Raw genomic sequence first — 71,003 nt, forward strand, 5'->3', positions numbered from 1 at the left:
AAATGCATGTTAGGAAATTGCATTTATTTTTAGTTTGCGTAGTTTAATTGGAACTTTACTTTACAAAATTCACATCACAAGAACTTTTCTAACCACCAATAAATCTTCAATAACCGAATAAACATTGCCTAACCTTTTTTTGAGAAAGAACAAGTTCAAGTAAATTATTACCATGTTTGGCCAAGCTTCTAAAATCACTTATTTTGAGAAGTGTTATTTCTCAAAAGTACTTTTTAAAAAGTGCTTTTGGTGATAAGCAATTTGTGTTTGGCTAATTAATTTGAAAAACACTTTTGAGCAGTAATTAGTGTTTGACCAAACTTTTAAAAACTGCTTCTAAGAGCCTGTTTGGCCAAGCTTCTAGGAGGTCAAAAGTACTTTTCTTGGTCAAAAAGCACTTTTTGAGAAATTTAAGGTGTTTGTCCAAAATGAAAAAGTACTTTTGAGCACCAGCAGAAGCAGTTTTTCTGCTTATGGGGGGAAGCTAAAAATTCTAGCTTCTTCCAAAAAGCAGAAGCAGAAGCAGAAAGTTAATTTATTCAAGACAAAAATAACCTTACAATAAATTTATATTTTTCAAATTATCCCTCATTAATTTAATTTTTCTTTTTCTTTTCCTTTTCCTTTTCCTTTTTTTTTTTTAACTTCTGCTATACATTTATTCTCTTTTTTATTTGAATTACATTTTTATTCTCTTTCTCCTATTCCTAAGAGTAGATTTTAAATTTATATTGAATAATGTATTTTGACATATTTAAATTATCATGTAAATAATAAGTAATATTAAACACTCAATATTATTATTTTGGAATAACTATATTATATTAATGAGAATTTTTAATTTATATTTTTACTTTATATTTTATATTTTAATGGAATTCTTTTCTAAATAATGTTTAAATTTATTTTCTTTTCTAAATAATACTAATCGCAAATTGAACTTTTACTGTCCTTTTTCGTAATTTGATACTTAAAAGTGTTTTTTTAAAAGTTTGGCCAAACACAATGAGCTTGCAAAAAGCAGTACTCAAACGAATCGGCCAAACACAAATTACTTATTTTGCAAAAGTACTTTTTCATAAAGCACTTTTGAATAAAAGCTCTTTTCAAAATAAGTGATTTTTGTCAGCTTGGCCAAACAGGCTCTAAGTATATTTTTCTTAACAGTGCTTTTCATAAAAGTGTTTTTGGAGAGAATATACTTTTTTTTTGCTTTTGATTCTCCTCAAAAGCACTTTTTTCCTTCTAAAAGCATGGCCAAACATCTCAATTTTTGAGAAAAAATACTTTTGGTAAAAATAAAAAAAAAAAATTAGACCCAAAAAGTAAACTTGGCCAAACAAACTATATATCTGTTCAAAAAGAAATCTTTTACAGAATAATTAAAGAATAATTTTTTAATATTTAATCAGCCCCAAATTCAAATTTTGGGTTGCCCAATCAATATTAAGCAAGTAAAGAGTAACCAAAAAGAGTCAAACAAAACAATGATGGACCTGTGAAGCTTGGAAGGCGGCAACATGGAGAGTCGGCTTTCATCAAATGGGGCCCACCATTGCAGAGAATAACACGTATGTCCAGGGGTAAGAAAGATGGGCCGGAAGTTCCCAAGATACCCCTGACGACCCCAAACTCCTCACTTAGTGGCTTCTATGATAGTTAGTATATATACTAGTGGTTGTAGGCTGAGCCCGGACCCAACACAATAAGGTTAAACTTTTCTTAAACATATGAGTAGTACTGTCTTAATCTATATAGTGAGACGCTTATATCGTTTATATCAATAATATGATAGTAATGTAAATTATATGTATTTTCTTTAACTTTACTTTTTAGCTTTTTTCTCCATATTCTCATAATTGTTCAACTCCTCTTCAGTTTTCTTTATCCCTTCCAGTCTTCTCTCTTCCTACTCAATTTATGTGCTTGGTTGTGTAGTTATAATGTGAGTTTTGCTTTCTTATTTTTCTAATTTTCGGAATCGTTGCTGCGTAAAAGTTATCTAAATTGGGTAATTGTTGGTCCACTATTTTATGTGTTTGTCTGTAAAAAATTACAATTGATTATGGACTCTCCTAAACGGGGCATGCTTGTTCCTCCAGATTCTCATAATTGTTCAACTCCTCTTCCAATTTTCTTTTTGTCGCTTCATATCTTCTCTGTTGCTGCTCAATTTATGTGCTTGGTTGTATTGTTATAAGGTGAGTTTTATTTTCTTTTTCTTTTTTTTTTGAATCCCTGCTAGGTAGAAAATATTTAAATTTGATAAATTGCTGGTCCACTATTTTCTATGTTTGTCCGCAAAACATTGTGATTGATTCTAGACTCAGGAAAACAGAGCACGTGTGCAAAGGGATAGATCTTTCACCAAGATATTTCTGTTCTTTATTAAATTTACAAAATAGGTTCTTTGTCAAGATTTATCTGTTCTCTATTTAGTTTTAAACGATGGCCATAAGGTGTTTTCTCATTTGCCTGAATAAGTTATTCCACTATGTGCTTGTTCCTATACTGTGATACTGAATCTGTATGAATTGAAAGTTGCACAGTTACACTACTAAATGACGAACAATGGTGAAATTCGAGTGCAAATTAAAATTACTGATTGTGGAAGGCATTAGCTCTAGTCGAACTGGACAGAAGTATAAAATGACAAATTTGATTGTTGCAATCTTTCTTGAAGAGTTAGATGATGTTTAAGAAAAAGTTGGGGATTAAGCGGTGAATTTTGCATATTGTTATTCTGAAAATGGGAGTTTTGATGCATATTGAAATCGCATCACAAGAGGAGTCATAATTTTAATGATTCAAATCATCACCAGAGTATATAATAAAAAAATTATGTGATTGTAGTTAGGATATTTAACCAAAACGAAGCAATCAAAAAGTCTTTAATTCTTTATTTCTCAACACGGTAGCCATCTAAAACATAATATTTGACCAAAGAAATAGTGAGTGAAGGACATAAATGAGCTTTGGCAGATTCAGAACTTTACTACAAATAAAAAGTCAATTTTTGTTTTTTCTTGTTTCTGTTTTTAGTCATTATCAAAAGCTATCCAAATTTGAGCAGAAACACTACAAGCTAAAAGAAACATGAAGGCGAAACTAATGAGCTAAAACCAACACCCAACATTTAATTTAGAATATTTAACCAAAAAGAAGCAGTCAAAAAGTCTTTAATTCTTTCTTTCTCAAGAGTAGCCATCCAAAACATACTATTTGGCCGAAGGAATAGTGAGCGAAGGAGAGAAATGAACTTTGACATATTCATACTACAAACAAAACTCTTTTTTTATTTTACTTTGTTTTTGTTTTTACTCATTATCAAAACCTATCAAGAGCAAAAATACTACAAGCTAAAAGAAACATGAAGGCTAAACTAATGAGCTAAAACCAACACCCAATATTTAATTTAAGACCAATACGAAACAATCAAAAAGTCTTTACTTCTTTCTTTCTCAACACAGTAACCATCCAAAATGTAATATTTGATCAAAGAAATTGTGAGCGAATGAGAGAAATGAACTTTTGCAAGTTAAGAACTTTACTACACAAACAATGACTCATTTTTTTTTTTTTTTTGTTAAACAGAGAGAAAGCAGGAAAAAAGAAGGTGTTACCTCTTTCTTTGGATCAAGCTTCCTCTCTCCAAAGTGGAAAAACCCAGAAATTTCTAGGCATGAAAACTCCATAAACCAAGCTCCATTGTTAAAACCAGTCATGAAAATAGCCATTGCCGAAATCGTTTGGGTTGGTATTTTCTGGTAGAGCCAAGGCCGTTTGTTCGAGGTATCCGTTTGAGGTTCAATTCGAGTTCTCTGTTTGCTTTCCGGCCGTCGATCTTCGATCACTTTAAGCCTGGAAAGTTTGGTGTAAAGTTTCAAAGTTTATTTCGTCATCTTTCTCTCAAACAGTGAAGAAAAGCTATCAAGTTCCTTCTCCCCTTTTCTTTTATGTTAAACTGTTTTGGATGTATTCTCGAATGTGTTTATTTGCATTGTTTGAAAGCTATATATTCCACCGTTTCATTGTTGTCGACTTCTTTAATTTAGGTAGTTTAATGTTATTGCCTACTTGTATGTTTAATCTGTAGCTCATTAGTTTCGCCTTCATGTTTCTTTTAGCTTGTAGTATTTCTCCTCTTTGGATAGGTTTTGACAATAAATAAAAACAAACAAGAAAAAATAAAAAATGAATTTTTGTTTGTAATAAAGTTATGCATCTGCCAAAGTTCATTTCTCTCCTTCACTCGCTATTCCTTTGGTCAAACAATGTTTTGGATGGCTACTCTTGATAAAGAAAGAATTAAAGACTTTTTGATTGCTTCACTTTGGTTAAATATTCTAAATTAAATGTTGGGTGTTGGTGTTATTTGATAAGTCTTTAAAATATATATACATGTACTTTACCAGTTACCTCATTAAATCGTTAATGTATAAGTTTGGTTCTGTTTGTGCTTAAAGTTTTTGTTAAATTTTCTAAATTTAATGTTGGGTGTTGGTTTTATTTGCTAAGTCTTTAATATATATATATATATATATATATATATACCTAATTAACAGTTACCTCATTAACCGTTAATGTATAAGTTTGGTTCTGATTGTGCTTATATATATATATATAGCATGGATAATTAGTAATTCCTTTTCGTTTATTGTTTATTTTTCTTCTTCTTACATTTAATAAACGTTAAAATACTTTGACTAAATAGAATGAGGATGCTTGCTGAGAAGTTAAGTTCGAATTTGGTGGGATGGTTGATGCCTGGATAAAGAAACAAGGGGCGTAAGCACCATCCTTTACAAGATGTTTGTATACCACAGTGCTTATGGCTAAGGTGGCATAAATGGTGGTACTTGCTATAATTATTTCTCATGGATAGCAATAGCAAGCAACATAGTAGGATAAACACTAACTTGACTACTGTGTAAGATCAGATTGGCATGTAAGTTTATGAAATTTCTATTTTTGACTTCACATTTATTTGATTTCTACCTGTACTTTAGTGACATTGAACAATATTAATTACAGGCACCGAAAATTTATGAGTAAAAAAATTATTTTGAAATTTGCATTTGTCTCCTATCTAGTCTCTCTCAATAAAAATATGGGTCAAGAATTTTCAAACACCTACAAGGTATGGTATTCCATAAGAATTTTTAACTCTTTCTTATTTGTCAACTTGATTAGATTATACATTTATCATATAATACTCTTCTGTTTTTCGGGGGTTACTTCTTCTCTTACCAAAGGAGAAAGAAAAAGAAGACAAAGAAGTAGAAGGCAAAGGAGAAGGAGAAGAAGTCCAAAAGACCAATGGATTTTGTTGATACTCTGAAAAGATGGTTCCTCTTACCTTGGGAATACCACTAAAATAAATTAGATAGATGAGATTAGAGCAGAAAGTCGTAAAAATAGCATGGTCTAGCCAGTTTTCGGACTGGTCATTCAAAAATAGCCAGCGTTTACCAAGTCAATAAAAAATAGCCGCTATTTTGCTGCAACAGAGATCGGTCCAGCATAATATATTGGAGATTCGAGCACTTGTGTATGAACTTCCAGCATATTATACTGGACCGGTATACTTTGCTGGAACTCCAATATATTATGCTGGAGTTCTAGTGTACTTATGCTGGAACTCCATCATATTATGCTGGAGTTCCAACATACTTATCCTGGAACTCCAATATAATATGCTGGAGTTCAAGCATATTTATGCTGGAACTCCAGCATAATATACTAGCGTATTTTCCGGGTTTCGAACAGTATTTTCGCTCAGATTTATGTTTACATGAAAAGTGGCTAAATTTCGATTACTTTTGAAACTGGGCTATTTTTGAACGACCGCTTGTAAATCTGGCTATTTTTGAATTTCTCCCAGATAGTCATTCGGCAAAGGGAAAATTTTACTTCCTACTATTAAAGGTGTCTTTCGGATGGAGTTTAATTCAAAGTGCTAACCTTTTGTGAATGAATACTCTCTCCAAATTTTCTCGTTTATAAGTTATGTTATTAATTTGACTGTGAGTATATGAACGCAAATGCGTATTAACAAGTTACTCCCTTTGTTCCAATTTATGTGAATCTGTTTGACTGAGCATGGAGTTTAAGAAAAAATAAAGACTTTTGGAATCTGTGGTCCTAAACAAGTCAAAATGGGGCCCAGATTATTTGTGAGTGTAATAAAAGCTTCTAATTAAGGGTAGAATTGTAAGTTCAAGCTAAATTGTTACCAAATTTAGAAAGGGGTCATTCTTTTTTGAACGGACCAAAGAGGAAATAGGTTCACATAAACTGGAACAGAGGGAGTATTATTTTTCTATTTTGTTCATTGTTTGTTCTTTTTTTCTTTGCAAATTAAAGAGCATACTCAAAAAAATTTCTTTTGTAAATAGTTGATATGTTCTTCAAATTCATATTTTTAGTGGGGTCAGCCTCACTAAATAAAGAAAAGGAAAAATAATAAAAAAATGTGATGGGAGGAAGTAAAAGCAATTGTGGGCGCCCGACTTCCTTGAAACAAGTTGTGAGAAACTTGCATTTGCAAATTGCAAAGGCCAAATTTCATTGGCTGTTTGGGGAGGCAACTTTCCCTATAAAAGGAAGTCTCTCGTTTCATTTCAAGCATACAAAATCGAGAGAAGCAACAGAGAGTTAGAGAGAGTAACCCACAGAGTGTAGTTTGCGAGATAAATAGTGAGTGGAAGTAATATTATAGTGGGGTGTTTAAAATAAAGAGTGTTATTTCTTTTGAAGTTTTAGTAGTCCTTTGACACTACCAAGTTGTAATATTATTGTGGTATTATATTGCTTCGCTCGGGTATTGTATTTACCCCGTTAAAGATTTGGTGTCGTTGTTAATCTCTTGTGGTATTATTATTTACCGTGAATATTAGTCTTGGACAGGATATTACTTTTATATCAGAGCTATGGCGGATAATGGTCCGCTGTCTTTTCAGTACCCTCGTCTCATAAAAGATAATTATGAGAAATAGTATCTACGCATGAAAGTCATTCTAGTACTCTTGGAAATTTAGAAAGTTTTCTTAACATTTTAAAAATTAAAAGATTGTTCGACATGTATTTTTTTTTTTATAAAGTTTGTTATGCTTCGAAATTGTTACTATATATTAGGCAATTTAATTTAAGAAGCAGTTTAGAAAGTTTTCTTAAAGAAATTTAAAACAGAGCCGACATGTTTTTTCACCCGGTACTTTTATTAGTAAAAAATTATTTGTAAGTCAGCAAATTTTAATTTACTTTGAACGCTTTCTCAATTGAAAAATCATGAGTAAATAAGAATTTAACCTATTTTTAACACATACAATAGATATAATACTATATCCAAGTATTTTATTTAAGTTACTCCTAACCGTTATGTATTATTTAAAGTACCATGTATAGCTTTAATATAGTATAGTATATTCAATCAGGGAATTTGAAATAATTTACTAGTAATTGGAATATGGACCTATTGGGGCAATAAATATGATGGCCCACTCAATATATATATATATATATATATATATATATATATATATATATATATATATATATATATATATATATATATATATATATATATATANAGTCTTTCTCTCTCTCTATATATATATAGGGTTTTGCTAACATACTACATAGTTGTAGTAGGTTAGCATTGTATACATATTTGATTTCCTTAAAACAAAAAATAACACAATACCACCAATGAATAAATGAGATGGATTTTTTTGTCTTTCCACCAAAACCTAAACCTAGTTCCCATTTTTCCCTTTCTTCCTTACACGTTATTCTCCTCCTCTATGAAGAAAAGCTTGAAGCATCCGAATATCTTATAATTTTTTTTTTTTGCTTTCTATCATTCTCTCCTTAATTTTTAGATAGTCTCTATAGAAATTAAGATTTGTATTCTTTAGATTTGGTGTGAATATTTTGGATTCATTACAATTCTGCCAAGATTTTTGGAGTAAAAAAGACAAAAAACAAACCCAGCAAAAAGCATTGGCATCTGCTCGTCAATGGTGACACCAGTCGCAGCCCGCAAGCATAAAATGGGGCATTTGCATTTATACCCGCTTTTTGTGTTACATTTTAACTTATGCCCGCTTTGCAAAAAAAATTGCAAGCGTACCCGCTTTTTCGCATAACTTCAGCACACGGGGCTGAAGTAGCAAAGGCAATCACGCAAAAACTTCAGCATTCTAGTAATCGGGCCTGAAGCTCAGCTCTAGAGCTGAAGTTTTTGTTTTGTAACTGGAAAACTTCAGCTCTAGAGCCGAAGTTTTTGTGTTGTCACTGGGAAACTTCAGCTCTAGAGCTGAAGTTTTTGTGTTGTAATTTTTGTGTTGTAACTGAGAAACTTCAGCTTCAGAGCTGAAGTTTTTGTGTTATAACTGGGAAACTTCAGCTCTAGAGCTGAAGTTTTTGTAGTGTAACTGGAAGCTGAAGTTTTTGTATTGTAACTAGGAAACTTCAGCTCTAGAGCTTAAGTTTTTGTAGTGTAAATGGGAAACTTCAGCTCTAGAGCTGAAGTTGTTGTATTGTAACTGGAAAACTTAAGCTCTAGAGCTGAAGTTTTTGTGTTGTAACTGGGAAACTGCAGCTCTAGAACTGAAGTTTTGGGAACTCAATTCCATCTTGTCTGTTACTGTGAAGCTAACAATTCCGATAATTTGGTTGTGAAATACATTACTCTTGCTTGATAATGCAGAAGCAAATTTTATTAATGTTAACCAAGCACAATAGGATGATGATACATCAGAAGAAGCAGATAAATACTTCAGTCCCAAAGAAGAAGCAGAGTTTTGGAACCTGGAGAAATTAGGAGACAATTCCTTAGAACAGTGGTGTGTTGGCTTAGGTTGCAGCTTCAACCAATCATGTAATAATTCCAAGTTGTGGGACTTTTAAGCCTCACAATTATACAGAAATTTCCTTAAAGAGCTCCCTTTTCACCATTAATAGAGTCAGTGTAGTAGGAGAATAGAAGGAGGAATCTATTATCCCAGCTTTCCGTTTTATTCTTTTCCATTTTGCCCAAGAATCAGAATTTAGCTTGATAAAAATTATTCTAGTCTTTGAGAATTGAGAGGAGTAGTAGCACAAACAGCATATACTATTTCAGAAGAAGAAGAAAACGAAGGAGGAGAAGGAGGAGAAAGGGAGCTGAAGTTATTTAAGAAGTGGGTACAAGTTAAAAGTTTAAAAAAAATGGGTATAGGTTAAATGGGGGCGACCAAATAGGGCGCCCCGTGCAATTTTCACGCATAAAACTGGTCAATCGATTAAAAGACAAAACACAATTTCTTTTCTAAAAAGTATTTATATATTTAAGCTAAATAATTTCCTCTCCTCCATTTTCCAGCACCTCTTTTCCTTGAAAATTATCTTTGAGAAAGAAAAAAACGAAGAGAGAACAGAGAGGGACACCATTGACGAGGGAGAGGAAAAAGAAGAGGAGAATTGGGATTAGTCTTTTTGTAAAAAGACAATAATGCCCTCCTATTAATGTATGATTTTTTTGCTGGTGAGGGCATTTAAGTCAAAGTAAATATGTATACAATGCTAACCTACTATAACCATGTAGCAGGTTAGCAAAATCCATATATATATATATATATATATATCTATATATATATATATTATATATATATATATATATATATATATATATATATTTATATTTTTTTTTTTTTTTTTAAATATGTCCTTACATATTTTTTCTTAAGAAATTATTTGCACGTTGCCTGACATCATACATGAGCATGTAAAAGTCCTTAAACTTCATTTTCTTTACAAAAAGTTGTAAAATAAGTAATAGAATAATCAGAAGAACAGGGGCAAAAGTTGCAGGATATGCCCTACACTTATACGAAGAACGGCTTCAAGTGGCAGTGGTCTTGGGTATTTATGTCAATTCATTATAAGAGTCCAACTCTTGCATAACACCAACTTAAGCATGAACTAAGAATAAATTAAATAGAATATCAAAGATGTCCCTTTGGTCAGCAACCAGGACGACCCTAAGCTCATCAAACTCCCTCTTATTAATAGTAGGAACTAGGTAAGTAAAGCCCAGCTTGCGCACGTGCCCAACATAATGTCTGTTAGTTTCCCGAAGTCATTCATATAGAAGTATTCAAATTTTTCTTATTGAGATTCAAGTATAATTTAGTTTGATTCAGTTTGTCTGATTTTATTTTTGAAATTGGTTTGAACATTCCTAGTCATAAACTCCTCTACTTCCCACATCGAATTCTAAATTTTTTAGATACTCTTTGAAAAAGGTTTTATCATGTAAACAAAGAAGTTTATTTTTTATAATAAATATTAGTGTTAAGAATTTCTTTTTCATTTCCTTTAGTGACTCATGCAGGAGCAGAGCTAGGGCAGTGAAAGGGAGTTCATTCATACCTCTTCGTTTATTTTTTATCCCCAAAATAGTAGATGTAGAATCCCCTTGACTTGTTCTTATGTTTATTTTTTAATATTTCGAATCCCCTAGATTAAAATGTTGAGTCCGCCACTGGACTCATGTAGCTCATGATTCTTCCATATGAGATAATTTGTTCAGTTTAACCAACTTTATCGTAAGATATAAGTGAAGTATATGTGGCATCGCTTACGTACAAGCAGCTAGAATAAATCTTATGTGGGGGTTAATGAGAATGCACAGTCTAGAGCAAGATGACCCAAGGGTAGTAAAACTATCAAGTATTTATCATAGAATGTCAATTTGTAATAATCAGGAGGAGTATTTAGGAATCACAATGGTGACTGGATAATGGGGTACATTGACAATATCCCTCACACAACAAACACCAGGGCAGAATTACAGGCGCTCCTAAGGGGTCTACAACTTGCGGAGCAGAATAACTTGGCTCCTCTGAAGATAAATACTGACTCCTCTGAAATTATCAATATGCTAACGAATGGAAGCCTTATTTATGATCCCTTAATTTGTGAATGCAGGTCACTAATTCACAGGATGGACAAGGTGGTAGTGAGCATACCTATCGGGAGCAGAACAGAGTAGCTGATGCATTGGCCAAGGAGGCAGCAAAAGAAGTCTTTTTGAACAAGTCTAGGATATTATCAGTTCCTCCGATGTCTGTCAATGATATATTTTGGGAAGACATCTTAGGAACTGAATTGGTTAGAACTTTTGTGGGCTGTAATATAGACACAATCGTGCATAACATTACTGCTATGGGGGTACTACAATACCCTAGCAATGACTCTGCTGTATTATCTTTTCTTATCTAGTATAATATAATATCCCTTTAACTAAAAAAATAATAATTAAATGTAGTAATGTATCTCATATCTTCAACATGACATTTTCTACTATATTATGCACAAATAATTGAAAAGTCATTAATAACAAAAATTATTTGAGTAATACTAATAATGTATCTCTCTTAACATTACCTAATCACTGGTGATATAATTTTTTCACAAGCACGATCTAACGTCACTTTTGTATTCAATATGTTATTCAAGTGAAATAATAATTTTCACCTGCAAACATTGAACTTTTGTTTCTAGTAGCAATATTCAAGCATAACTTCAATTTTAAAATATTATTTTCTAGCTTTAACTTCAAGTATATTATTTTCAAGTTCAATTAAATATTATGCAAATGCCTGCTAAGACTATATAAATTCAAAGTAATAAAAAGATTAGTTAGAAAGAAAATATTATTGAGATTAATTTAGTACTACAAAGTCAAATAAGTTTCTCAATTAATTCCCAAAAAGTTAAAGAGGTAAATCCTAATTTACCTTCTAAAATATTTATTGATGGGTAATTTTTTTTTTTTTTTAAAAAAAAGATTGTCGGGAAATGTCAAAATTACATTACATGAGAATAATTGTGACTTTGAGAGTGTTTGGAGTTCAGTATTAATGTTCCGACTTGAAAGTTGAAACGCAGTCATGATTTTATAGTAGTAAAAATAAAAAAAAATATAAAGTAAAAGAGCTTGTACGGTTGTACGTTGATTAGTCCGGGCTCCGAATCCAAATTGGTAAGGCAACCCGTATTCTCTGCTTCAGTCTCTAAAATATCTACAGTATACAGAATTCCCCTTTTCACCTCACGACACCATAACTCCGGCAGATCCCTACCCAAACCCTACCACTTTCGGGTATCACTTTGTAGCCAAATTTCTCCCAATTTCAACGGCTACTGGTAAGTTTTTCTTATAGCTAAATCCCCATCTTTAAATGCGAAAATTATCTAATTGTACTATCCAATTGCTTTTTCAACATCTTATTGTTCTTTTCCAATTTGCTTAATTCCTTATGTAACCTTCTTGTGTGAGTTTTTAAAATTGCTGGTTGCTCCATGCTCGTGCTTCTTTTTTCCTTTTCTTTTGTTCGTTGAAAACTATCTTGAGCATTCTGTGCGCTAATCTATATTTGCCCTTTTTCTTTTGTGGAAATTTGGACCTTTTCCATTAGTATTATCTTGCAGAACTAAAATTAACGGCTTAGTGTTGCCTTACAACCTATGATATAGGCAATTTTTGATATTGAGGCTAATTTTGCATCAATCTTCCTGTTCAAGATTTCACCTGTAAAAAGATATTTTATAGTACTAATATAGATAAAAAAAGCTTGTTGAAGTTCTGGGCTAAAGCTGCTTTTGAGTTTATAATACTGCTCTGTAATGTTTTTTCAGTTATGTTATTGGATTCCGTGCGGCTGTTTTTAAACCTTTCTGAGCCAAATGTTTGTTTTGCCTTATCATAATACCATTAAACTTGGGATTAGAATCCGTGGCAGGATCTGCACTAATTGAACTTGTTTAATTGGTGGCTGGAACCTTTATTGATCTATTGATGTGTGTGTAATTGGAACAGTCTCTCCTTAGTTAGCTAATATCTATCTTGAGAAGTCTAGGGTTGTTTTTATTTGATTTTGTACGTTGAATAATCATAATTTTCTGATGCAGTTGGTTTACATTTGTTGCACAGTTCAAAGTTCGGGTAGAAAATGGATATCGAAGTTGATCATTATGCTGTTTTGGATTTACCCTCTGGAGAGGAAGGGGCCAAACTTTCTGAGAAAGACATATCTAAAGCCTATAAGAAGAAGGCATTAGAGTTGCATCCAGACAAGAGGCCTGATGACCCAAATGCTCACTTGAACTTTCAAAAGCTGAAGACTTCATACGAGGTTCTGAAGGATGAGAAAGCTAGGAAGTTATTTGATGATCTACTTCGCGTGAAACGTGAAAAGATCCAACGCCAATCACAACAAGATTCAAAGCGTAGAAAGATGATGTCAGATCTCGATGCAAGAGAACGTGCTGCTTTTGCACCTGATGCCAGCGTTCTAGCTCGACAAGAGGAGGAGCGAATTGCTAGAAAGCTTAAAGAGGAAATTGCTCGAATTCGTGCAATGCATTCAAACAAAGTGCCTACTGCTACAGATCCTTCACAGAAAGAGAGACATGCAAAGGCTAAGGCGAGTACAGAAGGCAAGGGCAGTAGTGTAGACAAGGAAAAGGTGCTTAAGGTATCTTGGGAGAAGATTGGTGAAGATTATACTGCCCAAAGACTGAGAGAGTTATTTAGTGAGTTTGGTGAGGTTGAAGATGTAGTAATTAAGAGTTCTAAGAAGAAAGGCTCCGCTCTTGTTGTCATGTCTTCTAAGGACGCAGCTGTGAGTACTTTCTGAAATTGAGTATTGATTTTAATCGTTCATCTCTTTAGTTAGTAGCACCTCACTAACGGGTTTTTCTCTTTTTCAGAAAGCTGTTTGTGGAAATGTCTTGGGGGATCTATCAAATCCTCTCTTAATTGTGCCTCTTCAGCCAACAGTTCAACCCACAATGGCAGCTCCATTTTTTAACGCTGAGAAAGATAGAGAACCTGAGGGCCCAAGTTTGAGTAATCTTGTAGGTGCTGGATACCAGAAATTTGAAGACTTGGTATTAGAAAAAATGAGAAAGGTATGAACTGCTTTAAACTATTATTTGACATTCTGATATATCCTTTAGTACTATTGTATTCTGAAATAATGAATAGGCAAATATGAATATTCTATCTGAACTTTTTTCATTATTTTTACCTTAAGTCGAAAATCCTTCTACATATGCAACTTGGGTTGAGAAATCAATAGTGGTAAACTGTTAAAAAGTTTGTGAAGTAATTCCAAGTGAGCTTCCATCTAAAGTAGTTCTTTGATCTGTGGAATAAAATCTTAGGGAAGTTTTCTGACTCAAGTATCCTAAATTCTATTAGAGAATAAGTAGTATGTATGAATGTTTTCTGCTGAGGAAATCTGATAGGGGTTGACTTTGCTAAGTAATAGAGGAAGTATTATTATGCCTATTCAACATAAACTAAGGCACTGGGTAGATCGTAAATTGCTGGGTGTGAATTCGATTCTAAGTCAGAGAATGCCCATGAGTAGTCTTATTACAGAATCTGCAGTTCTAAAAATAGCCCTAGACAGGTCATTGCTAAGAGGAGAGCAGGGACTTTGTTACTGAGGTGCTTTCATCGTATTATAATGATTATTCCAACATAAGAACAGACGGGACTCCCAATCTCGGAGTGAATTAACCCTGTATCACTACCACCTTAGTTTACTAGACCTTGGCGAATTGACTAGTTACCTTCACCCCGCTTTCAGTATGTTTGTTTTAACTGTTCAGTAGCTGCATAGACTTTAGGAAAATCTGATTCTGCTACGAATTGCTACAGAGACTAGACTGCTGCAAAGTTTGATGAGGACATCTATTAATCTTTCTAATATGTCAACTAGTGGCTTGCTAATCCAACTAGGTGGTATAACCCATCCATTTACTGTTCTTCTGACTTTCTTCAGTCAACCACACGAGGGAGAAAGTTCAAAGAAGGGAAGGCTGAAGTATTCGGGAATGAGCAATGACGAAAGAGAAGATGAGGCACCTTGGGCACCCAGGAATTTGAATTAGATTTAACATGATTTGAAATAGAAAATTTTCTATCATTTTTCTGTTTGACTGCTGAAAAGAAAGAGGGAATATCACCTTATCAAAAAAAAGAAAGAGGGAATATCACCGAAATATTACTCCGAATTCCCTTTTCTACTTTATCCTAAAGTTGTGGTTAGAAGCTGAAGTAAAATGATTATAGGTCAAATTAAGGTTTAGCACCACCATATGAGAACTATCGTTTATTATCTAAAGTATCCAAAACAAAGAGGAACTTACTATCTACAGAAAGATTTAAGCTATGCTCGAATGGGTTTACAGGTGTGCGAATGGATCGAAACACAACCTAATTAGAGTTTCTTATTTCTATATGTCCTTTCTTGAATTGTTACTGCTACTATTACAAATTGCTCCATTTTCCTCTCTTCTTTTACAATTACTCTCCTCTTGTTACATCTATATCTCAAAAAAAAAAAAAGTGCTTCTTTACCCATCCTACAAGTAAGTTTTAGGAATTTTCTTACAAATACGTTTTACTAATTACAGGCTGCTCAAAGGAAGAAATAGCGTGCTGAAACTTCATCAAGTTTAAGTGCTGACATGTTAAGATTTCTAGGTTGCTCAGTTAAAGAAGAGGTAGGTATTTGATATAATATTTTATCTTGTTCATATTGTTTTATATATTTTATGCAGTATGTGGGTATCGATCGAGTTCTGATGGATAGTTTCTTCCAAATTAACAGGCAAGGAAAGCTAGGTTTTATCCTCGAGAAACAGCTCTAGTTTTTTATACTAGGGAATGCCATCTTGAAGTGGCTGTGTCAGTGTTATGCTAAGTTTCATTTTGCCGGTCTCTCTGAATCTGGTTTGTTTGTCTGACATGTATTGTACAATGAGATTCTCGTATTGCTGTCACAGGATTGGGTAGAGGAGACATTTCCCTTCACGTAGTCCAATGCGTGGTATTGTGTACGTGGTGTCTGCAGTAGAATCACATAAGTGCGGCGATGGATTCATCATATTTTTTTTGGAAAAGTTGTAATATATGCCAAGACATGGATGAGAGGCTAAATTGAGGCGGTGTTGACTGTACTGTATATTAATATCATTTGTGGATGTCTGCTATTTAGATCATTTCCACTTTTTTTTTAAGTTCGATGAGAAAGATTTCTTGATCTTAACTGAAGTCGGGCATGGCGACTACTGGATTAATGGTCTTCTATAGAGCTTCTCGTTGCCGTTATTCATCTTTTCGTAGCATAAAAGCTTAACCTGCTTAATTGTAAGCACCATTTTTTATTTAATTTACAGAAACTAGTAACAATGCCACACGTCCCTCAGTTGAATCGTAAGAAACTTTTTGAGTTCAACTTGTAGAAATGTTAGAAGTGAATAGTGTAAGTGAATTATGAATCAATTCCCAAATCTTCCTTTCTGACACCAAGCATGTTGTGTTATCCGACTTTTCGTGCCCCTATGTTTGCAAGGGGGAATCGGTCAGAAGGGTTGCATTGTATTTCAATAATCAGTGTTGATCATAGTTATATTCTCCTACTTCCTCGTCATTATACAGCATTTGAACTTTTCTTTGGGTTCTCGGGAATCGTGTACATAAATTACACGATCATAAGTATAAAATCCAGGAATAGAAAGAACCTTAGGTTGTGAAGAGAGTACCTTTGCAGAAGTAGCTTGGAGCAGTTAAACAAGAGGGTAGTAATTTAATATCTTGTTTGTGGCTTTTATATATTTTTACAAAGCAGTTTGCAGATATTAATCCTGTCCTGATGGATCCTGTAATCCTCTATGACTGGTCTACAGCAAGTACTTGCAACATATGCAAAAACAACAGATGGGAATTGAGAGGCATAGACTCTGCTGTATATATTAATGTCAGCAGTGTTCTGTATTTGACGTGAAAAATCCATTAGCTTAACTAACAGGATATCTGTTAACAAATACCAAAAATGTTCTATTTTTTATATAACTGAAAAGACTAAATTTGCTCGTGTATGTTTGAAGGACCATATTAGACTTATCCTAATAATTGAGGGACGATTTGTGTTAAAAACTCAAAATATAACCGCGCATTCCGAATTCAATGGTGGACACAGGAATAACGAAGAGGGTCCCAACTTTCTTGTTTAAATTATATAAAACTTTGTCCACCTTGAATGATCTATTTCCGCTACTCGAGCGTAGATCTACTAGTAAAACTGACACACACTTTTACCATTCCAGAGATGGGAAGTTGTTCCCAGGAAATAAAATAATCAATGATAACTAAAACAAAATAGCTTGAAATGCAATTAGCTATCAGGACTAACAATCCTAATATACAAGTGAAGGAAAATGTGGTATCTGATAGCTTATATCCTCCACTTCTATAGGGAAACCAGCCATATGGAATGCAGATTAGTTCAATATTCATCATCATCATAGTGTTGATCATAGTCATATCCTCCAACATCCTCATCATAATGTACATCCTCGCCAAATGCTTCTTCGTAAGTCTCATCTACTTCCGGATCAATTTTGCTGCTCTTTACCATGTTATTATCCATTGAATCATCCACATTTCGACTTTTCTTTGGGTTCTCAAGTTTTGCCTGCATAAATAAAATGAGCATGAGTTAAAACGTATTTATGGAGACGACAGCAACAAACCATTTGTGTAATTTGCCCTTTATATGAACACACGCACATCCTGCAACTACAAAAGTTCAGAGTGCTTCAGGACTTCTCATCTAGTTCTGCTTCCTACCAGGAATTGGAGTGATTTTAAAGTATATTATTTCTCTTCCAGCTTTTCAGCCGATAGACATATATGTTGGTTACACATCTTTTTTTAAATAATACGAAAATCCAGAAGCTGAACTAAGATCGGATCCACAGATAAACTATATCTTTCTCCTTTTAAAGAAACTACAACTCAGCTTTCGTAAGAAGAACTGAACAATCTATATCTCGGGATACAAAAATTGTGAGTGTAACAGCAGAGTTTCTCACATGCAACTCCCAGTAGTCATGAAATGAGCAGCAGCAGAAACAAAAACGATGGAGAATTCTACCCAAAAAAATAAAAAAAATAAAAGAACTTGATTACCGAGAAATCTACAAAAGGCTACTGGCACAAGGTTCGATAGTGGACCTACTCCTTTAACCTTTTCCACTTAAATACCAAGCTTCTGCCTGCGGTAGGATTTGAACCCGTGATGTGCGTCTAACCCACACACCACAAGCTGCGGTCTTATCACCAAAACAAAGCCTTGGGGCGAGATTTCTACAATTTTTTGATGCAGCACAATTTATTTTTTGTTACTATTTCTTAAATATCCAATATTATGTATAGTAGTGTCTCAAACACCAGCTATCTCCATCCAACCCAAACACCAAAGATTTGGTTTATATTTTTTAATTAAGGTCAAAACTGAAGATTCTTTGAATGAAGAAAACAGTAGTCTGCCAAAGGAATTGACATCCGAGTAAAAATTAAAAGTAACAGAAGGTATAATGGAATTCTCAAGAAATTTTGGATAGGGAGAAGCACATACAGACTCATCAAAAAGCTTCTCTAGCACATCATAGTTGATCTTAGAGCTCAGCCTCTGCATACATGACATAAAGCAACATAAGATGCAAACAAAACAACCGATAAATCTGATGAATTTTGTCTCATACAAAAAGGAAGATATACCATGCAATACAAACATATAACAAAGAGGAAAATAAATGTTGAGACCGGTGGGAAGAAACTAGATCTTTTCTGTGAGCTTCACGTAATTACATATACGTGGACTTGCAAGCTCATTTGCAATCCCTAAAAAATCTCCAAATTTAGGCCAAACGTGACAGAAGTGTTGAAATTGAGCAAAACAAACACTCAACAACAACAAAAAACTGGAACATGCTGCAAATCTGCGATATCAGCAAAGCTTAAGTCCAGGAAACTTATACCTTATTAAGATGTCTAAATTTGTAATAGCAAATGGAGTGATTACAGCAAACTACAAACTCAAGAAATACCAAAAGATACTCACTTGCAAGCATCCCCAAAGTGCTTGACCCTGTATTCCCAACAACCCAAACTCTCAAGCTATGCAAGCCTACAACCAATGTGAACAAAATCCCTAGTATGTCTAGAATCGCTGTTTCTTCTGGAAGTACCTTTCTTTTGACCCATTTTTTCCGATACATTTTTTATTTTATCTTGAAAGTTAATGTTCATTTGAAGAAAAGATCAAGCCATGCATAAGCATTGAACCGATATGGAAGAAAATCCCTAGTATGTCTAGAATTGCTAATTCTTATGTAAGTACCTTTCTTTTCAGCCATCTTTTCGATGCATTTTCTATCTTATCTTGAAAGTTAATGGTCATTTGAAGAAAAAGTTTCCAACTTCCCTAACCATATATAAGCTGCAGTAACCGTATCACCTGAAAGCAGAATCCTGTGACTCACAGCATCAGATATTTCTCATTGTCTATGCTACCGTGCTTGTACATCCTATAATTCTTTCCTCCTATTTCAGAATCAATGGAAAGAGACGACGAAAAGAAGTTAAAGAATCTCAATCAGATACTTTCTTCATTACAGTTGGAGGAGACAAAGCATTGCCTAGAAGAAATGAACAAGCAAGAAAATGAGTAGAGGAAGATAAGAAACAATCAATCAACTATAACATGATCCCAAACTAGTCGAGGTCGACTATACGAACCGTCTGTAATCATTCCGCTCTATGCAGGCTCATTTCATTCCAACACTAAGTGTTTAAGAGTGCTTCTCGTTAGCATTGCATGTCTCTAGTATGGTGTGTGATTTTCCTTATATTTAAACCGAGAAATTACATTTAAGGTAAAAAAACTACAATCTGAAACTGCATATCCATACAAATTAATAAAAGATACCAAGAAACATTTGGAATTTTTGTGAATCAAACGAACAAAAGGTATGTTCCTTAAACACTAAAGCTCGTCTTTCTCACTTGTCCTGGTGAATATAACCATATTATAGAGGCTAAACATAGAGCAACAGTGAGTGACAAACTTGCATGGTTTCAGATAACAACGAAGATACTATAGTTTTTGGAGAACACTCAAGGAAAAGGTAAGGAACTCCAGAATGCAGAGATTTCTGCACCAAATATTGTAACTTCCTTTGCCTCTATATACGCACCTTTCTAGTTAACATTTGCTTCGTTGCTTCTGCAGCAGTTTGAGCAGGACCAGAATTTTTCAGTTCTGCAGCCCTTTTCTGTTGTTTTTCCTGCAGATGATAGCATTAAGCAAAGTGTAAGCTAATTCCAGGAGGCTTCTAGAGCAAGTACCATGTATAGAAATGTCACATGCTGTGCTATTCTTAATTTTTTTGATAGGTCACATGCATGTGCTGTTCTTTTGGCAAGTTAAAAGAGAACATGTAGTAGTCAGTTGGTGTTGTAAGTTTAAGCAGAGTGGATGGGGCAAGACACAGATCCCACCTACTTTGACCGGCTTGTGTAGTTTTATTTACTCGTCCTTCAATTGTAGAATTGGTATTTGATAAGATCTAATAAGAGAAGACCTAACTAGTTGGAAGATCAGCGGTATTGGGAAGAGAAGTAAAGGCGTGTGGAAGATCGCCCCACTGTGTGTATTTTGGATGATTTTTAGAGAGGAACAGATGACTATTTGAAGGAATTGGAAACTTATTATGGAGGACTAGGAGTTCCTTTGATATTTTTTTTATGCTTTAGGTGTAAATAGGATGTTAAGAGACACTTGGCTAGACATTTGTGAAGGCCAACCCTGCAGATGGAAATGTAAATTTTTAGTACCATCTTAGTGCAATAAATGATTTTATTTATTTAAAAAAATAAAATAACTTTTTTATTTAAAAGACGAGAAATATCACAACCACAGATCATTCTTGCCATTCCTTTTATATTACAGAAATGTGCATCACTAACAAAAGATCAAAACACAGAAAATTGGCAATTAACATTCACGAACTTACTAAGAAACTAGAAATATCCATTATTCTCATGCAAGAATATTGGAAAAAATCTCAAAAGTCTGACGTCCCAGGAAGCTGAATGCTTTTGTCTAACTTTAGATCAATGTACCCAAGCCTTGAGTTCTTAGAAACATAGCAGAAAATGCAAGATGTGTTTCAAATATTTTCTGAGTTTGCATATGTTAATCAAATTCTTAATAACCGTCGACATCAGCAAAGTTGCCCTTCTCTATAGTTTCTTAGTTCCTCAACTTGGAACTCTGAGAGTGGGTTGCTCAAGTGGTGAGCACCCTTCACTTCCAACCAATAGGTTGTGAGTTCGAGTCACCCCAAGAGCAAGGTGGGGAGCTCTTGGAGGGAGGGAATAAAATTAAAAAAAAAAAAAAGAAAACTCTGAGAATTAATTTTCACCAGGTACCAAACTCGAGATAAGTTCAGAGTAATACCTTTCTTGATTTTGCAACAGCAGCAGCAGCAGCAGCCGCAAGCTCCTGTGCAGCTTGCACATCCTCCGAACAGTTAGCTAAATTGAACTCCTTATCGTTCTTTGCTGCTAATTCAGCCGCTTGCTTAGCCGCTTGTTCCTATAAATATTGATCGGCAAGCTCACTCATAAGAAGAAAGGGAGAGGCAGATAAGGAAGAGAGTGCAGACTACTTTGTTATGTGATAAGAAAGATCACTGTAAAGATGGACCAAAAGGGAGCAAAAGTAAACCAAAGGACTTATCATTTAGCCGCAATCACTTTAGTAGAACAGACCAACGAATCACCAAAAATCCACCTCAAGATATTCTTAATGTATTTATAAATCCTAAGACCAGTATAAGACCTTGCGATTTACATACTGATTTTACATGGTGAATCATACAGAAGATAAACTAATTCACCTCAAGATATTCTCGGTTCATCTTTACCCAAATGATCTCCTTAAAACGCCTCTCCTCCTCATTGTGAAGATAACCATCAACCTGACAGCAATGCAGGTATAACGTAATAGCCATGACAAGTTAGTGAACCAGGAAATACATGCCCATAAATGTACAACTAATTCCATGCCAAGTAAACTGCAATTCATAGAAAAAGTTGCAGCGCATTCCATTGAAGCAGAATAGTTCTCATATATTCACTAACAAACTGCTATAAAACAGTCTTTAACGTGCAATTACTTACTTTCCAGAATCTATTACATGTTAGTTTCCATATAACAGAATGATGCTTTCTAAGCAAAGCATGAAAGCAGGGTCAGGTAGTATCCTACCGATTTGCTAAGTATCACGCGATGAGGTCTGGCAGGATGAAATCCGACGAAATAACAAAACAAAGACAAAATCACAGCATTTGCATCTAGACTGACATAGTTTTCTTATGAAAGCACTTAGGGATCAGTAACCAGTGGAGTAGCACACCTCTGCATCATCGATATCGGAAAAGTTCTCTGATTCGTCATGATCATCAGGACCCATACCATCCAAGCCATGTAATGTATCAGGAGTCGCATTATCATCAGTTTTAGCCACTGATAGTGCCCCTGCAATTGAGAGAAAAGTGACTTATTCTCTAGTCCTGATCCAGGACTCAGGACTAAGTCTCTCCAAAATTTTAGCTCTCGAAGAAAATAAACATTTACCTATTATCTCAGACCCTGATATCTGCAAATATTTACTTCCAGTCACACTCAGGGTGCTCCCTCCCTTTTCAGGCTTATCATCAACCAAAAGAAAAAAAGAGAAAATATAAATAATGCACTATTCAGAAAGCAAGAAAAGGCCGGCATATTTCCAGTAAATACCAACTAAATTCAAGAATTTGGTACTAGTGGCAGTATGGTGTTGCCTAAGGAAAGACTGCTCAAAAAGAAATCGCAGTAAATGGTGGATACTTCTTCAAAATATCATCTAAAACTAAGAATTTGGATTCTATAATTGGGTAATGAGATGTTTAGAAGTCTATTACATTCTTAGTATCTTCAGAAATCCGGAAACAAAGGAAAGTATTATGAGTCCATTGAAAGGATCTTTTGCCAAAGCACAAACGTCCACATTAGTTAGTAATTATAAAGTAGCTCTTGCAGGTTTTTATGCAACAATCATACAGTTCACTCATTCATGTGCAGCAGCTTATCTCCGGGTTACTTGTTTTTTTTTTAAATTGAAACTCATTTCAGTCTTGAGTATTATGTCAAAGATCACTCAAATGAACAATGATTATAAAGAAGATAAAATTTAGTTTAACAAAAAGTAGATCATCACCATACATGTGACTGACAGGGAATGAACCTTCATTGTCCCTTAAGAGGTGGAAAGGATGGATTAGAAAACTATTAGGAGATGCTGTAAGAAACACACAATTTTTATCTTTCTGCAGGATGTGCTTTTAAGCTCTTTTTAGCACGCCCATAATTTAGAAGTCGATCCCAAGAAAATCTAGTGTGTAAGAAGAGATCCTCTTCTCCCTACCACTTATTTTCTTATAGATGCCTATTCTTTTCTTTCAAATTTATTCTTCCATCTGGAATTCTTTTAAAACCTGAGCTGTGTCTTCTGCAGCAGTCAAAAGCTTTCTTGAAAGCACAAGATTCTACTTCCCAACTACAAGGTAATAATGCTTTGGATAAGTAACAGCTCCAATGAGTACCTCCAGATACTCGCCATCATTGTTCTCCACCTGATTGGACATAGGAATATTTGGATCCTCAGCATTTTCTTCAGCAGCTTCTTTTGCCATTAATCTTTCCCTCTCAGCGCGTTGGAAGGCTGGAGGTTCAGAACCTCCATCAAGCCCACCTGAAAGTTTTACAAACTGCAAACACAGTCATGATTTTATATATGATTTGGCAGTATTACTAAAGTTTTAAAGGTCAGGGTAGCAAGTAATTACATCAGTATAACAACTTTCACAAAGACCATGGGCAAAGGGCAGCTCAACGCTTTTCTTGTGTTCACATAGCACTTCTGTGATCCCAGATCCTTTCGACGCCGAATAAAGTTGCACGGTCAGCCTCTCTTCTTTCTCAAGCTCCTCAGCCCTTGTATTGAACTCATCAATCTGGTTGCAAGTAATTCAAGTAATACTATGAAACTCAGAAAAGAAATTTTTGGCTAACACGCCATCACAACAGAGGCAGCTTGCATCAAACTCCAACTATAATGTGTCAAGAAAAAAGGATGGAGTTAAAACTTTTTAGATCCCAGGCAAATTTGTTTGAACTGCAAATAAAAATACAACATCAAGCACATCAGGATCATAAAAAGTAGCACATCACTGGTGACGATTTCTCCATGACGTGAGCATCAAAATGCCTCGAAGCCTGAGGTGCCCAGCCCATAGGTGAGTTCTTTTAAGACCCCCACTAGTAGAACAAGAAGAGGAAAAAGAGAAAAGAAGCAAGAAGCCAAAGGCAGATGAAATTAATATCTTCTCCAGAGTGCAGCCAGTGGTTGGCTTCATGGCATAGCAAAATCTGATGACAGCAAGCACACTAGATGATTTTTTTTTTTTTGATTTGCACCGGGTGTCCGAGTCTCTATGAGCCCCGACTAATTCCGGGGGTGCACAGGCCCTCGGCAAGGAGTTTCCCGCAAGTGCACCACGGTTAATTCAGGTTTTACCCAGTCCGATGGCCCTCAGAAATTGTTTGCACCCAGTGGGTTTCGAACTTGAGACCTTGAAAGGGAGCATACCCCAAGGCTCAAGTCAATTGCCACCAGGCCAACCCCTGAGGGTTGCACACTAGATGATTTTATTTGCTCTCCTTTGTAAATAGAGGATTTTCTTATGAAGAGCATTAAGAAACATAAATATTCATTAGTAGAGGCAAAATTGTCAATCTCTCACCCAATAACGTCAGCACGCTTCTCTTCGTACGTGATTGTATATGCACAACACAAGATTTACAATATTGGTTTCAGCATTGGTAACAAATTACGTTATACACCTTATCATACCAACTTAAGATAAGAACCCAAACTCCATTATGCTTGTTCTTCCTTTGAGATGCCTGTTTTTCCTAATTATGTTTTTCAGTATTCACAATATATCCAACTGAAAGATAAAACGAAATTTGAGCATTACAGGAGTAAGCACCTCACTGTACTAAACTGCTTTTCAAGATTTTACTTTAATAGCTGGTCCCCATCCCACCAAAATTGCGCACATAACTAAATACATGCACATGAAGCTTTTCAAGTTGTGAATATTGAAGTATTAGCAATGTCCATCCTACCATCCTTGATTGTACATACCGTTAAGCTTCCAGATTCTGTGTTTTCGAATTCAATCAAACGCTTTGTCAATGTTGCTTCACAAATGCGCACGACTTTGATCTGTTGACCAAAAGAACAAAGAAAAAGTTAAAAAGGAAATATTCCTTGTAGAATAAATTAGGGAGTCGGCAACTAGTGCCGGTGTTAGTGCTATATAGGCTTGAACATGAAATAAGTCGAGAAAGTAGAACGAGAATAGTTGTCAAGTCCAATGAAAAGAAAAAGTCCAAACTTCGTGACCAAGAACAAGTAGTCCTTGAAAACTAGCTACAACACTTAAGAGTTTCTCAAAGCAATAAGAAGATTACAACATGAGCCCGTCTATAAAGAAATCTGATTTTTTTATAACCATCGGGTCCGAGCCATCCTGTGCGCACCCGACTACAAGGTGTACCTGCTATCTCCCACCAACACAGGTACCGTGGCTTGGATAGATGGAACCTAGTGTTTTTGCCTCTGGTGGAGTTTGAACCCGAGACCTCATGGTTCTCAATCCACTTCATTGACCACTAGACACACCATTGAGTGCAAGAAATCCAATTGTTTTAATAAGTAAATCTGAAATTTCCATCAAAATTAAGAAAATCTAGAAAGACCACTTACAATTTCTGATTTAGTACAACTCAGTCCATATGAAAGAGCAGAGATGTACAGTGCAGCTCCACATACCCCACTCGGCTTTCTCCCTGTCTATAGAACATTTATAGATTAGAGCAAAAATGTAGGTGATTTTTATCTTTGATAAGAAAATGAACCTTAGGTCCAACTCAACCCCAAATGCTAGCTGTGAGGTGAGAATTGCCTAGGACCATATAAGGGACAACAGACCACTCTATCAAGTCTCAACTAATGCGGGACAACCTAAACCCCTCCCAGCACACCCAAACCTAGTTAACTGGAGCATGGACAACGTAGGCCCAACACTAGGTAAACCAATAGAGATGTGTCTGGCTCTGATACCATGACAAGAAAATGGACATTGGACCTAACTCTAACCCTAAAAGCTTAACTTTTATGAGGTGAAGATTGCCCAAGATCATATAAGACATCCTATTCTCTCAACTAAAGTGGGACAATCAAATATCTAGTTCCTCAACAATAATCCAGTAACTTTCGACCACATAAATTGTACCCACAGAAAAATGATACAACCTGCATCCAATCTCGCTTCATGCTGGCCACAATGTGAAGTGCAGTTCTAGAAATATTTGGCTTCCTTCCCCCAAATAAACCTACATTATAGATGATAGTCTTCACTGGTGAACTGCGGAAGCTAACAGAAATCTTATATTGCTGAAAGTATAAAAACAAAGAGTGAAAGGAAAGGAAATCGTAGAGCTAAAGGCAACATAGTAAGTAAGGTTAATTGCACAGATGCCCAGCAGGTACAACAAATAAATTTCGGGATGGAACGGGTCTTCTGCACATACCAATAAAACCAGGAACCACCCACTACTGTGGAGGAAAAAATGAGCTAACATGTACTTTACGCATTCAACAACATACCACATCAAAGATAAAAAAGAGAGATAAAATGAGGTTTGGCTCGTCCTTATTTTTGATATCTTGCTATACCTCATGTCAAAGCTCCAACCTTGTGTTTCTTCCTTTTTTCCTTAATAAGAAAAGAAATACGTAGATTTTATTGATGCAAAAACAGCACTAAGATGGTGCTGAGAATTATGCAACTGACTACCTTCAAGTCCTCCATTAAATTGTAAGAACTAATAAAATCTAAGAGTGAGTCAGCTGATCAGAAAACATCTATGAATGTGTCTACATCATTTACATATTCTAACCTACGCCAACAGGCTAGCAAAAATATCGATCAAGTCTAAGAATAAGATTCAGCCTTTCCCTGAGATCTTTGGCTATCAAAGTCAAGCTGAATGGTCTCCATAGTCTCTTGACATCTTTGTTCAGCCCCTTCCTTGATCAGCAGTTGAGAATATCCCTTGTAGCATTTGACAGAGCCCATACTACTCCAAAATGTTCAAAAACCTAGTCCAAAGCTTAGAAGTTATAGAGCAAGAGTAAGAATAAGTGACTGTTGTCTCCTTTCTCCTTTGGCAAATATAACATATGTTGTACATGACATAAACTCGTTATTGCGGGTTATTTTGTGTTAAACTAGCCTCAGAAGCTGCCAAACAGGTAAAACAAGCAACCTTGTATCATACTCTAGTTCTCCAGATAAAATTCCATATGTGTAGTTTCTTTGACCACCTATAAAAGATAGAGAAATGTAGCATAATATTTTACTCGAAGCTGTCCACTGAAGTAAATCTGGATACCGAGGATTTTGAGAAATTTTCAAAGGATTCAGCTGCAGAGTTCTTTCCAACTCACAATCAGTTTTAAACAGCAATCTGGTACTCATCCAGGACTTGCGCTCACACGTGGGAGGTGCTTGTCTCTCAAGCTCCCGGCACAAGTGCTCGACTCTACACCCCACGCACGCCTAACGCCCAAGATTGTGCATCATCTTTTACGCTAATCATGTGCAAATTTTCTAATTGGCAGAATCGACTCTCATTCTTTAATTAACTCCTTTATTCCTTAAAAGTCCTCCTATCTATCTCAAATATGAAGTATTAGAACACCGTAACTCAAAGTCGAGCCCCAAGATCACATACTATGATTGGTAACATCGTGTGGATGAGCTTTATTCGAACATTTCTCAAGGGAAATACATAGTCAAACATCATGTCTTCACTTGCCATAGGTTTTCAGGCATTAGTTCTCTATTTCTCATAATTTTATTTTTTTATTCCCCAAGAGAGAAAGTTTCAAGTACCTAGGGTCAATTATCCAAGGAGATGGGGAGATCGACAAGGATGTCACGCACCGTATTGGGGTGGGACGGATGAAATGGTGGTTAGCGTCTGGAGTCCTGTGTGACAAGAATGTGCCACCGAAACTTACAGGTAAGTTCTACAGAGCGGTGGTTAGACCGGCTATGTTGTATGGGGCTGAGTATTGGCCAGTCAAGAATTCACATATCCAGAAGATGAAAATAGCCGAAAAGAGGACGTTGAGATGGATGTGCGGGCATACTAGACTGGATAAGATTAGGAATGAAGATATTCGGGAGAGGGTGGGCGTTGCTCCCACGGACGACAAGATGCGGGAATCGAGCCTTAGATGGTTCGGGCACGTGCGGAGGAGAAGCCTAGATGCCTTGGTTAGGAGGTGTGAGTGGTTGGATTTGGCAGGTACGAGAAGAGGTAGAGGGCGGCCTAAGAAGTATTGGGGCGAGATGATCAGGCAGGACATGGCGTGGCTTCACATTTTCGAGGACATCGCTCTTGATAAGAACGTGTGGAGGTCGAGCATTAGGGTTGTAGACTAGGGGGTAGTCGAACGTTTTTCCCTCTTTGTACCGGATAGTCTGATATAGTTTTGTCTAGGAATGCTAGCAGTTTATGTTGTGCTCACACTATCTATTTATTTTTTTTGTTTTGCATAGTATTGTGTTATTGCCATTCCACTTATTTGCTGTTTCTTACGACGCTGTTATTATTTTCTGGTTTCTTTTGTTGTTACAGATCTATTTTTTTATTCTTTTCTGATATTATTGTCTCTTCTGTTGAGCCGAGGGTATTCCGGTAACAGCCTCTCTACCCTTCCGGGGTAGGGGTAAGGTTTGCGTACATTCTACCCTCCCCAAACCCCACTAATGGGATATTACTGAGTTGTGCTGTTGTATTCTCTTCCATTTGGAGATATGCTGTTATTTTTGTGTACCTTGGTGAGATAATCCAAGGACTCGTTTCATTTGATGTATTAGAGAAGTAATCTTGGTGTAAATTTTGATATATGTTATCCGGTGTTTGGTTTATATTTAAATCCTGCATAGCCAATCCTAGGATACACCAATTGGTGTATCATGTTGTACCTAATATAACATGAAATACACTACATGGATAATTAATACATGGATTAAACACCGAAAAGAAAACTACCCTTTATCATTTCCTCAAACCCATCGTAACACCCTTTCAAGTTTCAATTTTATTAAGTTTGAAAAATAAACTCATATTTTAAATTTTACCGTATATCCCATTTTTGGTACAAAGAATCAAGCGCCCAATAAAAGTAATTTTGCATTACAATCTCTGCATAACTAATTTCTAAATTAAACAACTCCTAATTGTTTAACTATTAGTAATTATTAAGGGGTATTGGCCTCAATCTTGTGAATATGTATATTCTCCTAAGACATTACTGATCTCACAACAAATAGTTAAGAACATTACGATGTACTCTTACCAACTCTGACATAAAACCCATTAATTTTCCATACAGGCCATACCAATTATGAAACCCCACACATCTAAGAAGCCTAAAACCGAATGTCTTCATGGTTATAATCTTTATTAGTATGGGTTTGATTTGAGTCTACCAACAAGAAGCACTAATTTTTTTATATGAATTAATGATGCTAACTCTGCCCAGACCACAACACAAATAGCTCTAGTCTACAGCAGGAGCCAGCAACAAATGAGTCATCTAACAGAGAAGAGGTTTTGCAGAAGGTGACATGAACAGAACTGGTTTCCCCACCAAAGTGCTAAAGGACAGTATCCTGGATGCTTCTGTGATGGTTTGCGGAAGATCAGCAAGGCTTTCCAAGGCCAAACGATAAACCTCAACTGCATTAAAGTGCATTTCTCGCCCACATATCAACTAGTGATGCGTTTTCCATTCAGCGCTCCTCGCTATACCGATCTAGAACCTATTAGTGCTATTCTAAAATCTTTTTGCTCTTCTATTTAATAGAAAGAGATTCTGATATATAAATGATGCTACAAAGTTGGCTCAAAGATGAGAGGAAGAAAAAGATGCAACCAGGATCCATCCAATAAGCATCCATATTGAATTAACTTGCCAGAGGCCCAGAACGATGGGCACAATATCATGCTTGCAGAATAAAATCCTTATGAATCAAGATCCTTGAACTTTTCAATCCGAAACGTAATCAGGAAACCAAAGGGGAAATTGAAAAAATATATACAAACTCCACCATAAAGTTAGTACCTGGGACAAGGTGGTCAAGAAAGAAGCAAGATTAAAGCTAATCAGCAAATCAAATCTTGATAAATACTTACGATCAGTGAATCGATGAATGAAAAGGCTAGGATCCACAGGTTTTTGAACAATTGGGTGATTTTCAAGGCTTAGAAGCTTGCAAAGCTGTAAGAACACAGCCCCTAAAATATACCTGCATTTTAATAAGAAAACAGGTTGAACAGGCTTCAATTACCATAATAAAGATAGATATTAGGTAATTGTTTTCCCAATTGTCCAACTGTAGGTATAACCTTTCATGTATGACCAAAAGACAATAGGACTTAGGATACTGTTCTAGATTTGTAAGAAAACCTCCAAAATTGGCCAATAAAGATTAACAATTTGTGAAGTCATTAATGTGCAAAGGGTCACCTAGATTTTTCTGATAGGTAAAGGAAACTTATTGAAATAGAGAGAAGAGACACTGCAAGTAGAGATGGCAAGTGGTGCGGGGCGGGTTCTACCTTAACCCGCAAAATTTCAAACCGCCCCGACCCGACCCGCATTGCATTTTCACCCGCATCCACGCCCGCATTATCCGCCCCGCAAAATTTTCCTCTTCTTTTTTTTTTTTCCTTCCCAATTTGTCTTATTTTTATTTTTGTCTTTTCAATTATGTTTATATATGTCATTGCTAATGTAAAAGTTTCCATCAGAATCCAGTGGCAAACCAAGGAAGTTATATTTTGAATAGCCATAACTTGGGAATACCTATAAATCCTACCAAATGCTATTAGTATGCCATTCTAATATATAATTCAGATTGTACAATGTAATGAGACCATATACATGAACTTAGCTTAAAACAAATTAACTATATAGTTAAAAGAGAGACTTTAGAGCAGTAAATAAAATATAAAACAAGTTTTTCTTCCCAGTGATGCAATTAGCAGAAGCATTGATATTTACAACCAACTGAATAGACGTCTACTATGAATCAATTCAAAAAACTAAATCAATTTGACACACAATAATCCAATTCATAAGAGAACAGAATTATAAGTCCAAAACTGGAAAACAAATATTTCTTGGTTGAGTATTAGTGATCGATAGCTGAAAAGTTGTACTGATTTGAAAATATTAAATCTTAACCCGTACCCGCACCACACCCGCAAAAAACTGAATTTGTTTTTATGTTGACCCGCCCTGCTCCGCTCCGCCCCGCCCTGCCCCGCCCCATTGCCATCCCTAACTGCAGCAGAAGAAAAACAGTCCTCAAATACAAAAGCCTAATATAACCAAAGAAGATATTCTCTTCAGTCAAACTGAAGATTAATCAAGAGTAGACCGGTAGTAAAGCATATAACTCAGTAACTTCCTCAAAAGCCAATTCCACTGCTGTCCTATATTTTCTTCCCACTAAAAAGAAGATATTAAGCTCCTTTATCTTTCTCAAACCCAAGACTGAATATACTTCACATAAGGCTGCTTTAGTTTCTTTTTCTTTTTTGAGAAAGTAAGACTACTTTAATGTCTAGCTCAACATGAAGCAAGATTTGTGTAATTTACTCTGACTGCACATGACTCACACATGAGATCTAGTTCACAATATAGACAAGAAGGAGCTAAGGGGTAAATAGAATATCATAATACTGAACACGATAATAAGAATTGCTAGCCAAAAGGGCAACCATTAAGTTCTTGCTCAAGATTATTGATCCAAAGTGTGATATCAAAAGAAAGCGAAGCTTACGTACACATTTATCCTCAAGTACTCAGAAAAGTCAATGAGTAGGAATGGCTTTTTGTTCTCCCTGCAAGAATAAACATAAAGAAACCCCACTTCGTCACTAGAAAGTAGCATGGGCCAAGAAAAATTACAATAAAAGATTGAATCAAAATGATACTGTCCTTTGTTACTCTTTCTATCTACGTACTAACGACAACTTTGTTGCTTTGGCATCCTTCCATGCTGCATAATATAGTTGATAGTTTCATGCACTATTAACCAGGTCAAGCTTTATAAAGTATCAGTTCTTTTACTTAGCCACCTTATTAATTAGGGCTTCTTACACTTTTAGCTCGCGCTAGAAACTATTTACATTCGGTAGCCGAAAAAGTGTATAAAATTTGTATATAACATACAAAATGTATATATATACAAAACAAAATATACATTTTTTCGGCTATTATTTTAAGGTACAGTGTCATTTTCCCTATTAACAATTAGGTACTATCAGCACAGGATTCAGGTCAACACTTGAGCATAAATTTTCTTGGTTAAGTACACAGAATACATAATTGTATGCAGACAACATAGAACTGATATTAGCTAATTGTGTTCCTTCAAATTTTCATAAATTCAGACAGGTGCCTTACCAAATTTAACAGTATTTTACTGCCCCAAACAACTAGATATTAAAGCGGTAATACTACGATAAGGAAAGTAGATATAACAAATATCATAAAGCAAAAATAATTCCACTTTCTCTAGTATGCAGATGTTATTTTTTCAACTATACAAGTGTAACTATGCAAACTTAAAGCGCAGGTAAATTGGGAGACATAATGATAACTTGGTCTCCTTTTTGTCTTCCACCTTTCTTTTTATCAACTGATTAAGCCAGTCCGGCACGCTTTTTTAGTGTCCAAAACCTCAATTTCAAACAAAAACACAAAAAATAAAAGAGAACGACATCTGATTCTATAGCTCAAGAAAGCTAAACACTTCAAAAGACAAAAGAGTATTTCAATGTGCAGATCTGGAACACTGTCAAAATGAATGGCTAGGTTACTTAACTTTCAGTCATTTTTATTTGTTATAAATTATATTCAAACAATTAATGATACTTATTGTAAAACAAACAAAAAAACTCAATTTTCCCACTTCTTTTTTCCCTTAGGGAACAAAAGATATGTTGAAAAAGAATATCATAAAACACAATCTCTCACCTGCATGCAATGTAAAGACACGCAGCCTCAACTTGCTCTTTCCTACGCCCCCTTGTGAAATTCCTCTCAACTGCTATCTGAAGTTACAGATTCAGCCATAGAATGATATATATGCTAGTAAGGTATAATCTAAGCATAATGAATCATACCGTATAGAAGGCCAAAGCTGGACGAGCTATTGAATCACCACCATCAATTCCTAATGCATAAGCCATACCCTCTATATCACTATATGCTGCAGGAAGGGGGAAACAAATAAATGTATCAGCAAAAACTACATAACTTATGCACCTCTAAGTATAGTGTTCCGCAAATCATACTAACCAGATTAATCTATACAACAAACCTTGTCAGTGTATTGCTAGAATAGCTACATAAATTAGCAACTCTAAGTGCAGGTCCCATTAACAAAACCTCTTTCTTGACATATCAGTATACCAGGACAGTGTTGCCACCAATCAACAAGAACAAAACACTTACTATTCACATATTCTTTCAAAATTATCATTTGGGGCTCATCTCTGAACCTTAAAGATGATCAGAAACAAGGACCTTTGACCACGGAATATTAATATATCCTCCACATAAATGTTTGGGTAGGTACATTTCCTGGAACTTATCTTGTAGATGAAAGGTTATTTAGCATTAACTTGATAAATAGATGAAAAGTTGTTGAGCTGTGCAGTTAGTTGATTTTGAGACAAAATTAGAGTGTTTCTCTACTGCAAGACTTACAAAAATTGTTACACCAGAATGCCTATATTGGAAATGGACAGCACAATCACCCGTATTTCAAGAAACTAAAATTCAAAATCTCACATTAGACAAAAATACCAACTAAACCATGAATATAACATTTACGATATAAGTTATGTAGACCAACTTTGATGCAAAGCAGATGCAAATGTAGTGTAGAAAGACACAACTTCTGTTGAAAATCGAGAACCAAATTTTCTCATTTCCCTAATAGAAGCAAAGAGCTTGTTAATCATTCAGCTGGAAAAAGAAAGATAGAAATCAAAGTACCAAACAAATAGGTAGACCGAGTATAAAGTCAGTGTGAGGAAACAAGAATTAGAGGTACATGAATACCTTCGTTAAGTGTTCTTTCACGTGAAGCTGAATAATCACTTTTGACCGTCCTCACAAAGTTCCCTGACAATTGGCTCTGCAAATGGTTTAAGTTAGACTTGATGGTATACAAATTGAAAAATGTAGCTTACAAGTCACCACATATATGATATAACTGCTCCTTTTCCTTGTTTTCATTTTAGTACTATGTATCTCCTCAATTGGGTATGTATATTTGAATTAGAAAAAATGGAATAGTTGATGAAAGTAAGGAACTACATCAATATTACATGCAAGGAGGTCATTTTTCACACTAAAACATACAGGCATCGTGGTGTTATACAACTAGCTTCTATTCCCTCTTCCAACTTCTCCACCTTCCCCCAAAACACACGTTTGGGATGGGAGTCCATTTTTCTCTCCACTGAAGCATTTTAGACATCAGAGTTTTTCTTAATCTTTTTTTCGGATATTTTAACCCCATAACAAAACTTCCTACCAAAAAACCAAATAGTGGTTTTTCCACTTTGCTCTCTTGGTAACTCAAACCCAACCTCATGAGGAGGAGATTGGCCTTTTATACAAGGCTGTCCATCCCTTCTCACATCACGATCCTGTTATTAAAGAACTCTATACAAAACATGTTCCTATCACGTGTATTTTCTTCAAGTTCCACCAACCGCATAATGAGGTACAACTTTTCAACAACAGAAGTAAGCATATTTAAACAGTTGAGTAAACATATAAACTTGCCAGCTAAGTTGCTCGGACACGGTGTGGGTGTCCGACCGGGTGCGGGTCTAGAGGTCGGATCCTTCATGATGTAAATTCTAATATTCGGGGGATACGGATCCTAGTATAGATACGGGTGGGGGGATCCGGCTAAAAATAATTCAAAAATATAAAAATATCTCTAAATTATGAGAAATTCTGTGGAATAGTTATGTATAGCTTGTAAAGTGTGAATTTCTTTTTTTATTCTCAAGTTGTAGATAAGTAAAGAATTGATTTCCTAGATAAGGTATGCTATTTTCTTCAAATTTACCCTAGTTTTGGTTCTGTTTTCGGGAATCAAATTGTATAGCTTGCCAGATGTATGTAATAAAGGCAGTGAAGAAACTAGATTTCTTTATTTTATTGTCAGGAGTGAGGAAAACAGGTTTCTTGTATTGTCTAATTTCTAGAGTCTCACACATACTTTCAGATCATTTGATCTTTAAGGTATTTGCTTTTATAATGATGGTATCTGACCAACTTGCACGCACCTCGACTATTTCACCGGGCACATGTTACCTCCCACCCGCACAAGTACCGAGTAACTTTGCCCACCAAGACTTAGGCAGATGGGAACAAATCATCTAGGGTATTTTATCTCTGTTGGGATTTGGACCCTAGTATCCCATGGTTTTGACCCACTTATTGACCGCTAGGTCATACCTTTAGATATGCTAGGCATCTGACGATAACAACCCAGCAAGTTTTCAGCAATGACATACTTATAAAAAAAAAAAAAAGTTATCAGCAATCACATGTTCCTCATTTTTTAAAATGAAATTTTCTTAACTTTCTTAGTGCTGCTCCCACTGCACCTTGAGAAATCCTTTTTAACAATTAATAATAATGGCATAAAGCCAGATTAAGCACACCTCCCAAACTAGATAGGATTGAATCTGAAGGGGACAAAAACGAACTGTGTCTAAGATATATCAACCCCATATGCATCGAGAAAGAATATGAAACAAAGAACTAACCTGTCCAGCAGCATTCTTAACAAAAGTGGGCTCACTTGAAAAATTATCTTCATCAAGAACTCTTCCACAGAAGGAACAACATCTGTAATGTAACAGAATGAAGTATCTTAGAACGAAACATATATATACAAATGAAGCATCTTAGAATGAATGAACTATTTACATATACAATGAAATGAACGACAGTATTATAAAGAAGAAGAAAGAACAACACCGTAGGAGACGAAGACTCACATTTTACCATCCACATTGTTGGATTGCCTGTTCTCTGCACAATAACCACACCAAACCATGCTCGAAGTAACCTGAATCAACTCACAGAATACATCACCTTGTAAAATTTGTTGAAAGTCGCCATAGAATTCTAACTATAATGATCAGCTTCATGCATATTTAGCAAAGGAATTCCACGCAGAATGATTAGTTTTTATTAAAAACAAGAAATTGTGAATTTATTCAATGGACGCGAAGGTGGATAGGAATTCTTTTTGATGAAGTAAGTGGTATTATAAATGGCATCAAGTAGATGCATAATAGCAAAAGTACAAAAGTGAGAGCTTGTTAGCTCTGATATGAGGGTGGATAGGAATTCTTTATTTGTAACAATCAGCTACATGCTGGTAGTTGACAATCCTAACTCATCTGATTTAAACCTTCCTAATTCGTTAGTACGTTAGTTACACTTGAATCAGAGTCAAAAATGTAGATTGACAAATCTCCGTGGCACTCATTAGGGAATGGATTAAACATGGCTGTTTTATCAACATCCAGTCGACTTAAAAGAACGAGATCAAATGACGAAACGTCAAGGCAGCTAACTATTATTAATTCATTTTACACTGCAAATTCCATAACCATCCAATGAGGTACCTAAAGATCCAAGTTTACAATTATTAAGAGCACTTCATATCTTTTAATAAATTCAGAGTCCAGAACAACATGACCACTCAGTGGAACTTCTGTAACTTATTGTGAATTGTGGGAGAAAAAAGAAATTTTCCTGGGCAAGAAATGAAAGGAAAAAAAAACTGAGATTTTAAAAAAAGGAGTAAATTATCAGTGACAAGATATCAAGGAGAGGTAATTATTAGTTCATCCACTACAAGTTCCATAAGAATCCAACGAGGTATAAAAAAAAACCTAAAAAAAAGAGGATTAAGTTTATACAGGTACCTACAACAATTCAAAGGTACCTTGATAGAATTCTGAGATGGTTACTTTTCCTCGCTATGGGTGTGAGAGAGAAAGCTTAGGGTTTTAGCAATTTTATGACCACTTCCTCAATTCCTCCGTTTTTAGGGGGACTATACAAATAACGTTCTTTAGGCGACGGGGTAAAAGCTGAATTAATGGTTCTAAGAGACTCGGACACCCGGTGCAAATCAAAAAAAATAACGGTCTTTAGGCGGGTCGAATTTCCTATTTGCTCAATCCACTCTCTAGTTTACTCTTTGCTATGAATTATGATACTACACAAAAGAAACTTATTTATTTAATTTGGCGCACACTTGTGTTGGGTGTCGGTGTGTATAATTAAAAAATTGTAAAGTTCGATTAAAATTAAGTTATCAATTGATAGAAAATTTATATAATATATAATTCAATTAATCACTAAGTTGGAATAATGATCATATTGCACAAATTTCCACCTTTTATTAACTTTTCTCTTAAAAAGAAAAATAATTTTTATATTTCAAGAAAATGTTAATAGAATATTCTCCACCGTGAGTGGACGCTCAATCTTATTTATAAATAATTATATTTTCTAAATGAGTACTAATTTTCCATATTTGCAGTCTCTCAACTTATTTGATATGTTAGATTTCAGTATCTTAAGGTAAAGATTTTCTTCTTTTCTCGAGCACTTTTCTATTAAAAACGTAAACCTGGTTACAGTTAACTTAGTTTTAGGCATGAAAATATTATCAATTATGAAGCATTACAATTTTTTCAAGCAACACTTATAAAATACTGACAAGCAAAAGTCGGAAAAATTAGCCTTGTATTACGAATAAACAAATAAATTGACGCATATGTGGTCTCATTTTTTGCACAATGTTAATCACGTTACACGAAATGTTTAACATTAACGCCAGAGATCAAGGGGTCTCGTTTTCAAATCTTACATTCATTTTTGCCTAACTAGTATGTGCGTTCTCACTCTTCTTCCTTTCTCCCTCAAGTAGGGTTGATATCGCAACTCCCTCTCATGAGGCAAAGTGAAGGTGAAAATACTCTCTTAATGAAACCAATGGACTTATCAATCATCGCGTACAAATTCTTAAGTTGGTTGAATTATTCAAGGAGTGGAATATAGCTTCCAAAGTTACTCTTTTTCAATAATCTAGTATTTGACTAACAACCTGAAAGTGTTCGATCAACATATGTTATATATTATTAAAATAAGCTCTGGGGTTCTTAAGACAACTTTTAGTAATGTAGTTAGCAAGTGAAAAATAGTATATAAAGAAGAAAAGAAAGAGATGTTCTATACTACCACTACAACAACAATAACAACCAGTGAAATCTCACAAGTGGGGACTAAGGGGATGTATACGCAGATCTTATCCCTACTCCGTAGGAGTAGAGAGGCTGTTTTACGATGGACCCTCGGCACAATAAGATGAAACGAGACAATGTAGCAATAACAGCAAAGGAATCCAGAAAGATAACCCCAACAACGTAACAACCAAAAAATAGAGAGACAAGTAATAACCCTAAGCAATAATAATGGAACAGTAACACAGACGCGATGGAATACTAAGGACACGGCAAGAGCCACTAACATCCTAGGACAAAACACTTCCAGACTATCTTCTTACAACCTAACCGACAACCCTAGTGAAATACTAAGGACACAACTGGAGCCACTAGCTGCCAAAAACAGAACACTATCAGACTAACCTCCTATCTCCTAGCCTACAACCCTAATGCTCGACCTCCACAACTTCCTATCAAGGGAAGTGTCTTCGAAAATCTGTAGCCACACCATGTCCTGCCTGACCACCTCTCCCAAATATTTCTTAGGTCGCCCTCTACCTCACCTCATATCCGTCAAGGCCAGCCGCTCACAACTCCTTACCGGGGCATCCAGGCTTCTCCTCAACATGTGCCCAATACTCAAATAAAGAATATTACTTATAACTGGGGAAAAAAGGCTGGTCCAGAATATTTGAAAGTATTTGGAAGAACTGTTTGAAAAGCATAGAGTTGGGACAAAAGTGCAGGAACGAGAGGTCAAGTAATCGAACAGGATCGTCCATAAATCATGACACGAGTTATAACTCTGCCAAAACACCCTGTTGAAACAGTAAATCTTACACCAGGAATTATCATATCAACATTACTGCACAAGAAAAAGGATTTGAAAGAGAAAACTCTAAATCAAATTTTACACAATTCTTCACTGCACGTAGTCAATACCAAAATTAAAACAATATTAAGATTTACGAGAAGGAAAACAAAGTTTTTCCAACTAATGCAAAACCACAAGCAACCATTACTAGTATTCATTCATAAATAAAATAAAGCCACTTACACATCTCGTGCTATTCTGGATAACTAATAAAACACTGAATATAGTGCAAACAACTTACTGTAAATTTTCTGCTGTTAGCAACTTTATTTAAGAGGGTAGAAGCTGAAGAACTATTGTAAAGAAAACTTTTTCCTACTGTAAATTCCAGAGAATGGTTTCAGACATACCAAACAAGCCAACAACAAATGATGTTCAAATTAAATCATAATGAAAGAGCACATCAGCAAACAATCGTGCAGCTTTTCTACAGCACCTAGTGCCCAACACATAAGCATGCAAAGCTAGGAAACATGAAACCCTTTCAACTTCAACTTGATTAAGATAGAAGTAAGATCTGGACATGTCATGTTGGGAAAATTGTTCCAATCCTTAGGATAAATCAAAATTTTCAAACACAGTACAAATTACACCTCTTTAATAGCAAAATCAAGATTCAACTTCACTTCCTTAAAAATTCAATAAGCAGCTAAATGACTCTAACTCTCTGTCTGCTCCCTAAGCCTTCGAATAGTGCTCCTTACGGTAACAGCGCTAGCAGTGCTGGAAGAAAGGAGAAAAAAATTAGTACTTCAAGCACAGATTAAGAAAGAGAACAGCAAGAGTCCAGATGATAATTACTTCAGTGTATAAGCACCGCCAGCTTTCACTTTGCCGCAGTCTTTGCAACCCCAAATTCCAACAGCTTTCCTCTTGACGGCATACTACAACATAAGAACATAGAGACATTATTATTGATGTAATTATGAATTCGTGCTCTAAAGCAAACAATCATATAAAAACACATGGGAATTGTACCTTTCCGCAGAACTCACAGAAGTATTTGCTGTGCTGACTGACCTCCATCTTCTTGATCTGCTTCCTCAAACTGGCACCATAACGGGTACCTATAAGAGAAAGAGGAGGTTATTCAAAGATTTCATTAGACAAACCAACAAACAAATATGCACCTCCCCTTAACTTGTTGTTGGGGGGGGGGGGGGGGGGCTTAGAGGATACCTCTAGCAGTACCATAGCAAATAACAAACAAAATCATAACCAGCAATGAAGTAACGGACACTATGTTTCACTAATATAACTGTGGTTGTTATACTAAACGTTTTAGCAAATCATTATCACAATTTTTTTGGGAGAAAAGCATTTAAATTAACTTTAAGCTGCAAATCCAAATGTAGTTCATTTTTTCCTCTTAAGGCATGAAATCTTCTAGAATACACTACTTCACCATTAAAATACAAAAGTAACACAAATCATAGTAGCATTTTAGACACGTACCATACTTCCCGACGATACCAGCCTTCTTGGTTCTCTTGGTCTGTGTCGAAATAAAAGTACAGTTTAACAAGCATGTCAAGCTAAAATGATAATATAAAAGGTTATGAAAAAGTTTGAGAAATATCCATGCAGCCAAACAAGAAAAGATAAGAGATCAGATTACACCAAAGAATCAATACATCACCAACCCAAAACAGTTAGACAGCTATATACTTGATCCTATTCAGGCAACCATTAAGTATGAGTCAGCAAGATGTAGCTATGCAACAGTGGATTCACGCAAACCCATTGCCTTAGGCTCAAACTGTAATGTGGATGTGTATATATTTAGTCAAAAATATTTTAAATGCATAATAGTAGGTTTTAGATTCTAGAATGTAAAGGCAGAGAATGTTAGCCATGTCAACAAAATCACAAGAGTCTCCTTACCTATAAGAAAAATCATAAGTCTCCTTACCCATTACATGTTCTAGACCTAGCTATGCATGTAATAACCAGCTAATGGAGTGATACAGTGGAAGAACATTAGCACCCATTTTTATATGGTTGAACACCAAACACAAAAGAAAGGCTCATATAATAAGCTTAAAACCTCCAACTTAGCTACCTTAGCACTTCAGCTGGTACACACACTGAGAGACACAGAGACACCAACAAAATTATTTAACCAAACATTTCATCTAATTGAGGATTAATTCGACACTTCACCCAGGAACTGCATTGCCATTAAAACGATACAAGATGAAATCCGACAAATTGCATTCAACAATTACATCGTATATTTATTCAAATTGCAAACAACTGAATATCCAAAAAAGTAATGCTCGTCTGGTTTAACAGTAAAGAGTACCATTTTGGCGAGCTACAGAAGCACCCTGAGACCTGATGGAAGAGAAAAGAAGCCGCGGCTGCTGCAATAAAACCCTAGATTGCGAAGAATCAGCTATGCTTTGGTGCTTTTATATCAGTGGCCCGATTCGAGTCTCTTTCAATTGATCCTAACATGGATTTTGCCCTACAGCCCAGTAGGGAGTTTTCTCTCGATTACAGGCCCATTTAGCTATTGATCTTCTTGGACAAGTTTCGTGAAAGAACATTTTTATGGCCTTTTTGGACAAGTTTATTGGGGGCATTTGCATCTATACCCGCTTTTTGACTCATGTTTTAACTTGTACCCACTTTGCAAAAAAAATCACAACCGTACCCACTTTTTCGCGTAACTTCAGCATACGGGGATGAAGTAGCAAAGGCAATCACGCAAACTTCAGCATTCCAGTAGACAGGCCTGAAGTAGCAAAAATTGTTGAACCAAGTGTGCTGGAGTTTTTGTTTGTAATTGCTGAACTTAAGAATTCTAGTGCTGAAGTTTTGTTCTCTATTTGCTGAAGTTTTTATTTGTGATTGCTGAACTTAAGCATTCTAGTAGCTGAAGTTTTGTGATGCTGAAGTTATTTAGTTCATTTGTGTAAACTTTAGCACTAAATAAGCTGAAGTTTTTTTGTCCTGGATTCATTAGCTTTGTCATTAAGCTTTTTCAAAAACTTCAGCAGAAGATGCTGAAGTTATTTAGTTCATTTGTAAAAACTTCAGCACTAAATAAGCTGAAGTTTTTTTGTCCTGGATTCATTAGTTTTGTCATAAAGCCTTTTCAAAAACTTCAGCAGAAGATGCTGAAGTTATTTAGTTTATTTGTAAAAACTTCAGCACTAAATAAGCTGAAGTTTTTTTTGTCCTGGATTCATTAGTTTTGTCATAAAGTTTTTTCAAAAACTTCAGCAGAAGATGCTGAAGTTATTTAGTTTATTTGTAAAAACTTCAGCACTATATAAGCTGGAGTTTTTGAAAAAGCTTTCTAACATACTAGATAAATAATCACCTTATTCTTTCATAGTGTATTACTACTATAAAATAATCAGATTGCCAACAGTATCTAAATCATAATTTTTGGAAACAATAAATGTGAAAAGAACAGAAATATCATGAAAAGAATCACTAAGTGTGACCTTAAACTTCTCGTACGTGGAAATATTCACAAATTATTGTCTACTAACTTACGTAATTATTTATAATTTATTTTTAAATAATCTGATAAACATACTTATGGCAATCATTCCATGAACTGAAATTTCATAGCAGCACCAACAGAAGCGGAAGAAAGAAGAAGAAGAAGAAAACGAAAGAGGAGAATGAGGAGGAGAAAGGGGGCTGAAGTTGTTTAAAAAGTGGGTACAAGTTAAAACTTTTTAAAAAAAATGGGTATAGGTTAAATGGGGGCGACCAAATAGGGCGCCCCGTGCAATTTTTACAGTTTATTGCTTATAGGAAAACTTACACAAATGTCCCAAATAAGTCTCAACTTACCAACCTCCAGCCATTAATCATAGATTTACCAAAACTAGCAATCACATATATAAATTAAAAAACCAAATAAATAAGGTTCTTTCTCAAGAATCACATGCAAAAATCACCTTCCATATTTTTAAGCGTGATTAGCAACGTTAGATTCAAGACAGAAAGGAAATTTCATGGATGAGATAGCAAATAAGTGATGAAATACAAAAAATACAATATTCCAAAAATCTAAGCAAAAAAGGAACTTTTTTAATGGGTATAGTTGAAAACATATAGATAAGTCAATATACAAAATTTGAGGAAGATTGGAGGTGATTTGGATTGGTTTTGTATCAAAATCCGTAATTAAATCGAGTTCAAAACAATGCTTCTGCGACACACGTATCAAACATGTATCATGCATGTATCTCACACACTGGTATACATATATATATATATATACATGTGATATACAATTGATACAAATATGATACATATGTGATACACAAATGATACACATCTCATTTTTTTTCAGTTCAGTTTTTACTTCGAATTTTCAATTCAAACCACCTCAAAACTTCAATAAATCATCCCAAAACTGAGATTCAAGCTCCTTAAGATGTACCAAGTCTATTCTAATAACACTCACTCAAAAGAAAGCAAAATTTTGATATTTTTTGCTGCAAATAGCTAATTGGCTAATATTAGTAATATTTTATGAATTAGCCAATTTTTGTAATGAGCTACTTATAAATGGACATAGCTGGTAGTTTCCCCAATAAAAAATATTGTATAGCTTTAAGGTTCATTTGGTTCGGTTATGGGATATCTCATAATTATAATTATGGAATATCTGAGATTAACTAATATCCACAATTAAAATATGATAACTATAATCTCAAATTTTATATTTGAATTAATATCTTTATTCCGGCAATCAAACGACCCCTAAGTGTTTTCTTCTTCTGTCAAATAAATTTCAAGAGTACTTGTCATATCACTTTCTTAACATTTTAAAATATTTTAAATGACTTTTAATTTCATATTCTCATTTGAAATAAACATTCATATTCTTAAGAATTCTATGTGAAATAATGAGATAAGTTTAACCTTCAAAGTAGTAGATGGCAATTTAATAGTATCTTATTATTTTTTTATAATTGATATATAGATAAACAACGTTCCAAGGTAAAAAATAAATAAAAAGCTAACTATAAGTCAACTAGTTAAATGATAGAAAAAAATCACTCATTCAAGTTTATACAAACTTAATCAAACTCTAGCATGTTATAATATGCCTAACTACCGAGTAGCATTCTTATAGTTGAGAATCCGGAAGAGAATGTATAACTAAAAAGTTAGAAACTAGAGTAAAAAAAGCTTAGATGAGTCGTTTATTTATGATCTAGATGTTTTTATATTGTGTTTTACTTAAAGATCGGGACACGAATAAAACTTTTAGGTAATTCATCGTGTACCGTCACAGTTAACTCATTAGCGAAATTATTGAGAATAAATACAGAATATTGTCACAATTTAGGGATGCTACAAGAATTAGAATTGTTGAAAGAGTAGAACATAACTGCAACAAGTGACCCGTTGGGACCAAAAAGGGAAAATTAGAGGAGGAAGGAACTATCAAGTTTTGGAAATAAGAAAGAAGGATGTTATATGGTGGAGTATTTATAGCTAGGGGTGGCCATTCGCGCAGTTCGGATTGCATATGAAATTTCGGTTTGGATTTTCATTTTTGTTTTCGGATTGACGAAATGACAATCCAAATCCAATCCAAATAAGTTCGGATTGGATCAGATTTTTTAAGTTCGGTTTCAGATTAATCGGTTTGGATATCTTGGATTTTCGGTTTTGAGCTTATAAGTTGAGATGTTTCTTCTTTTTACAAAAATAAATATCTAAATGAAGTACTTATGTTAAATTGTGTGAAAAGTTCCTCATTCTCACCGCAATCATCCAAATGAAGTATTAAACTAATAAAATTATTATATAAAAAAATAAAACTATACAATAGAGACATTAGTACTGCAGATAAGAAGTAGAAATAGTAAAACCATGTCCAAATATAAAGTCTTCTCATAGTAACTTAGTAATTAATATTAAATATATGAGATTTATTGGGTATGGTATTGAACTTATTACTATTGACATATGGATAATTGACTAAATATAAAATATAAGAATTTCGAATTTTCGGATATCCAAAAATTCGAAGTACCAAATCCAATATCCAATCCGAAATCCAAATATTTTAAAAATTAAATCCAAAATCCAATCCGTAATCCGAAAATCTAAACCAAAAATCCAAGAAATTCAAATTTCGGTTTGGATTTCGGGTTTGCCCAAGCTATGCCCACCCCTATTTATAGCTGAAAGTAGGACTGTCAAATTTGGCCCAAGCTCAAATAACTCGTCCAACCCATCTCAGTCCATCTTGTTTCAACTCATTTAAAGTTGGCTTATATTGATCCATGAGTAATTTTACCAAAAAATCTTAGAATTTTTTTTTTGTTTGATATGTTATATATGACCATAGCAAAAGAAAAAAAAAAGTCTCATTTAATAACTATACAATTCATAAGAAAATAACACATATTAAGTAAAGCTTGACAAGAGTTGGACGGGTTGAGCTATGACTCAAATTTTAGCTCATCCTGACCCAAATAATTTTTGGATGAGTCAGATTATCCGACCAATTATTTACTCAATCCATTTTGACCCGTCCAAAATCGGCTCACCCGCCCATTTAATACCCCTAGTTGAAAGTGCGGCTGGAAATTTACTACTACCAAGCACATTGTAATGGAAAGAACCACAACTCCACAAGAGTTAACATGAATAGGAAAATCCATAATGAGTTGTAGCAAATTTTTATGATTTAATTGTTAATAAAGTGAGTCGAAATAATATGAGTTCAGTTCACTCAAACATTCATGAAGTGAGTCATGTTTGACCAAAAAGTGCGGCTCTTGGCTCATGAAGATGCAACCAATGAGCATTAAATAGCATTGAATAATAATAAATGGCATTTGGGTAAATAAATGAATGATTCACCCGATAAAGGAGAAGCTGGATGTTATTCATCCTGACAATGATGAATGACACACAAATCCTTAAATGTTCGAATTATCCTCGGATCTGTTAGAAAATATGGAATAATGTGGACAAGAATCTTGGCAAAAAAGGTATTGTTTGTATCGTAGTAAGAGAGAGAGAATATTTTTATCAAAGAGTATTCTTACCAACGAATATCACCTGCCATACATCATTATCTTTTTTTCTATTTATATGAGATATATCCCTAACAAACCTTAATAGTACAAGTGTAGATAATATCCACTAGAATATTATCTTTAATACCCTATTTTGAAAACTAGTTGTTATAGCTATGTCAATGGTGCTCGACCTTGACCATTGTTGACGTCTCGACCACGAATCTCGCTGCTTTCTAGTCGACCTCGACTGATGACGTCTTGAAGGCTCTTCCTTTAGTGTTATCTTGTCTTAAATACTTTAGGGCAGATTTTGACTATATAGTTAGTCCCTCCGCTTATTGAGGTCGGCCTCAGACGGCCTTGATGAGCGGACTCTGTTTGTCGTGGTCGAGAAGGTGGAACGAGTGGGTCGGGTCGCAATGTTTGAGATGAGCTGGCAACGTGGTCTTTCGTGATCCGCAACTTTACGAGTTACGTCGTTTCTGGATTAAAGTGATGTCATGACATCATGCGTCATTATGGTGCATTTTCCCGATGCGTTACGTCGTTTTCGTGTGCATCTGTCAATTGGATTTGTTGCTTCGATATTGGTGCTAAGTAATGATGGCATAATTTCTTGGTTTCGATGTCTGAGCTCTTATAAACAGGGATGTGAAGGCACACACTCGCGTTTTACGGATTTTCCATATTGAAGCCTTGTGCCTTTTTCTTATTCCATTGTTGGGAATCTTCTTTTCCTGCTATAGCAATCCCTGTTGCTTTTTACTCTTCGTTACTTGAATACCCTCTCTTTTGTCAAAACTATGGCTAACATATCTTCTGGTCCCGGCGAGGAAAATAGCCCCGTTCCCTTAGCGATGGTTTTTCCTCCCCACGTGGAGGGCATCTCTATTGCCGTTGAGGATGAGAACTTCCCTAAGGTGGAGGAGATAGTTCCTCGTGGTAAGAAGGTCATATCTGATTTTTCAAAGGCGCCCGAGGCTGAGCCCAAGGTCTCTGTGTCGGCGATGAAAGAGGCCGATTTATTAAAGCTTAGGGCTAAATTCGACATTCGCACTCGCATCGAGTTGTTCCCTGCAGAGCGGGATGTGGTACAAGTCCACCGCCCCGGGTATTGTGCGTTCTACGCCTACCCCTTTCATGTTGGCTACACTCTTCCCCTTCTCCCATTGGTAGAGGAATTTTGCCGTTACTATGGCGTTTCCGAGGCTCAGCTCGCCCCATATATCTACAAGCTCATTAGGATGATTACTAAGTTTGCGGTATTGGCCAGGGTCGAGATCATATTACGGCATTTGATGCATCTCTTTGCCCCCGATTTCTATAGGGGGACAATGTTAAACCTTCGCCATCGAGGGGGCAAGTGCCCGGCTGTGAAGATGGATGATAAGGCGAACCGTCAGTTCTGGCACAATTTTTTCTTTGTTAGAACCGAGGACGTGGTGGTCAACGCTGACGGCTTCCCCAAAACTTGGAATCACACTCGTATGTGTCTAACTTCTCTTCATTGAGGCGTTCGATTTACTTGTTTAGTCGTGGGTTCTGATCTCTTGCTCTTCTCTTATGTAACCAAGACTACGCCCCCTCCATTGGTCGTGGACATTTCTGATTAGGTCGGCCGGCTCCTCCCTCACATCGCGGGAATTCGTGAGTGGCCAGGCTTTTTTAAGAAATTCGGGCCCGCTCCCTCCTTAACCAGTGAGTTTCTTCGTTTTGGCCTTTTAGTCGCTTTCCTCTTATAGTTTGTTATGGCTGACCTTTTCTTTTGCGCTTCTTTCAATTCCAGCCCGAGCGCCTTCGAGGAAGCCGAAAGCTCCCCCACTTGCATTTCGTAAGAGGAAAGCTACTTCCTCCTTGGCTTTTGCCCCCTCTATGACCGCGGCTAGGTCTGTTTGCTCTTCGATCCTACCTACTGCTGCTTCAACATCAATTTCTTCTCCATCTACGGATATGACAACAATGGAGCCTCAAGCTTCCCCCTTGTACCATCTTGTGGACGAGGAGGGGGAATCATCGCCAAGTGACGGGGATTTGGTGCCCCGTAAGAAAAGGTTAGTGGACGTTGGTGACAGGGTTGCTCGGCCCGTGGATTTTATGATAGATGATTTTACCCTCCGTGAGACAGTGACCATAGTTCTTGAAGACGACATCGAGCTGGTGTCTGAGGTTCCGAGACCGGCGGAAGCCGTTAAGGACGTATCGCTTCCTTCTGTGATGATGGAAGTCGAAGGGCCGGCCGCTAGGGTTTCTGATACTTTGCGGCGAAAGGGGTCGTCGACTTCGCAACCAGCCGATGATATTTCTTTATCGTCCGATGGGAGAGATAAAGGTGTTGCCGAATATGGTTTTGAGACGGGTTCAGACGTCGACATCGCTGAACTTAGGATGATGAATGAGGGGTTTACCCAACTCTAGGTGAGGTTGGAGGGGTCTACGAGGACTATTGCGATCCCCGTGGATCGTGATCTGTTGAAGATACGGAGAACGTAGTCCCCGTCCTCGGCCCTCTTTGCTCCGACGTGGAAGGCAAAACCCTCAGAGAGCTGGATGACGTCACTCTATCGAGGAGCATAGCCGACCTTGCCCTTAGGGTGAGTATTTTAGGGCTTCATCTTTCGACTAGCATTTTTGTTGTGTTTTGTCTTTGTTGGTGGGGCGTCCTTATTTTTTGCTTCTTTTTCTTATGTTCACAGACCATGATTTTGGAGATTGAAAGCGCTGTAAGGGAGGAGAGGCGTAAGCAAATTTTTGAGAAGTTTGAGCGCAAGTATTTGGAGTATCGCGGTAAGTACCGGGAGATTCGCAGGCATTTTGGCGAGGGCAGCAACTTGCAGGCCCTTCGTGATGAGTTGAAGGAGAAAGACGACGAGTTGGTGAGGCTCATTGAAAAATGCAGCGTCCTTGAAGGGACGTTGAGAGGTAAGGAAAAAGAGCTCAAAGTCAGCAAGGGGGTCGAAGCCTAGTGTAGCGATCTTCAAGCCCAGGTGGTTAGCTTGAGGAGTGTCAATTCAGAGTGGATGCTCTAAGTGGCGAGGTTGCCGAGAAGGCGGAGTTTGCTCGATCGGGGGCTCTGAGGAAGGCGAAGGCTTTGGAGGTCGTGATCTGTATTCTTCGTTCTGAGCAAGAAAATGACTTGGAGACGGCTAGGCTTAAAGAAGAGTGGCTTGATGAGAGGATTAGAGAGCTGGATAAAGAGGCTTCTGGCCTTTATGACCGAGTTGACGCTCTTGAGGTCCAGAAGGCCCGATTGTTGGCTCAGTCGTCCTCTTCCCATACTTCAGATTTTCCTAATGTTCCTCGAGAGTTGTACGAGGAGTGGATTCATGTCGAGGCCCAGTTGGATGTGTTTAGAGATTTGATGAGGGCGGGAACCGTTTTAGAGGCCGTCTTCGAAGATGCTCGTGTTAAGGCTCGCGAAGCTCGAGTCGCTTACGGGTATGACCCCGCTACACTAGAGTCAGCGATGACGAAGGGGACGAAGGTGTGGACCGGCTCGAGCAGAATGCTTGGTACGACGCTGTGTATCCGGAGGGTGAAGGCGGCGATGACGAAGGTGTTGAAGATCGACGGGGCGATGCTGCCTAGGGCCAACTCGGTGAGGATGTCACAGACCGTGACGGTGGTGGCCAATAGTTTTCTTTTTTGATTTTTTGTATATTTTTGTGTGTATTTGGTGGCATCTTCATGAGCCTTTGTACAAGAATATTCTAACTATGAAATGCCAACTCAAATTCTCTTCTTGTGGTTCATTTTTGTATGTTTTTTTCTAATTTTGCTGCCCTGCTGCCTTGATTTTCTAGCCGTGGTCACTTAATGACGAATGGCGACCAGAGGTTGGTGGGCCGGTAGGTGTTAGTTCGAACAAGGTCGAACATAACTTAGGTTTAATTATAGTTGAGGGCCGGTGGGTGTTAGTTCGAACGAGGTAGAACATAACCTACGTTTAATTATGGCCGAGGGACGATAGGTGTTATGTTCGAACAAGGTCGAACATAACCTACGGTTAATTATGGCTGAGGGCCGGTAGGTGTTAGTTCGAACAAGGTCGAACATAACCTACATTTAGTTATGGCCAAAGGCCGGTAGGTGTTAGTTCGAACAAGGTCGAACATAACCTACGTTTAATTATGATCGAGGGCCGGTAGGTGTTAGTTCGAACAAGGTCGAACATAACCCACGTTTATGGCCGAGGACCGGTAGGTGTTAGTTCGAACAAGGTCGAACACAACCTACGTTTAATTATGGCTGAGGGCCGGTAGGTGTTAGTTCGAACAAGGTCGAACATAACCTACGTTTAATTACATATGCCTATAGGTGTGAAGTTTGTCGACACCGTAAACTTTAAGCATTGTTGCATTGGTTGTACACTTGGAAAAATAGAAATAAACTTCACGCATTGCTGCTTTGGTCATACACTTGGCGAATTTTACAAATTTTCTGGTGTTGGCTGGCGTTCCAATCCCAGTCCCAGTCTATCTAGTCCGTTCATTGGTCGACCTGGAGAGTGTTTGAGAGGTGAGGCAATGAACTAGCCGTCCCGTGCCTCCGTCTTTGCGTACTTCGACTTGAAGTGTTCCCTTCGTCGCCTCGTTAAAACCTCTTTGAGAAAACCCAATTGGGACAAAGCTCAAGTGAGGGAAAAAATAGTACGACATGGGGGACGCTTTCTCTCTTAAAAGTTAAAGTACTTGAGGTGAGTAATATTACAGTTGTTTGGTAGCAGCTTCCCTTCCATTGTTTCTAGTTGGAATGACCGTTTGTTCACTTTTGCCGTGATTTTGTACGGGCCGTCCCAATTTGTTCCTAGTTTGCCTTCCTGTGGGTCTTTGCTTGCTTGAGTTTTGGCTTTAAGCACGTAGTCCCCGACGTTGAGCGGCATGACCTTTGCCTTCTTGTTATAATAGCGTTCTGCTTGTTGTTTTTGATCATCCTTATATAGGCCATGTCCCTTCGTTCTTCAAGTTCGTCGAGCTCGTGCCTTCTATTTTCGTCGTTCCTTGGTCCGCTCTCATAGGAGTACCTTAGGTTGCGCTCTCCGACCTCGGCTGGTATTATTGCATCGGTCCCATAGACCAAAGAGTAGGGCGTCTCTCCTGTGCTTATTTTTGGCGTTGTTCGATAGGCCCACAGTACTTATGGTAATATTTCTGGCCACAGTCCCTTGGCGTCTTCAATCTTTTTCTTCATGATGTTCAATATCGGCTTATTAGAGGATTCTGCTCGCCCGTTACCCGCGAGGTGATATGGCGTCGAGAGTATTCTTTTGATATGCCATTTCTTAAAGAACTCGGCGGTTTTCTTCCCCGTGAATTGTGGTCCATTGTCGCAGCTGATCTCTTTGGGAAGGCCGAACCGGCATATGATGTTCCCCTATATAAAGGTGATCACTTCCTGTTCACGTATTTGGGCGAAAGCTCCTGCTTCCACCCATTTAGAAAAATAGTCAATTAAAACCAAAAGGTATCGTACGTTACCTCGCCCAGCCGGGAGGGGGGCCACGATGTCCATTCCCCATTTGATGAACGGCCAAGGTGAGGTGACCGAGTGGAGGTGTTCGCCTGCCTGATGAATCATTGGAGCGTATTTTTGGCATTGCTCGCATCTTTTCACGAAGTCCGCGACCTCCTTTTTCATGGCAGGCCAGTAGTATCCTGCCCCTATGAGGCATCTGACTAGAGCTCGATTACCGGAGTGAGCTCCACAATGTACCTCGTGGTCCTCTTCAAGGACGAGCTGCATCTGATTTGGGCCCAGGCATTTTGCTAGAGGGCCGACGTAGGTCCTTTTATAGAGGTCGTTGTGGATGATACTGACCTGGCTGCTTGCATTCTCAGTTTCTCGGCTTCTTTTTTATCATCCGGGACTGTGCCGTCCGGCAAATGTGTAATAATACGTTTGCGTCAGTCCCAAGTTAAACTTATTATTCTTACCTAAATTTGATCAAGCGATGAGTTGAGAAGGTGGACTATGTTCTTGTCTCCGGTTGTGATGTTTTTGGTGGTTGCGGCCAGTTTAGCGAGACCGTACGCCTCAGCATTCTGCACCCGGGGAATTTGGTCGAGTTGGCATTCGTCGAACTCAGGCAGTAGCTTGTAGATTTCATTTTGATATTTTTGCAACCTTTGTTCTTTGATTTGGTAAGTCCATGTGACTTGGTTGACTATGAGTTGGGAATCACATCGTAGTTTTAACCGTCTTACCCCTTATATGAGTTCTAGTCTCAAACCTGCAATTACGGCCTCATACTCGGCCTCGTTGTTAGTCATATCCGAGCACCTTATGGATTGGCGAATTACTTCGCCTGTAGGGACTTCGAGTACGAGTCCCAGTCTGGCCCCTGACGCATTAGATGCGCCATCGGTGTATAGGTCCCAGAGGTCTTGTGTTTGGGGGAAAGTTTGAGCAACTTCTCTCTAACTTCGGGCATTACTTTTGCGCTGAAGTCGGCGACGAAGTTAGCGAGCACTTGTCACTTTATCATTGTTCGCGGTTGGTACTTGATATCATGCTCGCTTGACTCGATGGTCATTTGGCCAGCCTTCCCGATAGCTCGGGTTTATGCAAAATGATTCTCAGGGGGAAAGTCGTGACGACCGAGATGGGGTGGCGTTGGAAGTATGGCCTAAGCTTTCTCGAAGCTACGACCAAGGCCAGAGCCAACTTTTCGAGGCGAGGGTACCCCGTCTCGACGTCGACTAATATTTTGCTAATATAGTAAATGGGGATTGCGTACCTTAGTTTTCACGAACTAGGACTGCGCTCACAGCTACTTTGTACACAGCGAGGTAAACGAGCAGATGCTCTCCTTGTTTTCGTTTTGAAAGTAGTGGCGGCGATGGAAAGTATGTTTTTAATTCCTTCAGGGCTTGGACGCATTTCGGAGTCCATTCGAGGCCGTTGTCTTTCTTGAGTACGACAAAGAATTTGTGACATATGTCCGCTGACCGTGAAATGAACCTTGATAGGGCGGTGATCCGGCCAGTCAACCTTTGAACCTGCTTTTTAGTGGTCAAGTGTTCCGGTCCCCTCGATGGCTTTGATTTGGTCGGGGTTGACCTCGATACCTCTCTGTGATACCGGGAAACCTAGAAACTTACTCGAGGCCACGCCAAACACACACTTTTTGGGGTTCAGCTTCATTCCGTACCTCCTAAGTATGTCAAAAGTTTCTCTCAGATGGTCGACGTGATCTTTTTTTTTTTTGTATTTGACTAGCATGTCGTCTATATAGACTTCCATTATTTTTCCGAGTTGGTCCTTGAACATCCTCGTTACTAACCTTTGGTAAGTCGCCCCCGCGTTCTTTAAGCCGAAGGGCATGACCCTGTAGCAATGATCACGTCCAAATGCACACCTCAAAAGAGGTATGACACGGTCGTATGCAATAATAAAACCCAACAAGGAGTCGGGGTCGAATCCGCAGTGAGCTAAGATGGGAGCTAGGAGTATATATTCGAAATGAGCAAGTGAAGTATCTAGATTGTACTTCCACAATATGATTTTTGTTTCTATTTCTAATGTTAATCTAATGATTGCAATTTAAAAACAGAAGACTATGGATAATTGTTTTTGAGGGTTTTCCCAAATATATAAAATGCCTAGGGTTGTGACCATGACCTAGGTGTTTTCCTAATGGGATAAAGACTTTTATGCTTGTTTTGTTGATTGGGGTGTATTATAGCTCACAACTCTATGTTACCCACTCAATACCTCTCGGCCTGAGAGTGGTTTTGCCCAATTTGGCTTTCTCAAGACCAAATGGGTGCTCAAGTCGGGTTGTTACTATCGGTTGAACCCTTCAACCGGGTTAATCAATCTCTCAATTAACCCAATTCCTTGTTAGCTAAGTTAACCTAGACTAGGTCCCCCTTTCTCAAGAAGAGACTAAGTCAAATAGGCATGAACCAATGTTTGCAACCATCAATTCTACAATTGAAGCATGGGCTAAGCTAAATAATAAACACCCAACCATAAACAAGCATAAAATTAATCCCCCATAAGGTTTAATCACTAGGGGTGGACCCTAGTAAAAATCTAGATACTCATAGAGGGTATTGAAGAAAACAAAGAAGAAAAGATAATAAAACTCATATTGGAAGATTAAAATAAAGAAATCTAATGTTAAAACACCAAAATAAGCTAAAACTTCCTAAAGAGGCAAAGAAAAATGGTTACAATACTTCGGATATTCAAATACTTGACCTAATTTCATGAAACTCGTCTATTTATACAAGGCTGAAAATCTCGGACAAAAATACCCCTTGGGAGGTTCTGCGGCCGCACAATTCCATGTGTGGTCCGCAGATTTCTTCATCTTGGCAGGAAGTGGAGTTCTGCGGCCGCACATTTCTGATCTATGGCCACGAGGCAATCTTCTGCGGTCCACACAATTAGGTCTGCAGCTGCAAGGCACTTTTTCTGCGGCCGCACAATTATTATGCGGTCCGTAATTCACAGAGACTCCTGGACTTGGTCTTTTTGCATACTCTTTGATCTTCAACTCTTATCTCCGCTTTGCGGCCGCGCAATTCATGTGTGGTCCGCAATTTGCATAAATGTCTGCTAAGTTTTCCTTCTTTGTTTGCGGCCGCAGGTGGAATTATGCGGTCCGCAATTTCTTTTACGGCCGCAGAATTCCTTCTGCGGACCGCACATTTGTGCTTCTATGCCCTTTATTTTCTTGTGCCTCGGACTATGTTTACCAATATTTATTTTGTATCTCATACAAAATTTTATTTTGTGTCTCATACAACTGACACTAGTTGTATGAGGCATCTTTTTGTCTCACAGTTTTGTGGACTCAGATTTTCGTGGACCCATAAGTATAAGAATATGGTGGACAAATTTGTTGAGCCTACTCCTCCTCCTCCTATTACCATTGGTTCCTGTACTTGAAAGCCGAACCTTCAAATTAAAGGATCTTTCGGAATAATAAATAGTCAAAAGCTTTTGCAGACATTATGAATTTTTTAATCTAACTTAACTCTTTAAACCCACTTTTTTCAACCAATTGGTCGTCAGCTCCTCTTCGCCGACTCCTAATTTTACATGTGTTTCCTCCATCTCCGTCTCCTCTGTTAATTCTTCTTCTTCCCTTAATTCTCTCGATTTCTTCTCCCCTTTCCAGAACCCCATTCCTATAATCCTTAATTCCAATCTTCTTCATTCAATTTATCAATTTATTCGCACGTTGATCAGCCATATTGATTCTCTCTGAATTTCTTTTACCCTTTACAAACAAAAACCCCTGCTCTCCATAATCCTCAATTCCCGATTTCTTTTATTTTTTTAAATTTTGTCAAATAATAAGCACACAGATCAGCCATGATGATGCTAGTAAACTGTTCCAATTGTCATACACCATTACAGCTACCACCAGGTGCACGATCCATTCGTTGTGCGATTTGTCAGGCAGTAACACAGTTGGCTGATCCACGTACTGCTCCTCCGCCACCACCTAATCAATACAATCACCCACCACCTGCTTCCTCTGCCGCTGCTGCACCTCCCTCTCCCTACAACCACGCACCTCCCGGTCCCCCACCGAATGCTCATGGTAGAAAGAAAGCTGTGATTGTTGGTATATCGTATAGGTACTCTAGGCATGAGCTGAAAGGGTGCCTTAATGATGCTAAGTGCATGAGACATCTCTTGATGAACAAGTTCCATTTTCCTGAGTCCTCCATTCTTATGCTTACCGGTAAAATACCCAATCTTGATTACTTCTCATCTGTTAGCAATGGAATATATACATTAACCTTGTGTATAAACTAGGATAGTTTCTTTGATCTCGTTTTAAATTTGTTTTGTTGCTTAGGATTAGGAGTTCAAGGTTTTGAACACCCTTGACCACTAAGCTACACTTTTGGGTTGTGTTAAGGGGTTCAAAACTTAATATATAGAGGTAAAAAACAGATTTTGCCTTATATATACAGTGTAATTTTTCGGCGAACCCTTCCGCCCCCCTAAATCCGCCCCTGGCTGAGGGAATTAGCTTGGGATTGAGACACAGTTGATTGATATAACTTTTTGGATATATTATGAAAGGGAAATTTGGGGCAAGAGTATCTAATTCTGCTCGACCTTAATATATATTCTTTTCTAGGACCTTCAGCAAAGGGACTGTTCATATTGTTTTTACAGCTGAGTTGATAGTTGTATCCTAGGAAATTGAAACTGGTAGTTACTTTGTTCAGAATTGTAGTGAAGGAGTGTTATCTTAATAGGCTGTGATTGTTCTGAGATTAATGTACCAAGAAATAGTGTTTTATCGAGTATTTAATGTATAGATTTATTTTGGGCAAAATGATTTAAGCTTGTGGAACGGGTAATGTATGATCTGCAGTTTAGGGAAGTAATACACGGCTTTTCTTCTTCAATATTTGGGAGGCATATATGCTAGGAATTCCTTCCTTGCTGTAGTCAAGGTGGCTGCCGCAATGAGCTGAATGATTTTCTAGTAAGTTTAGTGAAGAGTAGTTTAAAAATAAATATTAATCAAGCTGCCAATGTAAATAACACTACATAAGCTTCTATGATAGCAACTTTATCAAAAACAAAAACTTCATATGGTGTCAAGCGGGAACTTTGATTGATTGATCTACACCTCCCGAAAGATATCAGATTGCAGACAAGTAAGATTGTGGTTAAGTTTTCTTTTTTTTTTTTGGGCAAATCTATACACAAAACCCCTTTTTCCCTATATACGTATGGTTCCCAAACAATATGAAATGCGTAAATTACCTTTCCAAAGAGTCCCTTTTTTAAGCGTAGGAATTATTGTCAATAACGTTTCGGTGCTCAAAGGGATAGCCCAGTGTGGTAAGGGTCATCCACCTTCAACAATCAGGGTGGTTAAAGTCACCAAGGGAGCAACTGAGGAAAAGCCACTATCGGGCTCCTAGGTAGGGGTGGCGGATGTTGTCTTCGAAATCTAACATCTGACATTAAGGGTATTGGTGGACCAGGAGTCATATTAATAGCTTTTTTATCATTGTTTTTTCTTTATTAGTTTAGTCTTTGAATCTCTAGAGTCTTTTAATAACTAGAAACATTCTAAGGCATTACATTTTCCTTTGTACCTAACAAATTTTCTGGGATGAATAGTATTATGATTTTTGGTCGACACTCTTCTATTGGCTGAAAAAATTATTTATCATAGTTCATCCATTGTACTTTATCTTGTCTAAATTCATGATGCAGAAGAGGAGACCGACCCATACAGAACTCCGACTAAACAGAACATGCGCATGGCATTATATTGGCTTGTACAAGGTTGCCAACCGGGAGACTCGCTGCTATTTCATTATTCTGGTCATGGCTCAAGGCAAAGGAATTACAATGGAGATGAAGTGGATGGATATGATGAAACTTTATGTCCCCTGGACTTCGAAACTCAGGGCATGATTGTTGATGATGAAATCAATGCGACAATTGTCAAGCCTCTTCCTCACGGTGTAAAGCTTCATGCAATAATAGATGCTTGCCACAGTGGAACCGTTCTAGACCTGCCATTTCTTTGCAGAATGAGCAGGTAGGTCACTGCTCCTTAGTACTTTGTGGTATCTTTGGTAGAAGTTGTTGTCTATTGTTTGAAACATTTAAGAGTAACTGGATGTACAAGAGGTTGAATTTCGTGAAATATGCTTAATGGGTATTCATGTGACACCTATGAGAACCTAACTGGATCAAAGGTTACGGAAGTATATGTTGTTCTGTTTCATCTAAGGTTGGGGCAGATAAATGAGATCTGTCTCACTAATAAGTTCTTCTGACATTTGAGAAATGATATGTTCCATGTCATGAACGATTTTTCAATTCGAGTTTAATTGATTTGACTGAACAGAAAATTTACAAATATCATGAAGTTAGGCAATACATATGGTGCACTATGTTACTGTTCTGATTTATAAGACATCTTGGGATCATAGGCGGATCTACATTATAAGTTATGGGTGATTACTTACAGAACCAAACACTATTATTTATTATAAAAACTAGAAAATTTATACAAATATATTAACTGAGCACCCAGTCTCAGTAGCAATTTTGAGATGAAAAATAGTTAAGCACCCATGATTTAAAAATTCTAAATCCGCCACTGTTGGGATTATCCATCATTGAAAATGTTTTATGCTTTTTTCGTTTTTTAGAAGTCATATCAACTACTTGACCATTCTAATGATTATTATTCCCCTTAACCATCAGTTATCTTCAGCTTTTTGGATTCCACTCTTTTTTACGATAATGCTTATTCTTTTAACTTCCTGGAAATAGGAGCGGACAATATGTGTGGGAAGACCATCGTCCTCGTTCTGGTATTTGGAAAGGAACTAATGGTGGTGAAGTAATCTCTTTTAGTGGTTGTGATGATAATCAAACTTCTGCTGATACATCTGTAAGTTTGATTAATCTTATTCTGATTTAAGTAGAAATTATTAGGAGACACCTAATGACTTTGATCTGCAGGCTCTTTCAAAAGTAACTTCAACGGGTGCTATGACTTTCTGTTTCATTCAAGCAATTGAGCGCGGTCATGGAAGCACATACGGAAGTATATTGACCGCAATGCGAAATGCCATTCGGCAAGCCGGAAGTTCAGGGGGTGATTTTGGTGGCGGTGCTGTCACATCTCTCATTTCCATGCTTTTGACAGGTGGTAGTGCCGGTATGGGTGGAGGCTTTAGTCAGGTAACTTCAGCATATTTAATTAATGTACTACTAAAGTGTAATGCATTCTTTCACCTTAGTTTTCCTGAATTATAGAATTCAAATGTAGTTCTTGACCTTTCTCTTTTATGTCACACTTTTTCCAGGAGCCCCAGTTAACAGCTTGCCAGCCATTCGATGTGTATGCGAAGCCATTCTCCTTGTGAAACTCCTTCTGGCCTCCCCCCTCCTTGGTGTGTTTGGATTTGGATTGTTTGTAAAGATAGAAATTTTATCGGCTTCCATAATATTCTGCTTATGCATGAGAATGCGAATAACTTTCTGATGGAATTCTTAATAATGGAATTATTGTTAACATAACTTGCCCTCTTTAACTGTTGCAGTATCTACTGATTTACTGAATTTTCTTAAGGACCTTTGTTCGAGAAATTAGCTAAGATGTGACCCTTTTTACTATTGGTTGTTGACTTCAGAAGTTTGATGCTTACATTCCTCTTTTGATCCTCTGTTTGTTAAAAAAGTTGTGTTTGAAACCTTTCTTGGATTAGACTACACACCACCTCTTGGCCTTTGCACGAGATGTGAAGGCTTGTACGCCGAGTCTCTATTTTTATCATCAGAATACTATTTTTGATCCTTGTCTTTCCTAAATTTCTTCTTTTTTTAATGATCTGGTTTGCACTCTTTATTTTCTCTATGAATTCCTGTAAATATTTTTCTTTTATTCAATCCATTAATCATAGACGTTTTAGTGGAGATGTCTGCCTACTCCCTGAAGTGTCAGGCAAGGATTACTTAGGTGAGCTTGTATATTCAGTTTTTGAGCTTTCAAGAAGTGTTTGCTTGAGCTTTTTTGGCAAAAGTAAAAAAGTTAAATCTTTTCTTAATTTTTTTCAAAAACAACTCAAACAAACAAGTTTGCTAGCAGAGGTGGAGCCATAATTTCAACGACTACTGCAAATGCCAATAACTGGATTCTAAATTTAAATTACAAAAATTAGTGGGGCAAACTATTATTATGTCTACTATGACAAAAATTCAGGAGAGTATTAATGGAATTCTTACCGCATTTTGTTGACGTTGATGGATAAGATACAGAAAGTATTGAATAGTTTTCCTTTCCACCCCCTCCGCAGATGGAACAAGGGAGAAATAGCCCTTTAAATGTATTACTGATTTCATATTCTTTTCCCCAGTTTATGTTGTATAACCCCCCCCCCCCCCTCCCCCCCTTTTTTTTTTGTATTGATGCCGTTCTTTTTTTTTAAATCCAGGAGAATATTATTATATATCAATAAGTAGCATAAAAAGGGACTTTGTGGATTTTCTTTGGGGTGGGGGTGGGTTTCTTCTATGTTAAGGCAACTATACATGATTATTGATTAGGTACTTGAACTGACACAAGGTTTAGTTAGGAGGAAGGGAGAAATAGAGGGAAATTCAGATGTTTATTTCCCCTTGGTGAAAAACTATTGATTTGCTTTTTGTTGTTTGGTATGGATGTAATGAAAGTAATTGAACACACTGTGTGCGCTAAAAATTATTATAATTATATGTGGTCCAAGTCGACATTAAGAGAGCCTTCGAATGCTGCCATGCGCCGTCGATGTACTTTCAACAGAGGACGAAGGCGAGGTCGAGGTGACCTAACAAAGGACGAAGACGAAGTTGAGTCGGCTCAGCAGAAGGACGAGGACAAGCACTCCCTTTAGCAGGATAGTAACGGCTAGTTTTAGAGATAAGACCTTATGGGGTTTTGTGGCTCATATACCCTTTTAAATAGAAAGAGAAAGAATTGTAGAGTGGATTGGATACTCATTATAAGAAATAACACGTTGGCATTCTCCGAAGATTCTTGCTTTATCATTAACATACAAAATACACATTTTCTTTGGAATTGTGCCTATCATTTCTCCCATGATCCAAGGAGTATCTGAAGATTCTAAGGCTTATCATCATCCATCTTTGTCAAAAGGAATATCAAAGAATCTCACTCTTTTTGGGTGACTCACTTGCATTTATTTACATAAATGTCATTCATTATCATTTATTGATATTTAATGCTATCTTTTTTGTTCTTGGGCCATTGAATATTACTTTATTATTGCTATTTATTACTATTCGAATAGTATTCGCTATATCTCGTTACAAAATCAGTTAAACGATCTTTTGAATATTAATATTGGCTAAGATTAACTGTATTCTTTTAGAAAATCTAATTGTTTAAACCAAGATCTAAATTTTGGGTCAAACAGTTTGGCGCCGTTTGTGGGAATTTTCTCCGCCAATCTTTTAGTTTCCATTAGATCCATAACTCACGTGACTTGTTAATCTAACCAACTACAAAGTTTATCTCTTGTCTTTGTGTGTACAAAAGCTTCCATGGCAGGTGACCAAGGAAAAGGAACGAGGGCAGCATATAACGTTCCCCTTAACCTCAGGAACGCCATCAACGAAGGCTATGACATACATGGCGAAGAAATGACGCCCACTGCCTCCCACGGGCAAGAGAGGTCGCCCGCCCCTTTCTGCAGCACAACAAAATCAAATGGGAAAGGAGCCTCCACGTCCACGGGAGAAGAGGTGCCACCTGTTATGAAAAATCTCCTCGAAGCATGGCTAACTGATACTCTAGTCAGCGTACTCAGTAAACAATCTCAATGCACGACCACAGAAACCACGGGAATTCATGCAACACAACGTGGGAATGAGCAGGATAACCAACTAGACCCTCCGACTCCAGGTAAAACTCCCACTATTACTAACAATGCAGGCGATAACGTCCCCGCCGCCGTACTGAAAAGAATAGAAGAAATGGAAAACGAGAACAAGGCGCTCAAAGACCAAATGAAAGAGAACCAAGAACGGGTAGATAAAATACCAGGTGCCACTAAACTATTACCAAGAAGGGGCACGGACAAGTTTGTGGAACAACCGTACAACGAGGAACCGTCCCCACATGCCATACCAAAGACCTTCAAGATGCTCCCATATATCAGAATCTACGACGGGAGGATCGACCCCGAAGATCATGTGATTCACTACGTTACCGCTGTGAAAGGCAACGACCTAACCAAAGAGCAAGTGTCCTCCATCTTGCTGAAAAAATTTGCCAAAAGGGCGTTGACATGGTATTCACAGTTACCAGCCCAGTTCCATAGAAACATTTGAAGAGATGGCCGACAAGTTTGTGATGATGCACGCTGGGGACAAGAAAGCTGGAACAAGAGTAAACGATATCTTTTCCATTAAGCAATACCCAGGAGAGGGACTAAGGGACTTCTTCGCGCGATTCAACAGGGTGAGGATGACCTTACCAAATGTTTCCGAAGGGATGGCCGTGGCAGCCTTTCAGAATGGGTTGAGTAGAGAAGGTGCGAGGGCAACCACAAAGCTTCTGAGTCGACTTATAAAGTATCCATCGGCCACTAGGGACGAAATCCATAATGCCTACTGTGCCGAGGTTAGAGCGGATGACGACGACCTTAATGGACCAACTCGACGGCTCACCCCAGTACAATCTGAGGAGAGACCACCCAATGTCACGGCCGGGCAGGGAACGTCACCAATCCTATGTCAGGACATTCGTTCTCTCTTTCCGTTATGAAGATGGCTTGTCTAGGCCAAGATCAAGCACTTACAGGAATGATCGAGGTATGCCCCCCTTATTATCTGCTCACAATTTTTTCGTATCGCCTATATAAGTGGTCTATGCTCTCGAGAAGCTCAGAACAAAAGTCAAATGGCCGCCCAATATGAGGTCGGACCCAAACACAAGGAATCTGACGCCCTCTGCGAGTTCCACGAAGAACGTGGACACAAAACAGAAGATTGCATCGCTTTGAGGCTAGAGGTGGCAAACTTGCTGCAGCAAGGGCACCTCAAAGAACTGCTCAGCGATAAAGGCAGGAACACCTTGGCAAGGGGTCGAGAACGTCCAGGTCCGCCAAATCCCCCTTCACCAGCTCGTACCATCAATATGATTATTGGTGGCAACGACGACGCCTCTACCAATGACATCAAATTCACCGCCACCCACAAGCTCAAAAGATCGATCACTCACGAACGGTATGACGAACTTGAAGAAAGTATCATCTTCGATGAGTCAGATGCCGACGATTTAAGTTTTCCTCATAATGATGCACTTGTCATTACTTTACAAATTTTAGATACCAATGATATGTGAATTATGGTAGATGACAGAAGTGAAGCGTGCATCATCCATCCTTGAGTCCTCGCACAGATGAGACTCGATGACAGGATAGTGTCACGTTGCATTACACTAACCGGTTTTAACAATGCAGTTGAACTAATTTTGATAGAAATCACCCTCCCCGTTCTCGCCGGCGGAGTAACTCTAGAGACGACATTTCATATCATGGACCAGGACACCACATACAACGCCATTGTGGGATGACCATGGATACACCTCATGAGAGTCGTCCCCTCCAGTTTATACCAAGTGATCAAATTTCCAACACCTTGGGGAATATTCAGCATACGAGGGAAACAACGTACATCCAGGGAATGATACCGAATTGCCATTGACAACACGACAACTCAAGAAAAGAAAGAAAAGGAAAAGGAAGCATAGCAATCAGTAGGGTCGAGGTCATCGAAAGGCGAAGCCAAGGAAGCCATTAATGATCCCGAGACGGTCGAAGCCGCTGAATCAACCCTTGAGGACTTCGGCCCTATTCAACTAGATCATAACGACCCCAACAAAAAGGCCTACATCGGCTGCAAACTCCGAGAACCAGGTAAATTTAGTCAATTCTTAATAACTAACGCAAATTTGTTTGCCTTTAGTCATGCAGACATGCCAGGTATCCCCAAAAAAATTGCTACACACAAGCTGAATGTCGACCCGTTCTACCGCCGGTAAGGCAAGTCCGACGACAGTCCAACCTTGCCATCAATGAGGCCGTTCCATGAAGAAGTAGAGAAGTTATTGGAAAACGGCTCCATCAGGGAGGCGAAGTACCCCAAATGGATAGCCAATGTGGTGATGGTCAAAAAGAAAAACAGGAAATAAAGGATGTGCGTGGACTTCACAGACCTAAACAAAGCATGCCCAAAAGATTCATTCCCATTGCCACACATCAACCAACTCATCGATGCAGCGGCCGGGCATGAGCTGTTAAGTTTCCTAGACCCCTGCTCAGGTTACAGTCAAATACTCATGGAGGAAGAGGACCAAGAGAAAACCACGTTCATCACCCACAGGGGACACATATTGTTATAGGGTCATGGCATTTGGGTTGAAGAACGCAAGGGCTACCTATCAAAGGTTAGTCACAAAAATGTTCAAAGATCAACTCGGCAAAAGCATGGAGGTGTATATCGACAACATGCTGGTCAAGTCCGAAAAGGCAGAGGATCATATCGACCACCTAAAGGAAACTTTGATATACTAAGAAAGTACGGAATGAAATTAAACCTCGAGAAATGCGCGTTTGGCATAGGCTTAGGAAAGTTTTTAGGTTTCTTGGTATCACATCGAGTGATTGAGCTCAACCCAGATCAAATCAAGGCTATCGACGGGATATAGAACAATTGACCACTAAAAAGCAAGTCTAGAGATTGACCGGTCGAATTGCCGCCCTAACATATTCATCTCACGGTCGTCCGATAGATGTCATACGTTTTCAGCGTACTCAAAAAGGATAACGGCCTCGAGTGGACGCCTGAGGGTGTACAAGCACTACAAAAACTGAAGGCGTACTTGTCATCACCCCCCTTGCTCTCAAAACCCGAGCTCGGGGAATGCCTCCTCATTTTCCTCGCCGTTTCAGAAGTAGTAGTAAGGGCGGTCTTAGTTCGAGAAAATAAAAGTACGCAATATCTAATTTATTATATCAATAAAACACTTGTCGATGCCGAGACGAGGTATCATCACCTAGAGAACTAAACTTGGCCCTGGTCGAAGCTTCACGAAAGCTTAGACCCTATTTTCAGTGCCACCCTATCTCGGTCATCACCACTTTTCCTTTAAGAAGCATATTACACAAACCCAAGCTGTCGGGGAGGCTGGCCAAATGTAGGGGTGGGCATTCGGTACTTCGGTTCGGTATTTAATAATTTCGGTTCGGTAATTCGGTATTCGGTTTATCAATTGTGTATACCAAATACCATACCAAAATATTTCGGTACGGTTCGATTTTTCTTATTTTGGTTCGGTACGGTTTCGGTTTAATAATCGCTAAATAATCAATGCTAGCTAACGCCTAAGTCCTAACAGTGCACATGCACAATTGTTGAAACAATTGTAAACACCACAAACAATTGTAAACACCACAAACAATTGTAAGTTACACAGTGCTATGTGGCTTCGATAACAGTCTAAGTCCTAACAGTCCTAACAGTAACAGTCCTAACGTTGCAGCAACGTTTGAAATTGAAAGTTGAAACAATACATACTAAAGTAAACACCAGATGCAAACAGTCATTGCTAAACACCAGTGCAGTGCAAATTACAGTGAACAAAAACAGTCATTGCCCAACTCCAAAAACAGTCATTGCTAAATGCTAAACACCAGTGCAGTGCAAATTACAGTGAACAGTCAACAGTCATTGCTAAACACCAGTGCAGTGCAAATTACAGTGAACAAAAACGCCAGTGCACTGTACACAACTCCAAAGTTTGCCAAATTCTGCCCAACTCCAAATTGCATCTGTACGCAACTACACATTATAGACTTGACCACAATGCTTGAACCTAAAAATATATAAATCATAAGTTAGAATATAATATTTTGATGATAAAAAAATAAAACTACAAAAGTATTAAGTATATCACCAAACAAAATGAGTATTAACTTACCACTCAAGATGCAAGTTGCAACTATACATCAAACAATGCTAGTAGTGCTTCCATTATTTTCCATATCTATAGATAATTCGACCAAATATGTCATACAAATGAAAAAGCATGATATATTATTTTGAACTAAAATACACGCAAAATATTAAAGCTTACCGAGCTCGAGTTCCTCAAGATACTTCAAGTCTTCTTCAACACTAATAGGATTGTTCTCTTCTCTAAGCCAATCTTGAACACAAGTAAGAGCTTCCACACATTTAGGAGTCAATGAACTCCTAAATGAATCAAGAATACGGCCACCGGTGCTAAATATGCATTCCGACGCCACACTAGAAATTGGAATGGCCAACACATCACGAGCCAACTCTGAAAGAATAGGAAATCTAGGAGCATGTGTTTTCCACCAACTCAAGATATCAAAGTCTTCACTAAAAGGTTCTTGTTCTTCACTAATGTATTTATCCAACTCCGATTTAGCACCCCCACCCCCATTGTCTTCCTTTTGTTTCTTCAAGCTAAGCTTAGTCCTTATTTTTGATGCACTTATAACACTCCCACTAGATGTGTTAGATGTGTTGCTAGATGAAGTAGATCTAGATGGAGATTGAGGACAAGATCCAGTTGAATATTTTTTTAGATACTCTCCAAACAAAGAATTCATATAAGCATACACCTCAGCATTTATTTTCTTTCCTTTTTCCTCCCCAAAAAGTTCTTCAAGTGCTCCCTCAACATATTCAAATTTGTTACGTGGATCCAACACAGAAGCAATAAAAATCATTTTATTCATCTTTTCAGGCTCACCCCAATATTTCTTGAACTTTTCTTGCATTCGCTCAGCCATTTTTCTCAAATGCTCATCCTCACTAGCTAAACACATTTTCAAATGACAATAAAGTTCAAATACATCCTCAAAATGAGAATTACAAGTGACATAACGTGAACCTGAAACTTTTTTAGTTAGCTCGTGAAATCTTGCAAGAAACTCTATCACATTCCTCACATTCACCCAATCATCAGAATCAAGAGGACCTACACTACTACCATCTTCACAAACATGAGAACATTGATAAGCAGAAAATCCATCATCAAAAAGATGAAACTTGTCAAAGGCCATTTCAAATTTTTGTGCCGTGTCCAACATCAAATAGGTGGAATTCCACCTAGTAGGAACATCCAAACACAATGTTTTGGTACATTTTACCTTTACATGTGCACAACACTGTTTAAACTTTAAGGTCCTTGCAGGCGAAGATCTCACATACCTCACAACATTTCTAACACGTGTCACAGAAGCATCAAGTTCTTTTAAACCATCTTGCACAATTAGATTTAGTATATGAGCCATGCATCTCACATGAAGATGCTTACCACTCATCATATTAGTTTTCCACATATCTAACTGTTTAGACAATTCTTTAACTGTGACATCATTTGAAGAAGCATTGTCCACGGTAATAGTGAAAACCTTGTCTAATTTCCATTCAAGCAAACAATCCCTAATAACTTTAGCCATCTCTTCACCCTTATGACTAGTAATATGGCAAAAATCTAGTATTCTTTTATGCAACTTCCAATCCTTATCAATGAAGTGGGCTGTCAAACACATATAATTTATTCTTTGTAGTGAAGTCCATGTGTCTGTTGTGAGGCAAATTTTTGGTTGTGCTTCTCTAAAAGACTTTCTTAGATTTTGCTTCATTTCACTGTAAACTTCATAACAATCCCTTGTTATTGTTCTACGAGAAGGAAGACGAAATAATGGTTGAGTTTTTCTCATAAACTTCATAAAGCCTTCATTTTCTACAAAGCTAAATGGTAGTTCATCAATAACTATCATCTCAATTAAGGCCCTCCTAACAACTTCTGGTTCAAATTTCCAAATTGATCCTTCGTCATTTTGGCAAGATTGAAAATTTATCTTTGTTTGACTATTATCTTTATCAATGTTAAGTGGGTATTCTTTGCATCTAAGCAAATGATTCTTCAATCCTGTTGTTCCATTCCTAGATGAATTAGCCGCATAGGCTTGTTTACAATATCGACATCGTGCTTTCCCAACCCCATTAACCTCAAATTTATCAAAATGGTTCCAAACGTCAGACCTAGGTTGCATGGCTTTCCTTTTTCTGGAATCTTGGGTATCAATGGTGTTGGTGTTACTATCTACCGTAATAGGTAAACTTTCACTTGAACCAGCATCACTTACTCTACTTGTATCTGCCATCTATACAAAATTAAACAAATATAAACACAAATTAACAATCATGGGGTACAATCATAGGGGAGCAGATTTAACAAGAAAGCCAAACATTCTGTTCTGAGTACTGCTAGACTAGGGAAATAGACATGACAATAATGACACTTCTGAGGTCTCTGTGTGTGTGTGTGCATGTGTAAACAGGTTAACCTACACTAGACTTTTGGGTGTAATCTAAAAGCTTTTGGTAACTAACTGTTTTATCATCAAACAATTGGGGAAAAAGAAGATCTGGAGAAAGTTTATTGAAAGTTTTATGTACAAGGAAGACATACAATATACATAAGAAAAAGACAGCATACTTGTACTATACGTACCATATTCATAAAAGTTTATTTTAATCTGACATTTGAAAGAAGAAAACCATATTTGTAACATTTACAAGGAACATTGGGGCGGGAGCCTTGACACAATGCACAGGGGGAACTTTCCATAGTGGTTATTTTATTATTTAGAAATAGTTGCTTTTTGCAATCATTTTCGCTGCTGCGAGTTACTCCAGCTTGAAGTTGAGAGCTCTAAATAATTGGAAGTAGAATAACTTCGTAACCTGAAATTATTCAAATTTGTTGTTTAAAGAAGCAAAAGAGCCAAATTTTGTCTGAGTTTTGTTATTATGTGGGTATAACAAAATATTCTGAGTTCTGAGTACTCACAACAACAATGTCATTGCAAAATTAGGAGGTATGAAGAGAACCAAGAAAAAGTACTGCTTCTGTGCAAAATTAGGAGGTATGAAGAGAACCAAAAATTGCTTTTGAGCAGATTAATAGTACTGCTTCTGTGGCTTCGATAATCCTAAAGCATTTACAAACATTCTCAACACAAATGATTTCACAGTCCTAAACCTAATTTGGTATCGCTAGAAAGTAGAAATCGCTAGAAAGTAGAAACATACCTTTGAAAATTGAAGACTGGGGAGTGAGGAGTCGGAGCTGCGAAGTGCAAAGTCGGAAATCCCCCAAAATCCAAATCGCCGACGCCAAATCGTAGTCGGAGCTGCTGAGCTTGGGCGAATTATCGTCCACTTTCTCTCTCTGAGCTTGAAATTATCGTCTCTACAGCTCTACTCTCTATACTCTATACAAAAACCCTAACTCTAACTAGTAAGAGTAGTAACTATTAACCTGACCAGCTACTAAATATGATGGGTGGGCTTGGGGCTGGGCTAGAAATAAAATAAAGAAGGGTGGGTGGGCTTGGGCGTTGGGCTCGGGATGGGAATTGGCCTATTTAAAATTCGGTATTTCGGTTATACCGAAATATCGAAATTTCAGATTTCTAAAACCGAGTACCGAACCGAAATACCGAACTACCAAAAATTTAGTACCGAATTAGAACGAAATACCGAAAAAAACCGAAACCGAAATACCGAAATAATTCGGTCCGGTTCGGAATTCGGTTTTTCGGATTTTATGCCCACCCCTAGCCAAATGGGCCATCGAGTTAAGTGAGTACGACATCACTTATCAGGCCCGCACAACGATAAGTCGCAAGTACTCGCTGACTTTGTTGTAGACTTTAGCGCAAAAGTAATGCCGGAAGCTGAAAAGGAAGCCACTCAAGCTTCTCTTCAAACACAGGACCTTTGGGTCCTGCACACCAATGGCGCATCCAATGCATGCGGGTCGGGAGGGGGGGGGCTCGTACTCGAGGTTCCCACCTGTGATATAATTCGCCAATCCATAAGATACCCAGACATTACTAATAATGAGGCCGAGTTTGAGGTCGTAATTGCAGGATTAAGATTGGCACTCAAGTACGGAGCGAAGTGATTAAAGCTTCGTTGCGATTCTCAGCTCGTAGTCAACCTAGTTACTGGAACTTTCCAAATCATAGAGCTGAGGTTGCAGAAATTTCAGACCGAGATCTACAAATTTTTACCCAGTTTCGACGAATGCTAGCTCGAACAAATTCCACGAAATCATAACGTCGAAGCAGATGGTCTCGCCAAGTTAGCCGCCGCCACCAAAAGTGTAACCCCTGGGGATAAGAGCGTAGTTCACCTCCTCAGCTCGGCGTTGGACCATATCGAGGTAAAATCAGTAAATATATCTTGGGACTGGCGCAATTGTATTGTAAACTATGTATAGGACGGCACCCTCCCAAACGACAAAAATGAAGCCAAAAGCTAAGAATGCAAGCTGCCAAGTACATCCTCCTTCACAACGACTTATACAAGAGAACGTACGACAGTCCCTTCGAAAAATGCTTAGGCTCGAACCAAACCCAACGCGTCCTCGAGGAAGTCCATGAAGGTCATTTTGGCAGTCATTCCGGTGACTGAGCACTCATCAGGTGCCTCATACGGGTCGGGTATTATTGGCCCACTATGAGAAAAGACGCTCTAGGATTTGTGAAGAAATGCGAGCAGTGCAAAAAATACGTCCCGATAATTCACCAAGCAGGGGAGCACCTCCCCTCTGTCACTTTTTCGCGGCCTTTCATTAAATGGGAAATGGACATCGTGGGACCACTTCTACCAGGATGAGGTAACATAAAATTCCTTTTAGTTTTAATTGACTATTTCTCCAAGTGGGTGTAAGCAGGAGCATTCGCCTAAGTTCGTGAGTAAGAGGTAACCGTCTTTATATGGAAAAACATCATTTGCCGATTTGGCCTACCCAAATAGATAAGATGTAACAACGGGCTCCAATTCATGGGAAGAAAAACCACTGAGTTCTTCAACAAATAGCATATTAAAAGGATACTTTCAACTCCTTACCACCCAGCCGGCAACGGACAAGCGAAGTCCTCCAATAAGTCTATATTGAATATCATGAAAAAGAAACTCGAAAAGGCTAAGGGATTGCGGTCGGAAGTACTCCCAGAGGTATTATGGGCGCACAGAACTACCCCGAAGACGAGCGTATGAGAAACACCTTATTTTTTAGTCTACGGAACA

At 37.4% G+C, this 71,003-nt stretch overlaps 6 protein-coding genes across 13 annotated transcripts; 3 read left to right on the forward strand and 3 right to left on the reverse strand.

Moving 5' to 3' along the window:
- LOC109224713 (dnaJ homolog subfamily C member 17-like) lies at positions 12,036-16,174 on the forward strand. Of its 4 annotated transcripts, XM_019389249.1 has the most exons (6): positions 12,036-12,195; positions 12,983-13,673; positions 13,762-13,962; positions 15,478-15,567; positions 15,675-15,751; positions 15,850-16,174. In XM_019389249.1, the coding sequence occupies exons 2-4, from the start codon at positions 13,002-13,004 to the stop codon at positions 15,496-15,498; spliced, it is 894 nt and encodes a 297-aa protein (XP_019244794.1). In that variant the 5' UTR covers positions 12,036-12,195; positions 12,983-13,001; the 3' UTR covers positions 15,499-15,567; positions 15,675-15,751; positions 15,850-16,174. The 4 variants fall into 4 exon arrangements, with proteins under 4 accessions (XP_019244794.1, XP_019244787.1, XP_019244785.1 ...); XM_019389242.1 differs by having other exon boundaries at positions 12,961-13,673; positions 15,675-16,174; XM_019389240.1 differs by having other exon boundaries at positions 15,675-16,174.
- LOC109224736 (transcription factor IIIB 70 kDa subunit-like) lies at positions 17,049-37,292 on the reverse strand. Of its 5 annotated transcripts, none has more exons than XM_019389263.1 (20): positions 37,153-37,290; positions 36,210-36,280; positions 35,976-36,057; positions 34,246-34,321; positions 33,303-33,388; positions 33,154-33,230; positions 31,959-32,015; positions 30,300-30,412; positions 26,341-26,420; positions 25,792-25,878; positions 25,168-25,248; positions 23,804-23,971; positions 23,561-23,725; positions 22,554-22,626; positions 22,333-22,454; positions 21,814-21,894; positions 21,372-21,509; positions 20,107-20,196; positions 18,486-18,539; positions 17,049-17,540 (listed from the first exon to the last, which is right to left on the reverse strand). In XM_019389263.1, exons 2-20 carry the CDS (start codon positions 36,266-36,268, stop codon positions 17,352-17,354), a joined length of 1,878 nt encoding a protein of 625 aa, XP_019244808.1. In that variant the 5' UTR covers positions 36,269-36,280; positions 37,153-37,290; the 3' UTR covers positions 17,049-17,351. The 5 variants fall into 5 exon arrangements, with proteins under 5 accessions (XP_019244808.1, XP_019244812.1, XP_019244807.1 ...); XM_019389267.1 differs by having other exon boundaries at positions 37,149-37,290; XM_019389262.1 differs by having other exon boundaries at positions 37,169-37,289.
- LOC109224773 (60S ribosomal protein L37a) lies at positions 39,798-41,743 on the reverse strand. The gene is made up of 5 exons (XM_019389295.1): positions 41,636-41,743; positions 40,786-40,825; positions 40,309-40,397; positions 40,132-40,214; positions 39,798-40,053 (listed from the first exon to the last, which is right to left on the reverse strand). Exons 1-5 carry the CDS (start codon positions 41,636-41,638, stop codon positions 39,990-39,992), a joined length of 279 nt encoding a protein of 92 aa, XP_019244840.1. The 5' UTR covers positions 41,639-41,743; the 3' UTR covers positions 39,798-39,989.
- On the forward strand, positions 55,287-59,426 carry LOC109224782 (metacaspase-1). Its single transcript, XM_019389306.1, has 5 exons — positions 55,287-56,046; positions 57,549-57,879; positions 58,623-58,743; positions 58,815-59,036; positions 59,162-59,426. The coding sequence occupies exons 1-5, from the start codon at positions 55,671-55,673 to the stop codon at positions 59,219-59,221; spliced, it is 1,110 nt and encodes a 369-aa protein (XP_019244851.1). The 5' UTR covers positions 55,287-55,670; the 3' UTR covers positions 59,222-59,426.
- Positions 62,758-63,201, forward strand: LOC109235159. The gene has a single exon (XM_019401147.1). It carries the CDS (start codon positions 62,758-62,760, stop codon positions 63,199-63,201), a length of 444 nt encoding a protein of 147 aa, XP_019256692.1.
- On the reverse strand, positions 63,888-68,065 carry LOC109235168 (zinc finger BED domain-containing protein RICESLEEPER 2-like). Its single transcript, XM_019401158.1, has 4 exons — positions 66,589-68,065; positions 65,995-66,480; positions 65,618-65,733; positions 63,888-64,172 (listed from the first exon to the last, which is right to left on the reverse strand). The coding sequence occupies exons 1-4, from the start codon at positions 68,063-68,065 to the stop codon at positions 63,888-63,890; spliced, it is 2,364 nt and encodes a 787-aa protein (XP_019256703.1).

Source organism: Nicotiana attenuata, chromosome 1 (genome assembly GCF_001879085.1).
Source record: "Nicotiana attenuata strain UT chromosome 1, NIATTr2, whole genome shotgun sequence".
Classification (NCBI taxonomy): Eukaryota; Viridiplantae; Streptophyta; class Magnoliopsida; order Solanales; family Solanaceae; genus Nicotiana; species Nicotiana attenuata.

Excerpts from the sequence above, each read along its gene's own strand:
- LOC109224713 (XM_019389242.1), top strand. The coding sequence starts at position 13,002 with ATGGATATCGAAGTTGATCATTATGCTGTTTTGGATTTACCCTCTGGA. Across the intron at positions 13,674-13,761 it reads TGTCTTCTAAGGACGCAGCT|AAAGCTGTTTGTGGAAATGT; the intron begins GTGAGTACTTTC and ends TCTCTTTTTCAG. Across the intron at positions 13,963-15,477 it reads TATTAGAAAAAATGAGAAAG|GCTGCTCAAAGGAAGAAATA; the intron begins GTATGAACTGCT and ends TACTAATTACAG.
- LOC109224736 (XM_019389263.1), bottom strand. The coding sequence starts at position 36,268 with ATGGTTTGGTGTGGTTATTGTGCAGAGAACAGGCAATCCAACAATGTG. Across the intron at positions 36,058-36,209 it reads AACAATGTGGATGGTAAAAT|ATGTTGTTCCTTCTGTGGAA; the intron begins GTGAGTCTTCGT and ends GTTACATTACAG. Across the intron at positions 22,627-23,560 it reads ATGATGGCGAGTATCTGGAG|CCTGAAAAGGGAGGGAGCAC; the intron begins GTACTCATTGGA and ends GTTGATGATAAG.
- LOC109224773 (XM_019389295.1), bottom strand. Across the intron at positions 40,398-40,785 it reads TGGTATCGTCGGGAAGTATG|GTACCCGTTATGGTGCCAGT; the intron begins GTACGTGTCTAA and ends TTTCTCTTATAG. Across the intron at positions 40,054-40,131 it reads GGCGGTGCTTATACACTGAA|CACTGCTAGCGCTGTTACCG; the intron begins GTAATTATCATC and ends CCTTTCTTCCAG.
- LOC109224782 (XM_019389306.1), top strand. The coding sequence starts at position 55,671 with ATGATGATGCTAGTAAACTGTTCCAATTGTCATACACCATTACAGCTA. Across the intron at positions 56,047-57,548 it reads CTCCATTCTTATGCTTACCG|AAGAGGAGACCGACCCATAC; the intron begins GTAAAATACCCA and ends TTCATGATGCAG. Across the intron at positions 58,744-58,814 it reads AAACTTCTGCTGATACATCT|GCTCTTTCAAAAGTAACTTC; the intron begins GTAAGTTTGATT and ends TTTGATCTGCAG.
- LOC109235159 (XM_019401147.1), top strand. The coding sequence starts at position 62,758 with ATGGCCGCCCAATATGAGGTCGGACCCAAACACAAGGAATCTGACGCC.
- LOC109235168 (XM_019401158.1), bottom strand. The coding sequence starts at position 68,065 with ATGGCAGATACAAGTAGAGTAAGTGATGCTGGTTCAAGTGAAAGTTTA. Across the intron at positions 66,481-66,588 it reads TGCTTCTGTGTTGGATCCAC|AGTATCTAAAAAAATATTCA; the intron begins GTAACAAATTTG and ends CTTTGTTTGGAG. Across the intron at positions 64,173-65,617 it reads CACTGGCGTTTTTGTTCACT|GGGTCTAGGAAACTTAACAG; the intron begins GTAATTTGCACT and ends TAACCTGAGCAG.